Here is a 72,089-nt window from a genome sequence, read left to right on the forward strand (position 1 = left end):
GTGGCAGGGAGGTGCCATCCTCTACAGAGATTCTATCTTTCAAAGGAGCAGAGGACAGCTAGGGTGGAGCAGGGAGAGACAGAGTAAGGAGGAGGCATCCGCCTCCCTTTGCTGGCATCGAAGCTTCCTCCTCTGAAGTGGCAAACCCATCCCTAGTCTTTCTCCACTTCCCTGAGAGATGGCTCTTTAGGGCTCTTGGGGATTTGCTGGCTCACCTTTATCTTTAGTATCATCATTTTTGGGGGAGGGTGAAAAGATGGCTCAGTCAGTGAAGCGTTTGCCCCACAAGCATGAGGATTTGAGTTCAGATTCTGAGCACCCACATGAAAATCTGGGTGCACGGGGTATACAACTATAACCCTGGCTTGGAGAGGTGGAGACCAGTGGATAACTAAGGCCACAGGCCAGCCAGTCCAGCTGAAGTGATGAGCTCTCTGCTCAGTGAGAGAGTCTGTCTCAAAAAGATGGAAATAAGAACAAGAACAAAAAGCAGAGGACGACAGAGGAAGCCATGTGATGTCATCGACCTCCCACCTCTATACATGAACGCATATGCACACATGCATACACATACCTACACATACATGTACATTTATCAACATGTACACATCCACACATCGCACACACAGATTAAAAAAAAAAACCAAGACTATCATTTTAGAGCTAACATCTTTATAGTGTTAGTTCTGCTCTGTGAGACTGATGGCATTTTAGTAAGAACTGAGCTGAGACTAAGGGCTTTGTCCACAGATCTTCCACCCTTTAGGATCCAGGTCTCCATTTAGTATTTGGAATAGAGGTGCCGAGATAATTATAATACCTGAAACATGGAAGACTCTACAAGAAATGTCACCAATAATTATGCCATGGCATGTGCCTCTGGGCCTTCTGTGGCCCCGTGTAGTCTGTCATTCAGAGCCACTATTAATGGAAAAATAACTCATGACATTTCTCAAGGATGGCAGGACAGGGTTTATCCAGTGAGACTGTAAGGATGAACTCTGAAAGCAAGGATGAGTGGTGATTTCTAGCCCAGAAGGGGTGGTGGGGAATCTCTGGATGGAAAATTACTAAGAAGAAACATGGAGGGCAGGCAAATTCTCACTGGTGGCTGAGAGAGTGGGGACAAAGAACTCAACCCACTATCCGCAGTGGGGAAGTTTATGAAGATGACCCAGGAGGTCAGGAACTGGTCAGGAAGAGCCTGACTCAGCCTGGTTCAAGGCCTTTGTCCCTCCCCTGACTTCATTGTCTCCTCCACAGTACTTAAGTCAGAGTTTCTCCAGCGGAGGCTTTCACACTTCCTGTGGTCTCTGCCTAGAGGCTTCCCCAGCAGGCTTCAGGGTGGCCAGGGCCTTTTGCTCCTACAGCCCCTTCTCTAGCAGGCCTTCCCTTATCTGTGGTTGTATCACTCCATCTCAGCATTCCTGATGACTCCCTCCTGACCAACGCTTCCCCAGAGAGCTCATCACCGCCAGACACACTGTGTTTCCGTTTCCTCCTGTCTATACCCATGATACAGCATCTTGTCTGTTCTGCTTTCTGCCTTCGCGCAGACACCTGGAAAAGCATGCAGCACATAGGAAGGGCTCCCCTACTTGAATGAATTTAATGACTGGATGAGGCCTCTTATAAACTCCTTCAGATCTTTTTTTTTTTTTTTTTTTTTTTTTGCTTTCTGGAGTCCCAGTAACCAGTAGGATGACCTAACTCCCTTGGCACCTGGCTCAAACGCCTTTTCTTTTCTTTCTTTTTTTTTAAGATTTATTTATTTATTATATGTAAGTACACCATAGCTGTCTTCAGACACTCCAGAAGAGGGCATCCGATCTCATTATAGATGGTTGTGAGCTACTATATGGTTGCTGGGATTTGAACTCAGGACCTCTGGAAGAGCAGTCAGTGCTCTTAACCACTGAGCCATCTCTCCAGCCCTCAGATCTTGATTACTCAATTACATATGTCAGTAGTAAAGCATAACTCCCAATGATGAATGACCAATGACCTATTTTACCATGCTGGTGCACGCGTGTGTGTGTGTGTGTGTGTGTGTGTGTGTGTGTGTGTGTGTTTGTGTGTGTTACAGTTTCAACACAGGCATTAACTCAGATGGACCATAAAATATTTTTCTCTCATAAAAGTTTTATGGAGGTTCATGATCATAGAGGGTAGCTAAAAGGCAAAAGGATTCAGAAATATCCAGACCAAAGAAATTCACTTGGCTGGAAAAGAATGCATGTGCTTTCAAGATCACCATCCTTGCTCTCAAAATAGATGAGTCCATATGTATGAGAAACATGAAGAATGGGCCAGACTCATAGTGGGAGCTTAATCAGTATTAGCCGCTATTACTGTCTCCCCCTTCCAGACATTCCAGCAGTGTTCCTTCTTCCAAATGCACCCCGTGTTGCTCCCCAACCCTGACCCTGCACACTCACACTGCCCACCCCCCAACCTCCACACCTCCTTGTCTACGTCTCCTTGCCAATGCCTCCATCAGGGTTCAAGGCTCAGCTGAGATGGCACATCTTCAGGGAAAACTTCTGACTCCTCAGGCAAGTTAATCACTCGCTCCTCTGACAATAACCCCCAATATAAACACTGCATTGTAATTGCTCATTTGTTCTCCTGTCCTCCCCAGGAGACTGAAGGAGCTGTGCAGCAAAGACTTACCTTATTAAGGACTGTATTCCCAACCAGGACTACCAGGATGACACTCAGGACTGGTGTGGATAATAGAGAGATTATAGGCATCCCAGAAGCAAGGACAACATCTCGGCCCTGGTGGGTGTTTCTCAGACATCATCTCTTGCCAGGGGAAATCAACTCTCCACCCAGAGCTTCCTGATGGACAAGAGTGGAGCTCAAGTAGAGGTCGAGTCATTGACTTCTGAAGGTTATTCGTTTGAAGGCAGAATTCATCTTGCATCCTATTTTGGGTTGCTCGAAAGTAGGAACGGATTTTCACACTGGCCATTTGGACTCAGCCTAGTAGATAAGCAAATGTGTGGCACAAAGTAAGGCCCTTACATTGAAGCTCTAGGTAAGTCAGAATTTCTCTTTGCCTATATTGTTTTGTTTAACCGCTGCTCACGTGGTGTCTACAAACAGACTGCCAAAAGCTCGCGCATCACCCAATACAGACTGCAAAGTGTAGGAAGGATATAGCTGCATCAGGATGGATCCTGGCCTTTCACTATCATTCTAGCATCCCAATGTCTTGATGAGTCTTTAGCTCACAGTTGACACTCAATAAACATTTGTCTAATGAACCTGAGATTTATCACTGGGAGAGAGACAAGGTAAGGCCATTACAGCACTACAGTGGGAAGGCACTCCCTTAAGAAACCACCAGTCTGTGAGTCCCCACAAGGCAAGCTCAAGTAGCAACAGATTTTACTGAGGGCCTGATATGTTACTAAGCATACAAACCCACCTGGGTGCAAGATAACTCCCTCTGTGAATACACAGGCTTGCCTGGAGAAATGTTGAATATTTAAAGAACAACTGATTTTTTTTTTTTAAAAAACCACGCAAAAATCTTTAGAAAGCATGAACTATTAAAAAAGAAGTTTGCACGTGCACCCATGTGCATGAGGGTGCCCATGGAGCCCAGAAGAGGATCCAGGAGACGTGAAGTTGAAGACAGTTCTGAGGAGGCATCAGACATGGATGTTGGGAACTGAACTCTGGTCCTCTGCAAGAGCTGCAAACTTTTAACTGATAAGCCATCGTTCCAGACCCCATGGTTATTTTTAAGAGTTAAAAAAAAATGCACAAACATTGTAAAAAGTGTTCCTGAAGGCGTCTTCTGCATGGAAAATCTCCCCAGGTGGGCTCTAGCTATCAATGCAAAAGCTTGGCCATATGGCGAGGAAGCATTTGAATATTTTATCTAGTGCCAACAATAGCCCAGGATGTAATGTATTTTCCCCCTTATGACTGAGCTTAGAGAAGCAGATAAACCCCTTTAACAGCTAGGGACCAAAGTTCAGTGTAACTTGCCTAAGCTAACCCAGCCAATTTGCTCTGATTCTATGCTACCCTGATATCTCATTCATCAATGGGATTCAGAAAACACTAACACAGGCTTAAGAGAACCATATACTTGTGTAAAAAACTGGGCCTGACCTTTTCCTTGGTTGAAATCATCTAGGTATATCCAGGATGCTCTAGAACAGCACCCTCCTCCTTGGAGATAGTGTTAAGACTCCAAAGCCGAGTCTTCCAAACTCCCTAACCTACTGAGACTATTCTGACTTAACGACTTCTGGCTGCAGACAGAGAGTAGTCTGACTCCCGTGCAAAGCAACCGGAGCGCATGGTGGCGGTATTTCTTGGAAAACTACCACCACTGGTACACTGCAGGCATGTAGGTGGGAATAGCACAGAGTGTGAGAACATACTGGCACTGTCTATTTAAAACAGCAAGAACGGTAGAAATACGGGAAAGCAGTAATTCTAGCCTTGTTCAACTAAAAACACTAAAGCCCAGGTCCTTAGGGGGAATTCAGTTTGCTTCATCAGGAGGGGGAAGTCGCTTCTTTGGGCTCAGAGTCATTCCCAGTCCTCTTTCCATCTAATCGGGTATGTGACAGGAGCTGTGACCCAAAGACACCAAACACACACACACACACACACACACACACACACACAGTAGGGAGATAGGGAGCAAACCATATCCTGTTGGCAAGCCCATGAGTGAAACGTTAACCTAGAGGCTAAACTGACTCTAGGCTTCCTGGCTCCCAGGCATCAACACGTACTCAGGGCAAATAGTCACACTCCATGTTTACTTCCTCCTGTGTAAGATGGGGACAAGATAAACTAACGATTTTTAATTGACTGGAGGGAATAACTACGGTCGACCACAACAGTATTTGCCATATAACAAACACTGAGAGGCTGGAGAGATGGCTCAGTGGATGAGAGCCCTGGCCACTCTTTCAGAGGACCCAGGTTCTCCTCCCAGCACCCATATAGTGGCTCACTGTCCAAATGTCTGCTCCAGGAGAATCTAACATTCTTCTGGCCTCCCTTGGCATGGGTACAAATGTGGTACCCAGACATACATGCCGACTACACACTCATGCACATAAAATAAACATAGTTGCTTACTGCCTTTAAACTCAAGTCATAAACACAAGTAGTGCTTTAAGTTCCTTGCATCACTGTTTATAATGATAAAATATTTAAAAAGAAACCTAAAAATTCTGAAACGAGCAAAATGTTCACTTCTGGAAAAATGGTAGAGACACTGAAAATTCTGCCTACTAGAACGATGTTAAGCGTTTAGTGTGTGTGTGTGTGTGTGTGTGTAACATGTGCTACAATGTACACATGGAGGTCAGAGGAGAATTTTGGGGACCTGGGTTTCTACTTGCATTGTGTAGGTCTTAGCAATGGAACTCAGGCGGCCAGGCTTGGCAGCAAATGCCATGACCTGCTGAGCTATCTTACCAGCGGAGAGCTATATAATATTTTTAAACCTGTATGGAAAGAAAGTATGGAAAATGCAGTGCCATATAAATGTTTTTTTTTAAAAAAGGATTTGTTTTATTCTTGCAATGTTTAATTCTGTGTATGTGTATCTATGTCTCTGGCCCATGAATGAAGAAGGTGCCTGCCAAAGCCAAAGGCATTGGGTTCCCCTGGAGCTGGAGTGACAGGGCTTTGCAAGAGCCACATGTGCTCTTAAACACCGAGCCAGCTCTCCAGTCCCTACGATTTTTATGTATGGGATAGACAGCTGCATAAAACAAAAGCCAGGACTGGAGAGCTGGCTCAGTGGTTAAGAGCACTAGCTCTTCTTCCAGAAATCCTGAGTTCAATTCCCAGCAACCACATGGTGCCTCACAACCATCTGTAATAGGATCTGATGCCCTCTGCTGGAGTGTCTGAAGACAGGGATAGTGTACTCATATACATAAAATAAATAAATTGTAAAAAAGAACCCCAAAAGTCCTATCCTATAAATATGGGAGAAGAAGATGGACTAGTCGTATATGAGTATTCAAATGAGTAAACTCAGGCATTCAATTTTTTTGTATATTTTTTTCTAGAACCATACACTTGCATGATGTGGGGATAAAAATATATTATATAATATCAATAAGTATTTTAGAGTTACTGCTTTTCAGAATAATCTGCATTAAGGCTCCAGGGATGCAGAACCAAGTGCTGATTCAGTTCATTTTATTATTAAGTCAGAAAAGAAGGAAGGGCCACAGGGAAATAAGGAAGGCAGGAATCATTTTCCAAGCTCATAAACTGTTGTTGGGTTTTATGAAAGCATTGATAAACAAGTGTTGCTTTTCTTTATTTAGGATAGTGTCTAACGTTCACATCCCAGTTTCCCAATTTCCTTGTGGCTTATATGAGCTTTCTGAAACTCAAAGTTGGGTTCCAACCATTCCAGAGAAGCCTACCTCTGAGATCTAAATAACACCTTATCTCCTGGGAACTCTCTTTCACCCAACAAACTCTCCCCTTGAGCCCAGCGAGACACTAGAAGCTAAGAACAGAGGTAGAGAGAGACTCACTTCTTTTTTGACAGACTTCCTTCTCAGGGTGAGAAACCAGGAGATAGCAAACACCATCAATATGTGACAAGCTGTGGAGGGATGCCAAAGCTGGTGTCTTACACAGGAAGACATCTAACTATGCCAGGCACCTGTGTGTGTCCTGAGGCAGGTGGGACTGAGCATGCGGTCTGGGTAAGCAGGGTTTTGGTAAGTACAACTCACGCCTAGCTGCAGCAGACTCTAAAGCAACAAGTGGGCACAGGCATTGGGTTGTGAGGTTGCCAAAGTTACCAGCTGCGGGGTTGTCCTGGGCTTCATTAAAAGAGGCAAGGTCAGACAGCATCTTTGTGAGAAGAGTTCAGACAGAGGCACTGAACAGGAATCTATGCCCCTAGCAATGGGAGTTCTGAAGCACAGTAGTCATGTGCAGGTCTTATTTTAGGAAAAGGATGCTGGAGGCAGGGTGGAGGCTGAATTTGTTCAAAGATGCTTCAGCCTGGGTAGAGATACGAGGGTGGCAGCATTGCTCTGAAGGTTTGCTAGAGCCTTGTAGTTGGGGAGAGAGGTGAGGAACCCCATTGTGGAGGGATGAGGAAGGCACAGATTACAGCCTTGAAGACTGGTTGTAGGGAAGGGTGGTGAGAGAAACGGAGGGCGGGTGGACTGGTGGTTGTTCATTTGAAAGACCTAGTCTTTAAAGACAATGTTGATTAAGGGGGTATCACCAGGTGGGTGGACACTCTAGAAATTCATGATAGAATCCTGGAACTAGAGAACAGAAAACTCCTGGAAATAAGACTTCAAAGTTCTATGGAAAGGTTGTTTGGTCCTTACGAAGGCTCTTTGCCATATGAACATTGTTTTCTTTCTCGTGTCCATGCTTGGTGAATGTGCAGTTCAAGTCCTCTGATTTTGCTGACTCTAGTCTAATGCAGTGGTTCACTGAAAAAGTGAGGCTGTGGAGTCGGGTGGACCTAGATCCCTTCCTCCATTTAGAATGAAGCAGTCATCTCTCTTACTGCCCAAACTACAGAGAGGGGTCACAGGAGTAGTTCAGAGGTAAAGTGCGTGTCCAGCGTGTAGATACAAAGTTCCATCCCCAGCATCAGAAAAAAAGTCAAGAATGAGTTATACCTACTACTGAAGTCGTGGTTAGGGTTATAGTGTTAAGTATAATCTAGTCATTGGGCATATGGAAGCCTTTAATCTGAATCCCACAATGGAGTACTTACTTGAGATAAGCAAAAGTTCTGCTAGGTAAAGACATATCTAAACACACACACACACACACACACACACACATACACACACATATATATATGTATCCATCCTTCAGGCCTTGAGAAGAAAGGAAGAACATGGCACTAAAGATATTATAATATGGCTGGGCCTGCTGACGCATGCCTTTAATCCCAGCACTTGGAAGGCAGAGGCAGGTGAATTTCTGAGTTTGAGGCCAGCCTGGTCTACAGAGTGAGTTCCAGGACAGCCAGGGCTACACAGAGAAACCCTGTCTCAAAAAACCAAAAAAAAAAAAAAAAAAGATGTTATACTGGAAAAGTCTGGGTGGTGGTGGTGCACACCTTTAATCCCAGCACTCAGGAGGCAGAGGGATCTCTGTCAATGTGTGTGTATACATATACATACATACATATGTATGTATATGTATATGTATACACACATACATATATATGTATGTATGTATATGTATACACATATACATGTATACACATGTGTATACACACACATATATACATATCCTGAAGAGTGAACAGTGACAGGGGTCTTAAAGGAAAGGTGCAGCTTCCTTTTAAACCTGGAGAGGAGCTTCACTATGACTGAAAATGAGGAGAGATCTAGAGAGACGGAGCGAGGGAGCACTCGGGAGTGTACTGCCACAAGAGAGGGTTGGTAGAAGGCCAGAAGAGCCTCTTCAGAGAGCAATCTTCAGAGCTCCTCCTTGAACAAATCCCAGTGAAGTCTCTAGACCAATCTCCGAACAACGGAAAACAGGACTTTTTATAACCTTTAAGGGGAAGTTTCACATCAAGTGATTTAGTCCAATAGCATATGTGGCCAAGAGCGTGGAGGGTGCTGGGACCATAAACCAGGGGCTACACTTAGACCTCAGCACAGACAGTTTTTCTTTATCTGAGAGAGCTGCAGGCAGGCATGGAGTGATCTCTTCAAACTGTGGGGCTTGGCCTTTTAAAAGTGACTACTGTTGTTTGGTTATACACACACAATCAGATTCATCTATCTATCTATCTATCTATCTATCTATCTATCTATCTATCTATCTATCTATCTATCTATCTAATCTATCTATCTATCTGATAGAATCTCCCTACTTAGCTGGGACTGGCCTCAAACTTATTACTTAGACCATGTTAGTCTCAAACTCACTGAAACCCTCCTGGCCCAGTTTCCTAACTGAGCTGAGATTACATGTCACATCAATACTCCCTGTAACCAGAATGAAGCTTGAGTTAGCTCAAGTCAGGAGAGAGAGAGAGAGAGAGAGAGAGAGAGAGAGAGAGAGAGAGAGAGAGAGAGAGAGAGAGAGAGAGAGAGAGAAGGAAAGAAAGTTAAAAATGAAAGGGCCAGTTTTTTTCCCTCTGCATACTGATTTTTTGGAAGACTACTACACAAATTACAAATGTGTGATTCGCTCAAGCTCTCAAACACTCAGCATTACTCTCGGCCATATGCTCCAGACAATGGAGTCAACCCAAGTAACAACTTTATTCTAACCTACAGCACAAGTTCTCAAATACAGTTTAGTGGTTTTGACAGTGTTGCATATGAGCAGACTTTAAATGAATCCACAAAAAGTTAATATATTTAAAGTCAAATATACACAGTAAAATAACAGGCAGCTAACTGTTCAGAATCATGCATATACAGCGGTGTGGCTGGTGTTATCCTTGGGTACTCTTGACTACTGAAGACATTCCCAGCGATCAGTTCTTCAGTTGTTCCTTTACAATTTATCAAAAATCGGACCCTAGACACACATACAAAATAAACTTTCTTTTAAATGTACAGCTGTACAGAATTTCAATTAATAAACCATATCTTTAGTCTGACAGCTTGTTCCTAGACAGACAGGTTATAATAGCATCTGATCTAAAGGCAAGGTGACTTCATTTCTCTTAAACACCAAGAAAGATTAAACCAACAAAGCAACTAATACATCAATCTTAATATAAGACATTGAGAGGAAACTAAAAATAATATATAAATATCACTCTACAGAGTCAGCATAAAACCCATCAACAACTGACACAAGCTTCAACCTGTCAATCAATGTTTTATTTATGGCGGGAGAAAAACATAATATATTGAGAAATGCAGAGGAAAAGGCAGAAATGTGAGTTTATGTGTCTAGTCCCACAATTAAAATGAATATCAAACTGATACAATAAATTTAAGTGGCTTAACCACAATGACTTGAACCGTTGGGCACCAAAGTGGCAAATACAATTCGCCATGATTCAGAAAGCTCATGGCAGATGGGCAACCCAATAACACTATCATAATCCGGACAGGATCCTCCCCGACTGTGGAGGGAGACCCTGGAGAAAACTGGGGCAAAGGCATGCAGCGAAGTTACGTCTTCTGAAAAAGTGGATGGTATCAAAACATTACTGTCTTACCCCTGGTGGCCCACACCAGTCAGGGATGTCAGCCCAAAGCAGCACTGAGTTCAGGGTCAGAGATTGGCAGAAAAGGTTGGAAAAAACTGCAGTGTTTCTAAAAAATTGGCAAGTTCTCCACACTTAATAAAACTGTCAGAAGAGGTATAATGTTTGTTCGTGGAATGTTGACCGTTTGCTGCGCTGCAAAAACCTCGCATGAATGAGGAGCCGGGGGGGGGGGGTGTGCATCAATGGAATCGTTTCTTTAAAAATTTACAAAAGAACTAAAGCCTCCTTTTAAAAAAATAACCATGTTATGTCAAGATGAAACATGGTAAAAAGTAGTGTTCAGTGTCCATGATTCTCTTACACAGTGAACGGGAAAGGTGATAGAAACAACTTGGGATTTTCTTAAAAAGGAAGTTGCAGTACCATTGCACTGACTTTGACAACCTGACCTACTAATTTAGAAAAGAATCATCGTAGTTAAAATCTGTAAAAGAAAAATACAAAAATTTCTGGTTTGTAAACATCAGTTGGCCAAGTCTCTCCCGAGTCCTTCATGATAGTGGAATGGAATGAAGAATTGGTTCACTACCTCATCTGTTGCCTGTGAAGAGGAAAACTCCGAGGCACCGCTTTTATACTTTCACAGTAATTATATTAAAAAAAAATTAAAACGAAGTCAGTGCAAGTTTGCTCACTCTTCTGTGCGCGACATTCAGGTCTTCCCCCGCCCCTCCCCCCACTCAAGTGCCTCCGTCGTGATAATACTGATTTGAAAACCTAGCACAGAACTGGTCATAAATGCCGAATAAAGTCTGTGGGACTTCGGTACAGGTACTTCCAAATGGCATAGTAGTGTACGGCAGCTGCCGTGGCCACAAACAGGTGCCAGATGGCATGGGCGAACGGAATGATGCCATCGCTCTTGAAGAACACAACGCCCAAGCAGTAAATCAACCCCCCACAGGCGAGCTCCTGAAGTCCGTCCGTGTTATTCTGTTAACAGAGATGGGGGAGGGTCGGGGGAAGAAGATCTGATGTTACTCTGATGTGAGTTACTGCCCTTGCCCCCCCACCCCCACCCCCGAAAGCTCCTGGTTTTCTGAACAGTTAAAATCGCAGCGTGAACAGCATCCTTATCTGTAAACAGAAAGCAACTGTAAACGCCTCACCGGCTTGACCCTCTCGATCTACAGGCATGGATCCGATCATTGCACACATTATAGGCTCCACAAGACAGTGCTAATTCTGCTCATTTAACTGTGCCTAAGCTGATTGTAATCACAGTCAGCCGTGACGTGCCTGCCAAGGCTGCGTGACCTTCATGTCCCAGACTATCCTTTGGAAGCCTCCTTCTCCATGTGACAGGCCCAAGAAACTGGTTTATAATTTATATCTTAGCCAGGCTTGCTGCACGCCTTCACCTCCCTCTCACCACATGTACTGATTGGGTTTTTCTCCCCCTGATCTTTACAGCATGTACGAATTAAGGGAGTCTTTACCACTGACAAGGGACACGTCACACAGTCTTAGGGATATCCTAATTTGCCCCATGCTTCTGGGTGTTAAAACTAAGTCCTATATGTTTTAAGTCAAAAGCAAGATTTTTTTTTTAAGGCTGTCTTGAGAGATCCCAAGACCCAGACCCATGTACAGAGTAAACTATAAAGAGGTGGTGCTGCAGGGGAAGGGGTGGTGCCGGAGGGAGAAGCAGAGGCCAAACCAGAGGGTAGCCAGCCCTTAGAAGGGAACAAGAATGCAGACAGCTGGGTGCGAATGCCAGCAGCCTTGGAGCCAGTCCATGTGGCCCAATGGTCCCAGTGGCCAAGTCAGGCAAAAGCAAGAGGGAATTCCTGCTCAGTCACCTGTAGGAAGGAGCCCATGGGCCTCGCCAGAAGCAGTAAGAAGATGGTGCTGAAGGCTGCTGGGAGGACACAGGGTCCAGTGTGATGACCAACCCTATTTCCAACATTCCCATTAACTTCAGGGTTTTATAGGGTTAAAAGATTAGGAAGGAGGCAACTCAAAATAACCTATACCAAATTTTCTTTTCTTGGTAAGAAGAGACATGATCAACTAGACATTGATTACAATGTTAAAAAAAAAAATCTAAAACCAAAAACTTCAAGCCAATTAGTCATACAGTTGTATTGCTGCATACAGGTTACAGGGCTACCAACACCGATCATTCAACATTTCTTGGATGTGCACTAGGGATGCTTGTCCCCCTCCTTACTCTCTTGCTCTTTTTCTTTCTTCCTCTCTTCCCTCTCTGTCCCTTCTCTCCCCACTCCCCTCCCCCCTCTCTTCACATTCTCCCTCCCTTCTCCTTCTCCTCCTCCTTCCTCTCTCTCTCCCCCTCTCTCTCCCTCCCTTCCTCCCCCCTCCCACTTTTCTGTCTCTACTACCCCCTCAAGTCCCCTCCCCATGCCCTAAATAACCTCTATTCCATACTGTACCCCTGTGAGGATGGTGCCTCAGGGGGAAGGGATACCTCAGCATGGGCCCGCAGAGGCACCCTGTTCCCCCACATCATATGGAGCCTCTACCAAACATATCCCTGGCCTTTCTTTCTTTCTTTCTTTCTTTCTTTCTTTCTTTCTTTCTTTCTTTCTTTCTTTCTTTCTTTCTTTCTTTCTTTCTTTCTTTCTTCCTTCCTTCCTTCCTTCCTTCCTTCCTTCCTTCCTCCCTCCCTCCCTCCCTCTCTCCCTTCCTCCCTCTCTCCCCCTTCCTTCCTTCCTTTCTTTTTCTTTTTCTTTTACTTTTTCTTTTTTTTTTTAATAAAACACAACAGATGTAATAGATGTGGTCAAGCTTGTTCTGCTCCACCTTTCATTCTCATCTGTATACCTCACAAAATTAATCACACAAACCCCTACTCTAAAAATGTCCATTTCCCCAGTGTCAAGTGAAAGTTCAGACATCAGAACACTTTAGTTCAGGTCCCAATTCTGACACTAGGAAACTCCCTGGCCTTGAGAAAAGTACCTAACCTCTCCGTTTCTCATTAGTCAGTGCTATTGATAATGAATGGGACCCAAGTTAGGGTCCTGAAGATTCATGTGCATAAATGCACATGAGTACTTCACGGTGTCTACCGGGTGGTACCAGCAACATCTTCCCTGTCTCTGCAAGTCTGACGTGGAAAAGTGTTTTAAGGAACTGCCTCTTTACAGATTGTGTGTAAAAGCTGATTGGTATACTTGTTTGGATTCCTAGATTGTTTGGACAAAGGATTAGTGTCTATCAAAACCAAGCCAGAAACCAGATAACTCTGAGGACAGACGGAGGCAGTGCCCAACCACATGACACTGTCCCGCTGCATTTCTTAGCCTCCTGCCCTCCAAATAAGAAGGAGCCATTACCGAGTGACACTTGCACTTGGGGCTCCTGCTCCCCCTAAGAATCCATGGCAATCTTTGCCCTTTGAGTCAGGCATACCTGGCTGTTGCCAGGTAACTGTGGGGCGGAGCCTAGAAGAAATAAACAACATCCACCCAAATGTTTCTGTAAGTCCTTGGGCATCCCAGTCCCAATCAATTCTTGACCCTTCCAGCTACCAAGGTGACCACTGTTCTTAATGCTACCACCACATACAAGACCACCCACTCTAGAACTTCAGATATGAGGAGTTATACTGCTGATGTTCTGGGAGTCACATAAATCCAAGTACATATTTTCAATTTTATTTTCCTTTTGTTTGTTTGCTTGTTTGTAGGTTTTGTTTTTTGTTGTTGTTGCTTTTGTTTAATAGTTCCTCCACTTAACATAGTTTATTAATTCTTGCTATTTTGAGAACTGCAATGTATATGACCAATTTTAACTTTATGAGTCTTTTTGCGATATATGTCTCCATTTCTCTTGAAGGAAACCAGTAAGTCCCAGAATAAATGCACTTAATTTTACTAGAAACTAAAAATGTAAAAACTAAGCTTTTGGAGGCAGGCCCTGTCACTTTATACATTACATGCTGGTGGGACCCACCCGAGTGCAGGGCTCCAGTCACAACTCCTCTCTCAGTATGCTGTGCTGGGGCAGCTCACTGGGGCTCTCTTTTTTTTTTTTTCGAGACAGGGTTTCTCTGTGTAGCCTTGGCTGTCCTGGAACTCACTTTGTAGACCAGGCTGGCCTCGAACTCAGAAATCCGCCTGCCTCTGCCTCCCGAGTGCTGGGATTAAAGGCGTGCGCCACCACGCCCGGCTCACTGGGGCTCTTAAGAGTCTTGCTTCATAGCTAAGCTTGCACTTCAAATGGAGTGTCTGCATGACGTGAAATTGATATTCAAATGTTCTAAACCGTTCTCTTAAAAACATTTCCCTTCTTCCATTGAGTTGTGTTTATATATAAATGCCACTGCTTCCTAAATAAACTATTTATTAACATTACTTATTTATTAACATAAGTAATGTTAATAAATAGTCTATAGACTCATTTCTTCCTGGACATACCCATGGTCCAGTCCCAACAGACGCGGCACAGCCCTCTGTGGGCTCCAATCTTCTTCAGTCATCCTAGATCCTCACAGAATTAGTGGTCTGGAAGACTGGTCAGAATCTGGCTGTGTTCTCCATCCTTCTCCCAGTTGAAGAGTCCATCTGGGATGTTATACTGGCCTGGGTTCTGCATAACGGTATCTTGTGTTCCACCCTATCCTCCCTAGTTCTCCAGTCCTCTTGGTGTCTGATTCTTTATCTCCACACAAACATATCTTTTCCCCACACCCTTAAGTGCAGCGATGGCTATTTTTGGAATTCTACTGACATTAGCATTGAATACTCACAGTGTGCCTTAACTTCTCAGAGATCATCAGAGACAGGCCAGTGGCACACACAGGTATGAGGTCTCCTGAGGAAGGATGTTCCTACTTCTTTTAATATTGTAGCCAACTGTGCGGCTAAACTCATTCTTCTGTAGATCCTGGCTTCTATGCTGTGATGAAGGTTCATCTACAGATTAAAAAGTCCCTGTTCTTTTCCACTGGCTTGCTTTTGTTTCTCTTATCTCTTATAGCATCCCTAGCACATCAGTTACATGTTGCCTAGAAGGAGCGAGGACATACATTCTTGCGTTGTTACCAATCACTGCCTTTCACCAAAAAATATGGTATTTGCTGGTAGTGTTTCCTTAATTGTCTTTTATCAGATCTGTGAGGATTCTAAGTTTGTTAAGACTTTTAAAATGATGGTTGAATACTGGACCTTGTCAAAAGCGTTTCCTTCATCAGTTGAGAAGAACCACTCTTTTTCACTGGTTCTCACAATGTGGCAAATTTCAATGACTGGTTTCTAAGTGATGTACCAATGGCTCCAGGAACTGGCTTCAGGAAAAGCTAACCTGATTATGATTCTTTTGCATCCTCATGAAACTAGATTTTCTGATACTCTGTTGGAGCCTTCTGGAGCCGTTTCTGCTTCACGGGTACTGGACTGTAATGATCCTGCAATGTGCATCTGATTCTCAGGGTAATTTTGGCTTTAGAAGATGAACCAGAAAGTATTTCTTCCAATCCAGCTGTGTTTGTTTCATTGGTTAATTAATTTATTGTTCTCAGGTAACCTTGGCTTGCCTTGAACTCTTGATCTTTATTCCTCTACCTCCCAGGTACTGGAAATGCAAACATGGCCCATCTCACCAAGCTCCACTCTACTTGTGAAAGTCTGTATACAATTATTATTATTGTTATTCTGACCCTGAGTATAAAATTTGCTATAATGTACGACTGGAACCTTTTCAAAGAAATAGTTTTTGGTTTCATAGATTTTTTTCTACTTGTTGAGTTTGTGTTTTCTCTCTTTCTTTTTTTCTCTCTGTGTCTGTCTGTCTATTTTTTCAATACTACGGATTGAACCCACCGCCTCCTAGATGCCCAGAAAAGCCTACATCACTAAGCCATACCCACAGCCCTCTACTTTTTCCATCTGAAGATAGATGTTTACATCACTAATTTTAAAACTTTCTTCTTTTTAATCGTGTTACTCAGAGTTCTTCAAAGAATTAGAAACGTGGAGGCTGAGGAAGCCTAGAGTGAATGTCTATTCCCACAGACACAGGCATGTAGAGGCCTCCCATTCAGGAGATGGCAAAGCATCCCTCTGCTCCAAATACCAGCACCTGACCTACAGAAGTGCGAAAGCTAGCACCTGCAGCATCCTCCTTACAGACAGCTGTACTGAGACTGCTCCCCTGTGAGACCTCCCAAGGCTAGCTAACACCTACTCATGCCCGTACATGATAAACTCCCTCAGGTTTTAGGTTGCATCATTGGTGTCCCTCTGTCAGAATGAGCACACCTTACCTGGATCCCAGATTTTCTGTACATGCGTTTGTTCTTTGTTCATTCTCTTACCACCCTAGTCAGGGGTCCAGACTACCCTGTGCAAGACTAGGTGCAGAGTCAGTAAGATGGATGTGTATGTCTGCATGCAGAACAGGGTGTATCTCTCTCTCTCTCTCTCTCTCTCTCTCTCTCTCTCTCTCTCTCTCTCTCTCTGTGTGTGTGTGTGTGTGTGTGTGTGTGTGTACTAATAGGTTTTAAGGCACCGACTTGTGTAATTACAGAACAGCAAGCCTGAATTCTGCAGGGGGCTGGCAGCCAGTGATCCAGGTAACGCGCGGCTACTGTGGCTGACATCCAAAGGTATGGGAAGGGTCCTTGCTAGGAAGACCTCAGTCCTTTTATCTTAAGGCCCTCAGGTGACTGGTTGAGGCCCACACACATTACAGGGAATATACTCTCTGTCTACTGAATTGAATGCTAATGTTACTGAAGAAGTATCCTCACAAAAACCAGGCTGTTAATGGGCAAACATCTGGGTACCTCGGCCTAGTCAGGATGATTCATCAAAGCAGCCTGCACACTCACAGAGTCATCTAAAGCACCGTACCTCTTTCCCAACACGGCTTGGGCTGCAGCTCACAAATTGTCAGGTTGCATATTCCTTACTAGTCACTTCAAAGATGCAAGTGTTTATATAGAAGTATGCCATTGAATCGTTAAACGTTTGGAGCATCTCTATCATTTTGTGGAACAGTTCTAATTCTTTAGTACCAAAGGCTCCTTTATTGTCTACGTACATTGCCTATTTTCATCAGAAGATTTTGTATACTGACCTATTCGCAGGTGGGGCCTTGTGGGAGGAAGCAGGCTGGCAGGGGCATGCCTCTCAAGGGCTTAGCTTGTCCCTGGCTCCTTCTTAGCTACCTCTCTGTCTGCTGTGAGGTACTCCACCCTGCTTCTGCATGAGCTCTCTCTACAGCACGCCTTCCCACGTGAGAGCCCACAACCAACAGTCAAGTAACTACAGGCTAAAGCCTCCAACACTATGAGCCAGAACAAATCCTTCCTTCCTTTCTTTTTGTGTTTTGTTGTTATTTTTGTTTTGTTTTGTTTGCTTTTTGAACTTTTTTTGGTCACAGTGATAAAAAAACAACCAAGACAGAGAGGCAGAGTTCCTCTGCCCCTAAAGTAAGCCTGGTCACTCAAAAGTCAGAGATGTTTGATATCTGATGCGGTTTTAACCACTTGGAATGGTGGGCGCTCCACTATTCTCCTGAATTCAGTGCTTCTGGCATCACTGTTTAGCTCCTCACCATCGAATGGTTATTCCCAGTGAGGGCTTCCAGAATTCTGCCCTGCACACATCCAGCTTGATGCCTGGCCGAGCATACTCCTTTGTAGATTCCTGTAGGTCCCTCTCGGCAGCTCTCTCCTCCCTAGGTCCCTGCCCCATCAACTGTCCCACGTCTGATTTCTAGGAAGACAGCTGTTCTCTGTGCTCTCTTTTAATTGCTATTTGGAAAGTCTACAGGAAAACAATGCGGGCGGGGGAGAGGGGGCTTGGAAGAACCCAGAGCTCAGCTTTTGGTTTCTCTGCCTTCAAGCATCACGCTCCGCACTCTCTGTGCTTAATGCTTGGAAAGCCCGTAGCTTTAATTCATTATTGAGTGCTCTAGCTCTTCGTGGCAGAAGGGTGAAGCCTGAGACCCAGGACTCAGCTCCACAGCTCAGCGTTCACTCTTACATAACCCTTTTGATCTGGACTCTGTCTAGATCTCCCGATTATTATCAGCTCTCGAAAGGCGGGGGTGCCCTCCCAGGCATGCTGTACCCTCTGTTGGTAACACCTGCCTCACACTGACTGTTCCTGTTTTCTACTTGTCTTTCTGAGTCAGCATACCTATCACTTATTTTAGTACTTCAACCTCATGTTTCCATAGCAACCTGAGTTGTCCCTTCCCCATCCCCTGCCATCCGGGGCTATTATAAAACTTTATTACAGTCTCCTATTGAACAGAAACTGGCTATCTGAGTTCTGTGACAGCAGTGTGTGAATTACCCTGCTTCATTTCCATAAACATTAGTCACTGGCTATTATAGCACCTAGGAAAAGGCCAATTACAGATTCGGGCCAGTAAAAATACTGGATAAACCTGCTTTTATGACAGCCAGAGGGAATTGACTTGAAACTGCTCTAATAATTAGTAACCAATCCACATAGACTTTGCTATGATGGCTCTGGCTGTCCTGAACTGCCCTATGGATGCAATAGCCGTGGCCCAGTTTTCTCACTTCAGTCACATGCCTGCCTACCTCTTCTCATCTTTTTCTGCTGCCTTTGTCAAGTGAACCATATACATCTACGTATACACACACACAGACATCGATATATGTATTTATCTGTGCAGTCGTGCTAGGTAAATTACTAAAACTACCATCAAACTCATATATCAAGGAAATATAATTTTTGACATTTTCACAAGCAATGTTTTCTGAAACCTCAGAACCAGATTTTAGCTCCAAGGGGCACTCTTCTGAGGAGGGCGGGCCCTGGGGAGTGGGAGGGGAGGTAGGCACTGGGGACAGGGGGGTGGGTCCTGGGAGTTGGAGGTGGGCCCTGGGGAGTTGGGCACTGGGAGTGGGAGGCAGACACTGGGAAGTGTTAGGTGGGCCTTGGGGAGTGGGAGGGGAGTTGGGCCTTGGTGAGAGGGAAGATGGCCCTGGGGTGGGAGGCGGGTCCTGGGGATTGGGGTGGGGAGGGGTGAGCACTAGGGGGTGGAATTACATTCTCACATTGTGTGTAGAAACTCAGTAATGAAATCTCAGGTCCAACCCTGACTCTAGACAACTAAGAATAAAAAAATGAGTTTAAACTAAATAAGCTGCAGTTCTTTAATTAGTACAGTGGCTAACGGCCAGTGCTAAACACAAGACATGGGAGAAAGTAAGCCAGTGGCCAGCAGAGCTGGATGAGACTGTAATGTATAGCTGTTGACTCAAAGTGATAGATGTCTATGGTTTTCTACATGACCACTGGAAAGAGAACTTGAAACACATTGTACACAAGAATTCACTAAAGATAATGTAACACTCTTATATTGAAGTTCCCAAGCTATTCTCAAGCAAAGTTAAAAGGAAAGTAACCGTTGTTTTGTTTTAAAGCCACTTTCCTTTCTCAGGACGAGAGATACTACTACTTCAAAGCAAATTTTAAAAAATGAAGTAAAAGGAATTGGAAACTACTGAGCAGGAAGCTGGGGGCAAATGCTAGGCTTTTCCTTCTGACCTCAGACTTACAGCTTTCCCTCCTCAGCTGGGTAGGGACCATACAGTGGGCCACCACAACCTTCAAAGATCCCTCGAATTCTTAAGATTTTATGTCAGTCATTCATGCTCACTTTACCATAACAGAACTCCAGATAGCCTCTTCCAGAGAGTCAGGCTTAAATAGCCCCATTACTTAACCTGAAACAGCTACTTCTAATCTTTTAGACAAGTCTCTGAAAGAAGGGTGATGAGATGGGGGTTGGGTGGGGGGAACCATCATTCAAAACAAAAAAGTACAGAACAAACCCAATATATGCACAGCGTTGCCAAGCCTTGGGGGTAGCTAGCGTAGCTCGTATGCTTCTCTCTCAGGTCTATAGTAAATGGATATATCATAGCTCCAAAAGGGAAAACTGCACATTTCTCATTACATCAGAGTATCAGGGATTTAGGGAGGAAAGAACCAAAATTCTAAAGCCACGTCTCACCATTGATGTCACCACCAAGGCTGGAGAAAATCCCATCGTGAGATAGAAGAAAAGTTCAACCACTTTATACCTGTAGGGACACACAAACGGTTAGACACACCCCTGGGGACTGCTTTAGACCATGCACATGCCAGCTGCCCTGTTCTTTATTTTGAAAGCGAAATATAAGCTTTTAAACTACTCAAAGGGGATGCATTTCCCACGAGGAGACCACCTAGCCTCTCCCCAACACACTGAGTAACAATGTGGTAAAGTTTCTCTTAGGATGAAAGGGGCAGAAATTGACCCAGGCTGCCTAGAACAGGCTTGCTGTCAAAGCTAGCTGTAATCTAGCCCCAGTACAATACGTTTCCCTTGCCCATCTTCTTGGTTTGGCCCATCATCAGCTCCATCCAGAGTTAAAAGGACCTTGAAAGGGTGAGGGGAGGTGGAAACACAACTTTCTCCAGGAGTGCGCAGCAGCCAGAGCACAGGATGCATTTTCTGTTTGTCTCTTCATTTTGCACGCATATTTCCTGTCCCATGCCACTAGGCTGCAGACTATCTGAGAACTTTAGCCCTAGTGGAGGGAGAATGGTCTGCAGACCTTGGGGTTACCAGAAAGGCCTGTCTTTCCTTGCTATGCTATCTGGCGGCTATAATCCAGAAGCCTGCACCCAAGGAGCGTGTGTGCCTGCAGACTGATTTGCTGGATATTACATAATCTACTTAGCATTTGTGACATTCAGGGGTAACTGGAGTCAGGTGTCTAGGAGCAGCTTCAGGATCAATATGGCTATTGGTGTTCTCTTTGTTCAGATCTCGTTTAGGCAGCTATGTTGGTGAACTTCATGGGTGCGGCTTCTAACTTTCTTAGAAGACAATCTCCTAGCAAAGTTCATTTTCTTCCGGCTCTCATGTTGGTAATTTTCACGCCTACAGCTGACGGTGATGACCCTGAAGGTCTCCTTTGGATCCAGATGGTGCACTTCAATATGCCTCTGTTTATACTCCCACTGTGAGTAAGGGGAAAAGCTGTGTCCAACACTAGCTTCTTTCCTCAAACACTCCAGATTTCAATCTAGGTGAGTACTGTGCTGTGACACTTATCATCGGTTACCTGTCATCCCCATGGAAACTGGAAGAGACTAGTCAGTCTCCACTTAAGACATCTGTGAAACAGATAGGGGCTAGCTTGCCTCTGGATGATGATGATGATGATAATAATAATAATAATAACAGTCCCTACAGCTCTAAAATGTCCTTCAACCTCATTGTGACACCTTTATGCCTTCCCACCCCAGCCTGTGCAGCAACAGTGAATTCCAAATGGCATTAAAGATTTATTAAAAAGCAATACATTTTCTTTTTATGTATTTCTACTATTGTGAGACACCAGCACAAAGGAAACTGCACTGTACCGCAGGGATAATTTAGGCAGTTAATTGTTAAATTATCGAACGGAAGTGATCTTTCTCTTACTTTTCATGGTAGAGAAATACATAAATGGTTCCTCCAGCTGCCATGAGCCAGATAAACCAACGCATATGAGATGCCAGGGGTCCAAGTTCACGGAGATTTAACCTATAAATGCAAATGACAAAGGCATAAATGACAGGAATCGGGAGCCCATGTTCTCCTAAGTGGCAACAAACAGCAAACAACAGGGTGACAGAAAGATACGGCCTTCAACATAGCAAGGAGGCTTTTGGCAAGTTTGGGTGAAACTAATCATTCAAGGTAAAAACTGCTGGTCGGATTTTAGTATTCAGAGTCACACACGATTTAAAAATAGCACCAGCTAAAACCAGACATGTCAGTATGCTGTCCAACCTGACTTGCCCTAGCAGGGACACACTGAAGTAAAGGCTACTGGCGGTTTTATTTCTGACTACATATTTGGGATGCTGACAAAGCTTATTGAGAACCCGGATCACATATCCCAGACACCTAATATACATATCTCCTTTAGCAACCTCTCTGCCAAGACAGAACATGAGAACTCCTTCAGCATGTGCCATGGGACCTGTTCTGTCACAGTTCAACATACCACAATGTCATGTGCCCTGGTATATTAAAAACAAATTCGAAAAACAAATGTTCAGTTTGGCTAGAACTATAAAGCTAATATTCCTGAAAAGGAAAAATTAACTATGGACATATCTAAAACTATACGGGAACAGACTGCCTACTCTACATGTGATTCTTGAGTTCATACTTAATTGTTTTTTTTCCATGTTTACCCACTTTAAATTGCTTCACAAAAGCTTTGAAGCATGCTTGCTCGTGTATGAATCAGACCTATAATTTAGTGAGAGGTACTGGAGAGGCCTTGGACAGTTTTTTATTCAAACAGATAATTACATTTCTTTTGAGTGACTGAGTCGGCATGAGGCAGATTCTAGAGGCCTGCTGTTTCTATTGACACAGCAGTAGATGGGTCAATGGGAAGTTCTGAGGTTTTAAAACGGGGCCAGGTCTAGGGGAGAAACTATAGTTTCTTTAATTTTGGCTTTGGAAGCATGTGATCTATGTCAGAAGGGCAGTAAGATCAAGTAAACTGCACAGGAGCCTTGATATATTTAACTAGTTTGGCTAGTTAGCAGAAATGAGGAATGTGTGGACAGACAGTAGCTACTGGGCTACTGAGTGGGCAGAAACAAAGGGTATACATTTCTAAAGGATGCTTGCCTTTCCTCATATGCACTTACAGCATCTCCATTCACCAAATTCAATCGTCACATATCCTGAAAAGCAGCAGAGATATATGGAAAGAAGATGGAGGGGGAAGGGGAGGCTGCTAGCTACACCCAAGTTCACAGCACCCCCCCCAAATAATCTCAAGCAGACAGTCCTTCCAAATCATGAGTAATGTATCCAAGTAAACCAAACTGGGGGTGGGGGTGCAAGTGTGCCCTGTGGGAGGGGCAGAGTACACGCAGGGAAGGGGAAGGGAAGGAGTGAGGGTCTCTATCACAAAGATGCTTTCCCAGGGTCCAGGATGCTCTCTTACCATGGGGCGTAGGAAGCAGCAATGAAGAAGTAGATGACCATCCGATCGCACATGTGGAAACAATGCTCCACTGTTCTGTTGGGGAAAGGGAAGAGGGTAAGGGAAAGGGTCAAAACCTTCAGACAGGAAGCCTGGGTACCACTCTGCAAGGCTATAATCACTATGCCTGCTTCACTTCCCCTGGGCATCCGCAGCTTGCCCTTCAAAGCCGCGGCTCTTCTTTTTCATGACAGGAAGCCACAGGAGAAGCCTTACAGTTTTAGGTCATACACGTAACCAGATGTGAGATGGGGGAGCCCCACAGCAGTCAGGTGACAGGAGTCTTTGATGTTTCCCTTTTCTTTTGGAAGATGAAATGCTGTGAGGGGAGACGGCTGCTTGGCTCCTATCACAGTCCATGGCTCAGTTCTCACTCCCAGCTACCATGCCCTAAAAATCCTTTCTTTGATTTAAACTCATTTTTTTTGACCATTTCATATACATACATAACATATTCTGTCATAGACACAATCTTTTACCAGCTCCTGCTTGCCCCACCCACATCCTTGTACCACAGTGGTGCTCAGCCTTCCTAATGCTAAGACCCTTTAATACAGTTCTTCATGTTGTGGTGACCTCCCAACCATAAAATGATTTTCATTGCTACTTCTGCTACTGTTATGAATGGTAATGTAAATACCTGATATGCAGCCCATGGAAAAGGGTTGTGCAACCCCCTAAGGGGTCAAGACCCAGAGGCTGAGAGGCATGGTTCTAACAGGTCTCCATTCCATTTTGAAGACTTCTGTTTGCTGAATTCACATTCTTGTTTTTGTTGTTGTTTTGTTTTGGTTTTGGTTTTGGTTTTGGTTTTTTTCACACATCTTTAAGTAAGCTTTCACTTTAAACATGCCAGGGTAGACAGTAAGTGGTAAAAAGGGGAAATCGGTAGTTTAGGGCCAGCAATAGCATACATAAATATGGCAGTCTTTGCTGTGAAAGGGTAGCAAATGCATTTTGAAACTGGTCCAAAGTCAAAGCTGGACTTGCAAAATGCATGCTAAGGAGTCTGTGCTTTACTGAGGTCACTTATGAATGCAGTCAGGTGGAGAGATGGGTCGGCAGTTAAACGGTGCTTACTGCTCTTCCAAAGGACCTGCATTCGGTTCCCAGCACCTATGTCAGGCAGCTTACACCCATCTGTAACACCAGCTTCAGAGAATCTGATGCCCTCTTCCAGCCTACACACACACACACACACACACACACACACACACACACACACACGGCATCCATTCACACACATGCACACACACATACATAAATAATAGTTAAAACACGAATAAATAAATAAAGGTGTAAATACAGAGGACTGTCAGCCACGTAGCTGAAGGTCGGCTTGAACTCCTGATCCTCCTGCCTCCCTGTCTCACAGTGTTGGGATTACAGGCAGGTGCCATCCACCCGGCTCCATCCAATCTAGTTTTGGTTTCCCGGGTATGGAACGCTATCACTGTGTGGCGCTTGGGCCCTTGACATTGCCTCATGATACACATATGCTGCTGGCCAAGTGGACTGACAGGGTCATGAGAGCAAATAAGTAAAAATCAGATCTGTACAGAAGAATGGTACGGAAGCTACGGTTTAGTTATGATCATTTAGTCACGGGTCTAAAGAAGCAAACATTCGATCAAACCACCTGGGAATACAGGTAGCCACAGACTCACGGGTGCAAGACTCTACTTTCCAGGAGCCAGGAAGCAGGAGGGAGAAAGCAAGGGTTTAATTTCTTGTTTTGAACCCCTGAGATAATTTTGATTCCCAGCAAGGCTTGAGGGCTTTCTAACTCTGCTTTAGAGACATTGTGGCACAGGCCTGTGGTCTCAGCTTCTGAAGTTGAGATAATATTAATTACCTGGGAGATACAATAAGTTCAAGACTATTCTAAGCCAGACTTGTTCTCAAAATAAAGAGAAGAAAGAGGTCTAGGGATGCAGCCCAGTGACAGGACACTTAGCTGGCACACATGAACCCCTAGAGGCAATTCCCGATACCACTTTCTCATAAGATGAAAACTCCCCACAAGTCACCTCTCCGGTCACACTGTCTCATAAAAGGGGGACCAACCTGAGCACACAGAACAATAAATGTGGTGATATTGGTTATGTTTTCAAGACACTTGCCCAGTGCATAGTCAGAAATTGGGACTTCCCTTCTCTCTCCTAATTCTGGCTTGGTTAGGCATTAAAAAAATAATGGTGTGATTCAGGCTGGAACTAGGCTTCCCCACATATATGTAGCAGATGTGCAGCTTAGTCTTCATGTGGTTTCTGAACAACTGGAACGGGGGCTGTCCCAAAAGCTGTTGCCTATAGGTGCGATATGTTCTGCTAGCTGGGCTGCCTTGCTGTCCTCAATGGGAGAGGAAGCGCCTAGCCTCGAAGAGTGGGATGGGGGGATATCTGGAACAGGGGCCTACCCACTCAGAGAAGAAGGGGTGGGGAGATGGGGGAAAGACTGTGTGAAGGGTGACCAGAAGTGGGATGTAAAGTGGATAAGTAAAAAAGATTAAATTGAACTTAAAAAAAATGGTTTGATTGAAGGTTGAGCAAGATAAAACAAAACAAAACAAAACAAAACAAAACAATCAAAACTACTCATGACTTGTGATTCTAGCAATACTCTTTCATGGTTCAAGAGTATCTCGTTTCTATTATACCTTCATCTCCAGCCTCTTCCAGGGAGGCCCTGAATACTGAAGTAGGCATCTACAACTCTTTATTGATTCAGAAATCTAGACATCAGAGCCAAGTTTGCTAAGACAACCACAACTGTCAGGCCATGCCAAGAAGATAATGAAGTGTCCTCCTCCCAAACGAGCCTCTGGGTCCTGTGACTGAGTGTCCTGGGAAGCCAGCACAGGTGCTCTGGTGAATCTCCTGTGAGTATGTCTCTGACCACCCTGGTGGCTCAGTGCTGTGGTTTTATTTTAATCCTAGGGAACTGTCACCTTCAAGGAAAGGGTGGCAGAATGTAAGCTTCAGGCAGTACTGTAAAGGATACAGAGAAAAATGGGGACAAGAAGAGCCCTCTCCCAAAGCCTGTCCCCCTGCTTGTGACAGTTTTTTCTGGCTTGTTTTGTTGAGATAGTCTCACTCTGCAGTTCACTGGAACTCACTCTGTAATCTAAGGTGGCCTCAAACAAATGACAATCCTCTTGTCTCAGGCTCCCAGGTACTGGGATTCTAAGTCTTAGTGCCATGATGCTTAGGAATTTGGTTTTGACAATTTATGAAACCAAAGTTCTTTTCTTAGGTCTCTGATTAGAAGTACAGTCTCGTTCATAGTGCTGAAGCCGGCCCCATACTTCTGATTCTTCCACTTCTCTTTCCTCCATGCTAGGACTAGAGGCATGTGCCACCATGCCCAGCTCAAAGTTTATGCCCCACTACATCAGTGGTCCTTTGCTCCGAGACGACCGGGGTCTTGTGAGAATTGTTTTCTTCTCTGGGGTTTAATCTATTTGATTATTTAAGGTTTTATTTGGTAAAGCACCCATTTCCACAGAAATGATGCTCTGTCTTCCAGCTTAATTCTGACAAATATAAACACTTTTACATCCTTCTTACCAGGCCAAGGACCTTGATATCGTTTGGAAAGTACCTCATCTTCACTGGGATGGTTGTCATGGTAACCTCGTCCTACATTTTATACTTTTCAGATTATTTTCATACTTATCATCTTATTCACCATATTGCATCACAATAACCTCACGAGGCAGCATAATAATCCTTTCATAATGAAGAAAGTGGGGCTCTCTGTATGGGGTGGAACCGCTCAACGTTAAACACAGGAGGAAAAGGCGGCAAAGTTCAATGTCCTTCCTTGCTAGGTCACAGCTATGGCTCTCTTTCTCGTAGCGCCCCTGGTGTACAAGAGAGAACTGGAAAGCTCTCAGGATTTTAGTTGTAAGACCCAAAGCCAGCTTAGGTTACTGCTTTCTTAGACACACACAAGGCAGCTGGGTCTTCAAAGCTCTATCCAACCCAAAGAGTATGTCTTGAATTCAGGTGTAGCTCAAAGCCTTATGGGGTAGGGAAAGGTCCTATTCTTCATCCCACGGAAACGTCAACAGCCTGCGACCTGAAGACCAGTTTAGTCAACGAAGATGATCTACAGGGGAAGTTCCCCGCCCACTGGCCCCGCCCACTATACCTCAAGTGGCTCTTCTTCCATGATACTATGTGAAACACTGTGGAGACGATGAAGAGGGCGCAAAGGCCCATCCCGTAGATCCATGCTGTTATCTTCTCCCAGCAGTCATCAGACAGCCGATGGAGGAGGGCACTGCCCACAATGGCCGGAACAATGAGGAACTGGGAGGAAAAGGCAAAGAGAAATGAGCAAGCACCCTGGTGTCTGCGGGATCAAGAGTTTTGCTAAAAAACAAAAACAACAACAACAAAAAACAACCAAACAAAACACACACACACACACACACACCCTGATACAAAACAACAAAACAAAACAAACACAGAGGTTTGCCAATTGTGTAAAAAACACGTTTTAAGCAAACATTTGTCCTCCTTGGATCATCAAAATGAGAGGCAGAAGAAATTAGCTGCTGCCTGGGAGCAGGTGTTCCCTGTTCAGGGAACTGGGCCAGCCAATGGCTGCACAAACAAACAGGGAGACGACATTGCCCAACTATTGCAAAACAGTTGTTCTTTATCCTAATTTCATTAAACAAGAGTGTATTCCAGTCTCCCTCTGAAATCTGATATAGAGGAGGTATTTAAACTATGCAAACATCAAGCGTGTGCCAGCATTCCCAGAGAGGGCCTGATTTCCAAGCACTCCATACTGTCTGCAATCCACTATATAAGTGAAGGACACATGAGTGAATACGTTCCTATTATAGTATCTAAAACACCACACACACACCCAAATCAACTGTAGAATTAGTGTGTCCTGGGTTTCACTTTGAACTTATTTGATTTACCTATTTGGGAGAGCCTGCAAAACAAAGGGGGTTGGGGATGTCATCATTTTAAATAGTGCATGTCACTGAAGCCTAAAGCTTGAGAAAACTAGAATCTTAGAATTCTGATGGCTCCCTCCCTCCCTCCCTCCTCATTCTTTCCTTTCCAACCACTAAGCAGGTAAGGATCATGAGCTCTGGATCCCCCTCCTGTACCCACTAACTGACGGGATTACAGCACCATGCCCCCATGGCTGGCTTCTGTGATGTATTTTATACCACAGACCCAGATTTCAACATCACCTGTCAGTTTCCAGTGGCCTTGAACAAGACAAAGCAGTAACTGTAATACCTTTTTTTTTTTCATAAAGAAAAACTCACTTGTCCGAAAAAAAAATCCCCCTAGAGATTCCATCCCTTTCCCTGCTGTGGTGGGAGAGCGTCTGCTCTGTTTATCTCGCTTGCGGTTGTGTTGTGTGTTGAGACAGGCTGCCACAATCCTCACTAGCCCTCAGATTTAGGGCGTGCACCACCACACCTGATAATACTTTCTCTTTAAAGACTTGGTGTTGGGAGATATCCTCTCTGTCTTTAGAAATCTCCTGGGTTATAATACTCCCAAATATGCATTTATGTAATAAGATCACACTCTGCTCTAAAACATCGCCATAGAGGTATGTATCGGCTTTCACTTCATTTCAGTTTAAGGACTGTTCTGTAACTTGTGACATGCTGACAGGAGTTAAGGAGTGTTCAGGCTCATCCTACACGAATGCTATCTCTGAAGGCGGGCTGTGTACCCGCAGAGGAAACCCATCGAGCCTGCCCAGCCTCATCTATACCTTAAGCCTCGCCTAATCCTCATCTCTACAGGAGCAAACTCATCATCTCTCCTACTGGTTTTCAGAAGATCTCAGTCACTATTTCTCTCCAGATGTCTCACAAAAGGAAACTCTCAAGGAAAATGAAAAGTAAACAAAACAAAATGCAACAAAGGAAATGTATAACAACATAAGAAAATGCAAGGACCACTGTGTGGGTGAGAAGATTTAGCCTCCCTGTCTCAGAAAATCATTTGGTAAAACAAAACAAAACCACCACCACCAACAACAAGCCCTCCTTTCCAACACGCCATGACTTGCCCTAGCCAAATAAGCCCAATAGCTGTCTTGAAAAAGCAGTACCCTCATTCAAGGTCCTGCAGCACCCATAAGCAGGCATCTTTGTTTTACCCCTCACTAGGGTACTTACTTTCTACTATTCTGAAACCCAGCACCGACCTTCAGGCACTTAAGGTCACCAGGCTGAGTAGTTCCAACTTGTGCTGAAGTTACTAGAGAAGCCGTTCACCAAAAGCCGCATAGGAAAGATGGAAGGACGGCAAAGGAAAAGTTGTACTCACTGCGTGTGTGTAGCAATTGGCAGCATGTTCGTAGCACGTTGGTTTGTAGCGGCCATTAGCTGGGGCCCGATGGTTCATGAAACTGTGGAGACAGAAAAGCCACCATGTAAGCCACACGCTTACCTTCCGGGGTGGGGGTGGGGTGTCTCTCAGCCCTTCTGAAAGAAGAAAGTTGCTGTTATCAACAAGAAAACTGAAGCCAGTTTAAAGAGGTGTCAACTTGGCCAGCAGCACTGAATCTAAAGCAAGCTCGTCGTTTATTTGATGAAACAGCCTTTGAGTTTGCTCAATAGATAAACTTCTGCCAAGCAAGAGCAAACAGAAACCACATCAAATTCAGCAGCAACCCTCAGATTAAAGGGGCGCTACACAACCAAGTTGTAAAGCTTAGAGGGGAGGATTTCTGCTTCCCCCTCTCGAATGTTGTTGCTGTCATTAAACAAGAAGGTACACACGGCATTTGCAAGGTTGCTGCTTCCTCACGCAGAACTCGTAAAGCTTTATGTATGTAGAGCATACAGCCTGCATCCCACAGTAGAGGGCCTGTCGGACTAGTTTTCTAGTATTGTATTACCTGTTCTGGCACTAGGCAGCATATTCAATACCTGGTTCCCTCCAGGCCACCTAAACAAGGAGGCACGTGGTCAGCTCTGCTCTTTCCGAGTGAAAAAGAGTTTGCTTCAGATACCACACCCAGGATGCTGTGGCTCTAAAATCCACACATCCACACACCGGCATTGGATGCTCCTGGACCAGGCTTCCCTTTCAACTAACGTTCCCAGAGTCAGCAGGATGAAAACTGGGGAGGACCAGGCTACGCACAGTTCCGGTCCAGCAAGAGGATGAGAACTAACCCTGAACTCTGCTCACTTGGGGAATCATTCACACACACCGGGTGTGTATGTGTGTGTGTGGGGGGGAGGGGAAGCGTGCTGAAAAGCCTTGACAGCTTTAAGTTCCCAGAGCTTCTCCTGTCAACATGCTCAGTACCAAAAACCAACCAAACCAACAAAATAAAAAATGAAAACAACAACAACAAACCACCACTCCTTTTTAAATTCTAGATAGTCCGAAGGTAGTTTGTGTTTGTTTGCCAGTATCTATTCTGACCAATCACATTCTCCATTCCCATGATGGGGATATATGGGGAACTAATATTTTCCCCTACTGGGAGGAACCTGGTAACCTCAGATCAAACAAAGACATAACAGATAATTCCTGACAAGTCCATACACAGTGCAGGTTGGACATGGGGACAGTGAAGAAATGTCACCTGGCCAAGTATGTTAAGCTAGTGCCTAAATAAGCGAGCATGCTGAGTGTAGCTACCAGTCAGCTTGGAGAACAAGTAACCCACCCAGTAGCTTCGACATGTAACCAGCTATCCTCACATACAGCTATGCAAGTCCAAACGTTGTCTCTTTCCCCCTGGAGATCCCCTAAATTATATCACTTATTGCCTATGGGATGAGAGTGCTGCTGTACAGCTCTTATTAGTAAAGAGAAAAATAATTACACCCTGGGGAGGCACGCTTTTCCTCCTGCTCCAAGGAGCTGAGGATCCACCACATCCTCACCCTGACAGGGAGGCCACAACTGAGCTCCGTGGGTGCGTGGCTCATACCCTACTAGGAATTTCAAAGGGTGGAGAATGGAGCTTCCAAAATGGCTGAGGTGGGATGAAACGGCAAACACTCCATATAGGGTGAAGTGGGAGCTGTCTACCCACCACCAGGCTGCAGACTAAAATAGCAACTTCTATCCTAAGCAGCCCAGTCTAAAAATAGTCAGACCATTACACAGCCTGGGGGGTGGGGAGAGGGGGGGCAGATAGACTTTCACATTTTCTCCTGCAAGTGAAGAAGCTGAGTGGCCATGTCTGCTTGTCTCTGCCCTGCAGAAATAATTCAGCTTAGAAATAAAAACGGAAAGGAAGGAAGATGGCTTAGTGGGTAAAGTGCTTCCTATGAAAGCTCCAGGACAAGTTCACACTCCAGTATGCATGTTTCGAAAGAAGAGGAGGAGGGGGGAGAAGGAAGAGGAAGAGGAGGAGGAAGAGGAAGAGGAAGAAGAGGAGGAAGAGGAAGGAAGAGGAGGAGGAAGAGGAAGAAGAGGAGAAGAGGAGGAAGAGGAGGAGGAAGAGGAAGAAGAGGAGAGGAAGAGGAGGAAGAGGAGGAGGAATAGAAGGAGGAAGATGAGGAGGAGGAGGAAGGGAAAGAAGAGGAGGAGGAGGAAGAGGAGGAGGAATAGAAGGAGGAAGAGGAGGAGGAGGAGGAAGGGAAAGAAGAGGAGGAGGAAGAGGAAGAAGAGGAGGAGGAAGAGGAAGAAGAGGAGGAAGAGGAAGGAAGAGGAAGGAAGAGGAAGGGAAAGAAGAGGAGGAGGAGGAAGAGGAAGAGGAGGAAGAGGAAGGAAGAGGAAGGAAGAGGAGGAAGAGGAAGAAGAGGAGGAAGAGGAAGGGAAAGAAGAGGAGGAGGAAGGAAGGAAGAGAAGCTTCCTTCCAGTGCTTACAATTCCAGTGCTATACAGACGGACACAGGCAAATCCCCATTACTGATCACTTAACCTACATAACTAGGTAAATTCAAAATTCAGTGAGATGCTCATTCTAAAAAAGTATGGAGATGATTGTAAAGACACCTGTTACTAGCCTCTATGGGCATGCATATCACACACACATGCCCATGAACACATATGCACATATCTGTGCATACAGTTGGGGAGGATAGGAGAAGCTATAGAGATACCTCTTTGGCGACCTATGTACCCTGTCCCGATGAATGGGTAAGCTGGACACTATAAACACAGGTAAAAGCGGCTACCCCGGGAGCATCCTACTGTCTGGAGCTCATGGAGAAAGACAGCACAGTCGTCCTGCTGGGAACTAAGAACACAATTTTTCAATTTCTCTCAATCTGTCAGGCTGCAATCATGCCTCCTCCTCCTCTTGTTTCTGAAGAAATCATTCCTGAGAGCTAAAGGGAAAAGCAGATGCAAAATGGAAATCAACTCCCACACTCTGAGCCTAGGCTCTCCTACCCACCACCCAGAAGAATGAGAAAAGCTTAAGTATGTATGAGAGGAAGAAAGGTCCCCATTTACAGAAATCCTCTCTACCGAACAAGATGCAACCTAATGGTCACTCAGTGCCCTGGGCAGAGTGGCTAGCGTGCATAGATCTCCAATCTTTTGACACTGTGACATGATACTGTCATCTACAAATATTTTAGGCCTCACTCACAACTACCCTGGAACATATGAGGGCCATGGATTGGAGAGACACACCTACAGGGGCTCTGATCTACGTCTGAGTATGGCAACCACATTTAGCAAGACGGTTAGGGAGGCAGGGCTAATTCACTTTCTTTCTCTTGCAATGCTCTCTTTTGCCTCTGGCTTTTGGGTTACTCTAATGCATTCTTTTACCCCACCCCAGAACTTCAAAACTATGGAGGGAAAGAACAGTTAGGCACTGACCTTTATACGTTAGCACAATAATCCAGACCCAAGGACTGGGCTCTCAGAGAGCAAGCAGGCTGCAGCTCTTCCTGCAGAATTCATAGGCAGAAGACCAATGCACACAGGATAAGTCTCCTGGGTTCCCAACTCCCCAAGTCCAAATATTGACAACATTACTTTCAAAGTATATTCTAAATCAGCTCATTACTACATTCCATGGCGCCCAACTGAAATCAAGACCAGCAGGCCAGTATCTCCAACCTGTGAAGCCGGAGCCTCGTAACTGGCCTTGCTACCTGTCTCCACAGAGACTCTTCTTCATATGGTAGCCGTAACTGTCTCTTACAACAGATCATATGATAACTATGATAAGTACCTCTACTTAAACTATTTCCTAGCTTCCCAAAATGCTTAAGGTAACACTCTGATTCATCCCTAACCCACAAGCCTTCAGCCACTCCCCATGTTCAAGGTGCCACTTTCCTGCCCATCGGTGCTCCCCAACCTCCTCCGTACAGTTCCTGTGACCCAGGAACTTGGGTGGGTCTTACCCACCCGAGGGTACCCGAGGGTACAGGCTCTTTATTTCTTCCTAGAATATTCAACTTGCTTCTCTTCTCTCAAGCTAATGCATCAACTACTAAGAGATCTTCCAGACACCGCAGATTAAAGCACTTCTTTGTCCTTCCTACCCAAGTAGAGTCCTTACCATAACTAGCAAGAATTTGGCTCCTAAACTTAAAAAAAAAGAAAGAAAATCAATCTTTCCATATTGTAAAAATTACATGGGAACATGCACCTCTGCATGTAGGATGCTGGGAGTCCCTGCCCCTAGTTGACTTTGATAAAGTTTAGTAAATAAAGTTGCCAGTGGCCAGTGGTTGAGCACGGAGACTCAATGGTTGGTTAGGTTCCCGGGCAGGGAATACAGGGGAGAGGTAACACTGCTTTGCCAGGGAAGCAGAAGGATCAGGCCTGAGAGCTGCAGAAGAGAGGACAAGAGAGTGTACAGGCATGTGGGAGCTGGGGAAGAGTGGTCCCAAGCCCTCCTGCCATGCGGTCTAGAGTAGCAAAGATGGGATATAGATTTTTAATAAGTAACAATTCAGGAATATCAGAGGGGAGGTGTTAACAACGTGGAAGTGTGGGAGAAGCCCAGCAATTGAGCTGACTAAGGCATATTAAATATAAGGCTGTGTGTGTGTGTATGTGTGTCTTTCATTTGAGAATTCACAACATGGGACAGTAGCAGGGAACTCACCCTGCTGCCAAGGAGATTAAAGTGGATTAACCAACTACCCTGACCTTTCTACCCTGTCATATGAGTCTAAGAAGGTGGTCTTTACTATTTTATTTCCAGTGTTAACCACGATGCTCATCTTTTGCTGAAGTTTAATTCATAAGTATTAAATGAGCAGATGAAAATCTCTTTGTAGCCTCCCATGCATGGAGATTCATGACTTCCTGCAATGCCAGCTCCCAGGATCCATTTATCTTTACTGGAGATTACATACAGAAGAGCAACAGGCAGCCTCGGAGCCAAAAGAGCCCTAGGTCTTAGGAACAGAAAACTCAGAGGCTAAGACAACGGTTATCCTCAGGATGGCTTCAACGTTACTGAGTGCTGCAGCTTCCACGGATCCTTCTGCCCAGCACCCTGCAACCGTGCCAGCTCCCTCTGAAGACTGAGCATGGCATTTGTTCAGATAATCAGTCAAGGATGTCAGACACTCTTGGCGATTCCTACAGGGAAAAGGAAGGGAGAAGACCACCTCCTTCTATGGCTCAACACCAAGAACCGGTCCAAAGAGACAGCAGATACACGCCCCCCCCCCCCCCGCCTGCCCCCGGCAACCTCCAAAGACTTTCTAAATGCTTCAGATTTCGAAAAAGACGCTTTTCTGTGCACTCGATTTAAAAATCTAATCAGTAGGGTAGTCACAGCTTGGGCTGAGGAAGGAAACTCCTTTTCCAGCTAAGAGGCAGAAAGGGTTAACAGCTCAGCCAGCAGCTGCAGAGATATGAAACTGAATTCCAAGGTCTGCCTCTTCCTACCTGTAGCTCCCTGGGCAAGGACTTTGTTACTCTCTAAACTTATCTGCTCTTCAGTGACTTGTTAAGTTGAAAATATGCAAGTACCCAGCCAATAGCTGGCAAACAGGCAGTAACTGAATGGTAACAGTTATTATCACCTCTCAGAGAGGTTAGGAAAAGGAAAGTGTATGTGTGTGTGTGTGTGTGTGTGTGTGTGTGTGTGTGTGTGTGTGTGTGTAGGCAAGTGAATATTGTCTTCAGTCTGAGATAAAGCAAGGATGAAAACATGCTGCAGCCCAGGGGAATATTTTTCACATCCTAAGGTTTACTTTGGCGTTTGTTTGTTTGTTTGTTTTGTGGCTTTAACTGTTCCCTTACAGTCTTCCTCATATAAATGGCAGAAGTCTGAAAGATGATCCAAAGCCACAGTAACCACCCAGGTTCCACCTTGAGTGGATCTGTAAGGTATTTTTTCATTTAGGCAGAGCTATAAACCATTGTCTAATGAACTGTTCCTCAACTGAGTACCAGCATATATGTCAAGGAAAAGAACATATTAGTTCAGAGACAGTGTGTGCCTCCTGTATGATCTGCCCGCAGGTAACTGCTCTGGATGCACACCAAAATATTTCATGAATACAAAAAGATGTGGAAGGCAATTTTCAACCTTTTAATGTGTGAATCATAAAACTCGGGAGTTTTCTGATAGTACTTTGTATTTGCAGGCTGATTCTCAAGTTCAAATTGATGCTTATAAATAGTCTAGGCTATAATAGAGAAAGAGGTAATGAAGGGATTGCATCAATCAGAATCAAAGGAGACCCAGGGATCACCAAGAAAGACACAACTAACATTTGCAGAGCACAAAAATATACACCTACTCAACAATTACATTCTGTGATACCCTGAGAGATAACCCCTGTGTATTCTAATGTTTGAATGGGTAAGACTCCAAAGTAGGATGAAAGTGAATTCTGTCCATTAAAAAAGATTGCTCAATCAGCTGAGGTGGTTTTTATTTTTTCATTTTAGAGCTCTCTGAATGTTGGTACAATAAGCAAAAACAGACATTTTCCTTCTTTTTATAGAATTAAAAAGGATAGACTAGAAACCCAAACTCTTTGTCAAATAGGGAAGGGGTAATTTTGCAGAATATAGCGACTGGTCTCTGAAAGCAGGAAGCCCACAAAGACATGCAAAGGAAAGAATCAGACAAACAACCCACACGCACAGGACATGAGGTTCACACACGTTACAGTCTCTCTTAAATCCATTGTGGTTCTAAACGAGAAAGACCAAGGTTCCTTTCTGCCTTTGACATAGAAACGTAGTTCTCCTCCAACAATAGTGCCAGACTTCCAGCCACCAAGTCATAAGCAATATTCAGAAAGCAATCCAAATCTTCAAGCCGATCTCCCCCAATACTGAGAGCAAAGACCACCCTCATCCTGTGCATGTTGTGTTGGCTCTTTTACCCTTTGAGACTGGAAGAAATGAGATAAGCATTAATGAGTGAACGAGGGGAAAGAAGGGAAAGGAAAACTAAATGGTGTGTTTACATTTTAAAATAAAAAGAAAGACCACTTCAAACTCAATCGCCTGCTCGGAAGATTTCACGCATTTCTGCTTTTGAATTCTCTGGCACATCACTCTAGGCTAGCCTGTTGGTGGTGAAGAGCTGGGAATGGGTATGGCTGCCAGGCTCAGACAAAGGGATGGAGAATTACCAGAAACCCTGTGGGTGAACTTTCACCCACTTAGAAACATTAAAGCCCAGAGCTTTCTTTGGGAACAATAGGTCGGTAGCCTTCATCATTCCTTCCACTCAGGTAATCCACCCGGGAGAGAAGGGCCACACCATGCCCCTCAAGTCGGGCTACCCTACCACCTCTTTAAGTGTAGAGCAGACAACCCGCCTTCCGGTGGCGCCTCCTCCGTTCTTTCTCCCCATTTCCTAAAACCAGGTTTCTCAAAGACATGTCTCTCCACCTGAATGCTAACTTGCCCCTGCCAAAAAAAAAAAAAAAAACCCAAATAGCAAACCATTAGGTTCTTAGCCCGAGAACCCCCCGCCCCGGACACCATCAGGAAAAGCTGGACCCAGAGAAGCGTGCCTCAGTTTCCCTGTCTCTAGGGCCAACCACCGACAAAACACCCCCAAAAGCTCAGGCCAGACCCCCTACCCGCTGTAAGACAAACATCGCCACAGGGTGCTGCAGCAGCCCCAAGAGACCTCACGTTGGGGTTTGTATAAGGGTGGAGGCCCTGAGCGGAGTCGTGGGGAGGGGGCTCTGAGGCTGGAGTAGTCTGCTAGAAGCTAGCAGCAGCGGTGTCTGGATGGGGATCGCAAGGGCCAAGCTGGGTTTGCAAGCGGATGGAGGAGGCAAAGCAGATGCGGGGTCCCGGGGCACAGATCCCAAGCTGCCCGGAGGAAGGGGATCGCAAGACTGGGAGTCTTCCCGGGAGCCGGTCCTCGTCAGGGCTCGGGATCCCCCGGGACGCAGCACGCTCCCCGCAGAGCTCTCACCGCTGGAATCGATTCCTGAACCGCATTGATCCACCGCTCCACCGCGGGGGCCGGGAGCTCCGTCTCTTCTGCACCGGCGGCAGGGCGCGCCGGCCTCATGGGCTTGAGTTGCTCCCGAGGCCGCCGGCGTGCCAGGCGGGAGCCACGCAACTGGGCAGGGCCGGAGTGGGCCACGCCGGGGGTCGGTCAGCACAGGGCCCGGGCCAGAGCAGGCGCCTGGGGGCGGGAGGGAGGCCGCTTAAACGGCCCGGGCGCCTCCCGCCTCCCGCCTCCCTGGCTCCTCCGCCCCCGGGTGCCTGCGCCCCGCCCCGGAGCCCGGCTCCGCCCCTGCCCGCTGCTCTCGCTGCGTACGCCCGCAGCCACCTGCGCGTCACCGCGCCCAGTGGCCAATCAGTGTCCGGAGCGGCGCAGGGCTCCGCTGCCATTCATTTCCCTTGAAGCTCGGTAGGTGGGGCGGAACCTCAGAGCCGAGGGGTGTGGTTAGCCGAAAGGGGAGGAGCGCTGGGAGGGCGGTGCTCTGCATTAAAGCTTTGAGCGTGTGAGCTGCAACAGAGAGGAAGGAGCAACGGTGTGTAGGAGATGGCCCACGATCTTAGAAGCAGCTGTGCCGGAAGTGGCAGCGAGCAAGAATCTATCTCTGCCTTCTAATCTTGGCCCCATGTCGTTTATCCAGCCTTCATTCATTTCTGCGTCCTTCCTTTCATTTATTTCTTCACGTTTTACGCCTTGTAAAGACGGATTAGTAACACGGCTGTCCTATAAAGAAGAGATTGGAATTTCTCAAGGGGGATTTTTCTGGAGAGATCTTTTTACGTCCTCCATTTTATTTTCTATTTTTTAACCCAAGAAATTTCCAAGGAAAGAGTAGACTTGAATCGGCCCCTTTTGCTAAACCTCTGTAAAGCTAAAAGGACTTGCCAGAAGAGCAGATCCTAGGGAGAGAAGAGATAAGAGGTAGTGAATACACTCAGAAGAATACTGGAAAAAAGGAATTGACATGTGCAGGACCTGTCAGGCCCACTCCTGAAATCTAGGTGTGCTCCCATCCAGGAAACCTGCCCACACACATCCCCCACTCCTCAAACTTCACCTTCTTGAGGGACTTAGGGCCAGCTTCGAAGCAGTATTTACTCTTTTTGAAACGAATGAAAGATAGGGGGAAGCTGGGGGATGGTTTCACCCACCATTCTAGTGTCCTTCTCTTTAAGTGCCCTGGGGTGCTTTCCACAACAATTGCTTTGATCTTGGAAGGAATCCTTAGGATCAAAATCATGTTACTCATTTCATAGGTATGGAGGCCAAGGCTTTGAAAGGTGACACTATTTACAATAGGCAAGTTATTATATTAGTGTAGGTAGAAAGAAAATGTGGTGTGTGTGTCTCGAGACAGCATGGAAATTTAGTCAGCAATAAGGAAAAAATGAAGACTCCGGAGTGATCTTTCCATTCCAAAGCTGCTCACTTGGTTTTAAAGGACAATCGTCTCCAATAGAGGAGGACTGGATCGTTCTTCAGTGTGTGTGTGTGTGGGGGGGGAGGGGGCGGGTACGAGTAACTACATTTCTGGGAAAGAACTTCTAAACAGGCTCTCAGGAGGAACGATATCTTGTCCTCAGCAGAGAAATGGATGGAACTAGATATCATCATATGAAATGAAATAAATAAACCAGGCTCAAAAATACAAATGTTAAATGTTTTCTCTCATATGTTAAATGTAGAGAAGTGGGGGGGGGAGGGGGTTGTGATGGTTTGTATATCCTTGGACCAGGGAGTAGCACCATCTGAAGGTGTGGCCTTGTTGGAATAGGTGTGACCTGGTTGGAATGGGTGTGTCACTGTGGGTGTGGGTATAAGATCCTCACCCTAGTTGCCTGGAAGTCAGTCTTCCACTAGCAGCCTTTGGATGAAGACATAGAACTCTCAGCTCCTCCTGCGCCATGCCTGCCTGGATACTGCCATGCTCCCACCTTGATGATAATGGACTGAACCTCTGAACCTGTAAGCCAGCCCCAATTAAATGTTGTTTTTTTATAAGACTTGCCTTGGTCATAGTGTCTGTTCACAGCAGTAGAACCCTAACTAATACAGAAGTTGGTACCAGGAGTGGGGTATTGCTGTGATAGGCCTGACCATGCTTTTATTTGAAAGAATGTGGATTTTGGGATTTTGGATTTGGAAAGCAGTGGAATGCTTTAAATGGGGCTTAATGAGTCATCCTAGTAGGAATATGGAAGACTTTGTTGCTGGGAGTAATTTGAACTGTGTTGACCTGGCCCAAGAGATTTCAAAGGAGAAGAATTTCAGAATGTGGCATAAAGACTTGTTTTGTGATATTTTGGTGAAGAATGTGGCTACTTTTTGCCCTTGTCTGAAAAGTTTGCCTGAGGCTAAGGTGAAGAGACTCGAATTAAACGAATTGACAAAGGAAGTTTCAAAAAAGCCCAGCAGAGACTTTGTTCTCTGGTTAAGTCTTATGAAGAAAAGTTTGAACAAGCATAGCAAGCTTAGAAAGGAAAAATATAAAATATATGGTTTGAGTATTAAAGGAGTACCAGGAAGTGAAATGGAGCAAAATCTTGTGTTCTAGGAGATAAAGATTAAGGGAGTGGGACCTTGGGGCAAGATCTTACCCAGCTAAATTAGATCCAGGCATGGTGGTACACACCTTTAATCCCATGAGACAAGCATGCTGATCTCTACATTCAAGGTCAATCTACAGAGCAAGAACCAGGATAGCCAAGCTTAGGCAGTGAAGGATTTAGAAAACATAAAGCTAGTGATAATGTAATAATACAAGGGGATCATGTTCTAATTCCTGTAAGCAGCAGAACTCGGCAGCTTCCGCCATTGTGCCTCTGGCTCTAGAGTTAAGAATGGAAGGAACTACTGGGAAAATTGATGCTGGTTAGCTGGAGCTAAGGAATTAGCGGTGATTAAGAAGAGACCAGCATCGTTGAGGTGAAATCTTCTGGAAATTGTTTTCTGGGAGCACAAAGAAGCTGTGTTCCAGAGATAGATAAGGTTGTAGCTCATGCTGCGGCTGGACTTGGTAATGTGTAAGAGTCACTCAGGTGGTACTGCTTGTGAAGGAATGAAGGGATCATGGAGAGAAGCTGAGGCTTAGCACTGTGAGAGGCCAGGGAAGCCCATTGGAGAAGGTGAAGCCTCAGCTGTAGTTGATGGCCCAGGATTGAAGGGGTCATGCAAAGGATTTGAGGCTTGGCACCCTGAAGAGAGCCTATGAGAGGCTATTGGTGAAGCCTAGTTGGAGTGGAACACCCCAGTGTATTGGAGATGTCAGTACCATGGGATGATCACCAAGAACAGCAGCCGTAATGGAGTGGATCAACCTGAGCATAGAGTGCTACAGAGGACAGAGATGGAGAAGTGATGCCAGCCCTTAGGAGGAGTCCAAAAGATCAAGTGGAATCCCAGACACTGAAAGAAGAAGCTGTAACATTGAACTTGCCTTGGAGACTCAAAGATGTTAAAGATGCCAGAGCCATGGGACACATGCTGAGGAAAGCTGCTAACAGGGAGTGGAACCAGCCCAGGAGGAAGCAGTTTGTTGCAGTCAAAAAAGATGAAAAAGGAGTGGAGATCTGAAGACCACTTTGACATCAGCCATGGAGATGCAGAGTTTGGAGTTTGCCCAGCTGGTTTGCGGCCTTGCTTTGGGGATTACAGTTAATTAAGTTGAATGAATCTCAGAAGAGACCTTGAACTTTGGACTTTTAACATTGTTGCAACTGCTATAGACTATGAGGACTTTGAAAGTTGCACTAAATGCATTTTGCATTATGCTATGTTTAAGTATGGTCCCCATAGACTCATGTTTTTGAACAAGTCTATGGGGACCAGGGAGTGGAATGTGATGGTTTGTATATCCTTGGACCAGGGAGTAGCACCATCTGAAGGTGTGGCCTTGTTGGAATAGGTGTGACCTGGTTGGAATGGGTGTGTCACTGTGGGTGTGGGTATAAGATCCTCACCCTAGTTGCCTGGAAGTCAGTCTTCCACTAGCAGCCTTTGGATGAAGACATAGAACTCTCAGCTCCTCCTGCGCCATGCCTGCCTGGATACTGCCATGCTCCCACCTTGATGATAATGGACTGAACCTCTGAACCTGTAAGCCAGCCCCAATTAAATGTTGTTTTTTTATAAGACTTGCCTTGGTCATAGTGTCTGTTCACAGCAGTAAAACCCTAACTAATACAGAAGTCATCAATGTAAAAGAGCTTCAGGGAGATTTAAAATGGGAATGAATCTGTTCAAAGTACCCCAATAGGCATGCGTTCGATCTTTATGTCTGTTGCTATACTAAAATATCCTTACAAAAAGCAACTATGAGAGGAGAAAGGAGTTTATTTGGCTTACAGTTCCAGGTTATTGACAGCAGTATGGGGGAGGGAGTCTAGACAAGAATTTCAAACAGTTGGTCACATCACATCCACAGACAAGAGGAGGGCAAAACATGATTGCATACGTGTTCAATTGCTTATTTGCTTCTGCTGTGCTCAGGTTCTCTTCTCATACATTTCAGGGCCCCCTGCCTAGGGAATGGTGCTGCCCAGAGTGGACTGGGTCTTCCAACATCAATTAACGTCATTAAGGCAACCCTCCACCAGCCAACCCAAGGTTGAGAATCTCTTCCCAGATGATTGAAAAGGCTCGCTAGCCATCAAGGCATGTGTGAAAGTGTCCCAGTGAAACCCATTGTTTTGTACAATGAGCATGTGCTGAGTGAAAATGAAACTTGCCCGATGCAAAACAGAAGCCCCAGATACTGTCAGGTCAGTATGCCAACGGCCTCTCCCTAAGTTTTAAAACAGCACAATTCTTAAAACACACACCTGACTCCTTTTGTACTCACAGTAAAGCCTGACAATTAGCATAGCTTGGAAATCTACCAATTGACTATATGGCACTCCCTTTATAAAGGATCAGTGGTTTAAGGGGCAGTAACAAAGTTACTAACTAAAAGATAACTGAAAATTAGCCACATGAAATGACCACTTAAGGGTTAGGAACTGTAATCACAGCAAATGTCCCACTTCCTTGGGGGGACGCAGGGGAGGCTATTGTGTGAGAGGGCCTGAGAAGTCTCTGTACTTTCCTTTTGGTCTTGCTCTGAACCTCAAGCTGTTAAGTTGATTTGCTTTTTCTCTTTAAGAGAAAGAAATGAAATGTTGACGCAGTCTTCAACATGAACAGACTTTGAGAACTGTATATGAAACAAAAGAAATCAATTACATTCAGGTCACATATTATTTAGCTGTAGAGCCAGCCAGCCTAAGTTTAGTGAGAGATCCTGTTTCAAATGGTAAGGTGGCAAAGGGAGACACCCGACATTCACCTCTGGCCTTCATACAGATGTGTTCACATGAACACATGCACCTACCTACATGTACACATACCTACAGAATTATGTACATGCAACATATACATGGGAAATACGATGTCCTTTTGCATCCATTTATGAGGATAAATCCCAAGTGTATTTGCAAAATGGAAGTCCTGGCTTCAATTTAGGGCCCAGGATTGCAATGGTGGGAGCAGGCGAGAATGGGAAGGTTTTGTTTTGTGTTTGTTTATTTTGGTTATTGGTTGTGTGTTTTCTTTTGTTTGTTCTGCATTAACAGAACATAATGTTCTTCTTAGGCTTGGGGATATAGATCTTGCTATAAAACTGCAGACACATTTGCAGGGGAAAAAAAAAAAAACCCAACCTGTTCCTTACAGGAAGGGATTTGTCATAGTGTAGACACCAGATGCTGCAGCAGCTTTTGGGAGAACACCTGCTCTGCTGACTGAGGTACACAGGTTCCCCGGATAGGATGCTGATGAGACTAGAGCACACCTGGGCCCTGGTTCCCTGACAGTGATGGACCAGTCAGAACAGAACAGAGTCACTCAAACTTTGACTTGAGATGCCCTGGGAGGATTAAATGAACTGTTCCCTCAGATCTGTTACTGGGTTTTGCTGTATCTCCACAAATAGAACTTCTGGGAAGCTTTGACAAAGAAAGACCCTCCCTGAAGGTGCCGGGAACCATCCTGTGTACCAAGATCCCACGCTGAATAAGAAGTGGGGCATGAGAATCAAACTGAGCACCAATGCTCATTTCTCTGCTCAGCACGGTTGAGAGTGTGGCAGTCACCTCTCAGCCCTGCTGTCGTTCACTCCTCTTCATGATGGGCTGTATCCTTCAACCCATGAGCTAAGAAAAACCTTCCTCCCATAGCCTTTTAGTTGTTTGCTTGTAGCAATGAAAACCAGTAACGAATATGGGTACATAGTCTATGCTGCTCTTTCTGATGAGGGGGAGTAAGAGAAGAAGTAAAACAGTCCATAATCCAGAGGATGCTGCTTAAGGTGTTTTAGGACTTAGAGAAGGATTCAGCAGGTACAAGGGTTTGTAGACACGTAGGAAGAGGGGAGAAGGACTAGAGTAGAAAAAAAAAAAAACATTGTGAGAAGTTTTCCTAAGGGTATTTTCCAACAAATAAAATTTAGAGGCCTATTTAAAAAGTATCATCATTGTCTGTTTGTTAGTATTGGTTTTGAAAGTGTTCCTCTTAGAGACCAGATCACGTGGATCAGTTTGGTAAAGTGGTTACCCAGATTTACTCTTCTGACGACGACGGTTGCACGCTTTGTTTCAGTTTTTTTCTTTTTTCCTTAAAGCCACCCTGCCAAAGCCAGGCAAAGGGTCACGAGCCCGTGTGCCTGTGCTCTCAGTCACTCAGAGGCTGAAGCAGGAAGATCGTGTGTTTAAGCCAAGAAGTTGGACCTCAGCCTAGGCAACCTAGGAAGACCTCATCCTCACAAAATGATAATGACCCTGCAAGAGTGTTTTGTGTCTGTTTTATAAATGAAGAAGTGAAAGAAAGCATCGGGGGATTTTGTGAGTTGGTTAGATGTGCAAATATCAGTGAAAGGTTAAGAGTACAGGCTTTCTGGTCCCAACCCCCCTGTTCATTCCTCTAAATGTCATCACAGTGTATGTGCTATGCTTCCCTGCATGAAACAGCGTTCCACTCTCAACCAAAAGTACAGCTTATGACATGGTACTGGCTATAGTGTTTGCCTTCCCCAATTCAATGGCACCGGCTCCATGCAGGCTACTCCGACAGACTCATGATGTTCTTGCTGGTTATAGAAGCCTTGGAATAGCCGAGGCTCCCCTCTTAGAGGAAGGCATGGTACCGGCAGATTTTGGTAAGCAAAGGAATGCTGCTTAAACAAAGCAGAAGTTAATGGCAGTGTCTGTCACCATGTGGTTCTGAAGCCGCAAGAGCATAGCAAGACTTTCACACTGCTTTGTATAAAACCATTGCCTGTGCTTTTTTTTTCTTTTTTTAAATCCTAGCTGAAAGAACAAAACATTTTTTTTTTCTGAATAAAAATGAAGGTTTTAAAAATCTGAATGTCCCTGTGTTTTGATGATATAGCCATTTAAACTCAATGCTTCTTGCAGGGCCAAAGTCAACTACGAAGAAATGGACTTGAGAGAGACTTCATAGCTTTGTGTGTCTTGAATAGTCTTGCGGCTGCTGGAAAAGACAAAACATAGCTTCCCTTGAAGAGAAAAAAGTCGAGCTTGTTGGGGGAATTGCCCAAGAGTATTTCTCCATGCTCACACATCCCAGGAGCTGCTGCTCTGAAATCCTAGCCTCCTGAGAGGATTTGGACACCGCTCACATCACCCTTTGTACTTCCCGTTCAGCTGGACCTTCTTGGACAGGCCACAGAAGCTTCCCGACACACTTCTATGCAACTGATCCTCTGTGTCCATGGGCTGCAACCCACTGTAGAATGGAAAGACTTAGAGAGTAAAACCTTGAATTTATTATGCAGCAAGTACTGCACTGAATCCTCGTAGGTGAAGTGGTGTGGCCTTCAGGCATTGCATTGGGATTTAGATGTAACTTAGAGATAGCAAAGTATACAAAAGGATGTGCCCAGTTATGTGCAAACTGCATGTAAGTATGTGTGTGTATGTATGTATGCATGTACGTAGTACATATGTATGTATATATGTATGTACCTATCATATACAAAAATATTGGAGAAAGGCGCTGTTGCTAACCCCTTTCCTAATGGTTAGGACTTATTCCTAAGAGCTGGAAATGCCATTCTCCTTGTGACCCATCATAGACTTCTGTTGCATAAATAGTAAACATTACTGGTTCCCATTCAGTTTCTCTTAGCATGCTTCCCATGCACATACCAAGACTTGAACAGCTATCCCAAGTCTCCTCTTAGCTAATTAGAATTAGAGTCTCCTATGTATGTATGTATGTATGTATGTATAGATATCCTGGTATTTTGGTATCCTTGTAGGTCCTGGGACCAAATCCCATGAATACCTAGGAACAAACACGAACCTAAATGATACTTTTACTAGTATTTTATGAATATGAAAAAAGAAACGTTTCTCTTGCCACACATAGTCTCCATGAACACTTTCTGTACTCGGTCTAATAAGTTCACTAGTGCTAGGTAGAAAGTTTGGTAAGATAATTCACAGAGGAGATAAACATCTGACATTAAATAACAGCTCAGTGTGTGATGTTCTAGTGGAACATTGCTTGCGATGTTCTAAAGGCAGTGGGTCAGGGTGGGAATGCTTTGAACAGCAGGTGACAAGGAGATTTAGCAAATTAGTCAAGAGAGGAAGGAGAGCAAGTTAAGCCATAAGGGAAGAACAAGGAACACATAACGGTCGGGCGTGTTTGAAACAATTCCGCAAGATGCAAGCTAGAAACCTTTGTACAGGAGGATCCCAGATGGTAGAGATGTTGGGCATATAGATGCCATAGTAAAGAAAGGATGGATATGTGAAAATAATGTTTGGGGTTCATATAGAAAAACTTGTAACACCCAGGTGACGTGATCATATAGAAAGATGTGGGGGAAACATCTGGGAAGAGCACTGTCTTGGTGAATGATAGTAACTCTAGCCAGTGGAGTGTCACATGAGGATTGGAATGGTCTAAATCTATGCTGTCACCCTTGGCTATTGAGTACCTTATAGGTACTCTGAGGAATGTGATGTTTGCTGCTACTGAATTTTAATACGCTTAAATAGTTATACGTGGTTTCCACCGTGCACAGTGAACACAGGTCTATATCCATATCCTTGCATGAATAGAAACTCCAGTTTTTAGCTGAACACATGACTGCCCAGAATAAAGATTGCAGTTTTCAGCTTATCTGGCAGCAAATGTGGTCATATGGCTGAGTTCTAGACAGTTCTATGGGAGTTACAGCATAATTTCTGGGTCATGCCTTTAAAAAGTCAGGGCCTCTGCTTGCTTATCCTCCATAGGTTGGGACATGGACACTGTAGATGGATAGGGTGGCCCTGGCATGACAGAATAGCAAGATAGATGAACCTAAATTTGATTGCATGAGCAGAGCTACTGTATGAGTTCATAACGTTAATTACATTTCCATCTCGCTCAGGCTGCTTTTATTGGGAGCTTCTCTTGCATTTACCCTATCCTGGCAAATGCTGTTCAAGAAATTGACAAACCGATTCCAACAGTCCAGGCAAGGTGCAATAGAACTGAGAACTAGAACGATGTTCTGGGAGTAGAATAAAGGGGAATAATCACAGTAAGATAGAAGTGTGTGTGTGTATGTGTGTGTGTTTTTGTGAATGTGTGTACATGTGTGTACGTGTGCATGTGTATGTATGTATGTGTATAAGTATGTGTGTGTTGGTGTGTGTGTGTGTGTTGGTGTGTGTATGCATGTAAGTTTGTGTATGTATGTATGTGTGTTGGTGTGCAAGTACGTAAGGTTAGAGAGCCATTCCTCAGGATACCTCTACCTCATATTTGAAGATAGGATCGAAGCCTTTTCCAGGGACTCCATGATTAGGTGAGGCTGACTGGCTAGCAAACTCCTCAGTACCTCTGTCCCCACCTCCCCAGTGCTGAGAACAAGTGCATACCACTGCACTCAGTTTTTCTCATGGGGATTAAACTCAGGTCAGAGCTGCACATAAGAGCTGCTGTCTAGAGCTAGGTATATTGGCACATGCCTCTGGTGTCAGAATTTTGGAAGTAGAAACAAGAGGATCAGGAATTTAAGCCAATCTTGGCTGCATGAGGACTTTAAGGTCAACAGGGAGAGATAAGACTTCTTCTCAAAACCACAACAAAAGCCAAACAGTAAACGAACAACCCCATAGTGGCACTACTGTCTGGAGTAACCAACCCATTTCTACTCAGATTTGAAGCCCAATCCACGGAATCCATGCCTGATGCTATAAACTTGGTCAAAAAGCCATGATGGAGTAGGTCATGGGCTCTAGCAGGGTGATGAATAATCAGGGTTAGCTAAGCTGGCATAATACCAAAGGACCTTCTAAATATATGTGACTGCATTCACAGACAATGTTATAACAGCCTTTATCAGAGAAACCTCTCTCCCCAGCTAACAACAGGAAATAGGGTCATGGTTGTGCAAGGTGTTCAGAATGAATGATGAATGAGTGCTCAGGCCTCAGCTATGTATTTATACTATGTTTTCTAACGGAAAAGGGAGAAAGTAGGAAGGATGGCTACAAAATGCCATCTTCTGGGCAGACCCACCATTGTGATCACAAACTCATGGCAACTGTAGATACCAACACTGACTCTACAAAAGAATAGGCTCATTAGTAGTCAGGAATGGATGGAGAAAGGACTGGGAGGGCTACACACACACACACACACACACACACACACACACACACACACACACACACTTATTGCCCATCTGTTTGCTACTGATAGACTCTCACTGCTGATCCCACCAGATTCCAGTGGCTAATCTCAATCCCATGGCCCTGGTTAAACGGAATCGATCACAGATACAACCAAAGCTATGACACATAGGTTGAAGGGAGAGTTAATTGACACATTATCTACATTATGAAATGGTCAACAAACAAAATTTAACTTTAAAAAAACTACAACTTTAGACAAGTTTTGTCTAAACCTAAAGCTTGCACTAAGATTTAACCAAACCTAAGATGCATTCCAGCAGCCAAGTGTGGCATCGCTAGATCAATTTAGACCCCTTTTGAGTTGAAAGCTGTCAGAAAAGTTGACTGCTGTAGTCAAGAGCTGACCATGTAAGCCTCTGATTTCCCTTACTTGGAGCAGTATAAAAGGGGGCTCAAAGTGGGGAGTCCTTCCCCAGGTCCTTTGAGGATTATATGACCTCCTGTAACTCAGGGACATCTTTTTTAAGTGTCTGAAAAACCTTTCTTTGGCAAAGGAATCACTAGGAAGGATGTGGCCAGGGACTCAGTAGCATAGTGACTTCCCAAACCGCCAGTTTGCAGAGGGAGCTGACCTAAGTACATTTGCATGGGTCAGTCCTCTGTGACTTTTCACTTCCATGGCTCTGCAGGGACTCAGTGTGTTCCTGTGGTTTATTCCCTCTTTTGAAAACAGCAGTCACTGAAATCAGGACTCAGGCCTTTCCCTTCTCCACAGCAGCTACCAAGGAGGATATCTCCTCCTATATAACTAACATCCAGCTTTCATTATCCCTGACGGAGGCATGGGCCAGGTCATCCACTGGCTGCATAAGTCTTACTTTGAAGATGAAGAAATTGATCCAGCAAGAGATTAAATACCTTACCTAACAGCCCTCTCTCAGTTCATTAGCATCTGAGTCACAGAATTGCAAAATCACTGTGTTGCAAAACACCCTTAGGTTTGTTTGTTCAGCCTTGACGAGTCTGAGGACTGGGGAAATTTAAATGTTGTCTCCTAGAAGAATTAAATCTCGACCCCTTGGTAAAGTTGACACATTCAAATAAAGATAGAAGACACCCCAGGAAATTCAAATTTCAGTTAACAGTGTTTTTTGTTTATTATAAAAATCCTGCCCCCGCCCCCTCGTGCAATGTTACTTGCTAATTAATTAGTTCTCTGAAATGGAATTTTAACTCTGCATCCTGTACCTGATATTTCAATCCTACCTCAAGGCAATCCTTTCCCTGGCTGCTTTGCACTCCATAACTTAATGCTGGGTGCTTTAGCTATCTCACCACTTGTTTGTATGCCGTTTCTGGTCATGTGCCTGTGAGAGGAGGATTGAGCTCGGTGCGTTTTGTAATTTCGTCACGGTCTGAAACCATTTCAAAGTCAGAAACAACCTCTGGTAATATTTATAAGACAGGCATGGTTCATTTACAAATAAATCCACTACCCTTTTGTCTGTATACTTAACTGTATTAGGGAATTATAAAGTTGGCTCAATCCTCACACTATTGCCCTGTAGCCAATTCAATTTCTCTTCCAACCATCTTTTAATGTTGAGAGTATTGGGTGGGACACAGAAGGGAGGGGGCCAGGTAGGTCCAAATGGGCAGGAAAGTTAGATTTGGCGAAACAAAAACCCAGCAAGAATAAGGTCCAGTATAATAAACAACCAACCTGGGAAGAATGCTGTAGATAGTCAGTAAACAGAGCTGTGGAAAAACAGACCAGTCTCACTGATAAAGAGCTGGGCGTCCACAGAGCTGACAGTGAGAACAAAACGATGCAGGTATTTTCTGGCAATACTGGTGACTTGGGAAAAAGAGCCACAAGAGTGAAATGAAACCCAGATAGATAAAATTACCTTCTTTTCTACCCAGCTGGTAACACAGGCTCGACCACATAAGCCCTAAGTAATGTTATACCAAAAAACCCAAACAAAACAAGAACCCAACAACAACAACAAGAAAGAACCCCCAAAACAAAAAACAAAGACAAAACAGAAATAAAGAGAGAAAGAAAGAAAGAAAGAAAGAAAGAAAGAAAGAAAGAAAGAAAGAAAGAAAGAAAGAAAGAAAGAAAGAGAGAGGGGAGGGAGGAAGGAAGTGGGGGACAAAGGGGGAAGGTTCACATTCGGCATCTTAGCTTAGCTGTAGACTCAACTCTTTGCTGTAGACACCTCAAATGTTTTTAGCCATTCCCTCCCTGCCTCGGTCATTTTATAAGTGAACCTGTGGAAGGTTCCAGCACATTAAGGAACAGACATCCCTGTGAATAGGGTAGAAAGTCAATGAAGCCGAATCTGAATAAGGCATCTTTCCCGTGTGTGACAGTCTGCAGAGTCCGGCCTGAGGAGCAGACTGTGTAGTGTGCATTTTGCTGCTGTGATAAAGCACTGACCGAAGCTCTTGGGAAGGTAAAGGTTCTTTGGCTTACTCATTTAGATCACAGTCTATGACGAAGGAAAGCTAAGGCAGGGACTGAAGCAGGCAGGAACTTGTGGGTAGGAACTGAACCAGAGTCCACAGAGGAATCCTTGTTGCTTACTGGCTAGCTCAACTAGCCTTTTTAATTTTTTTTTTAAATACAACCCCAGGACCATCCACTTAGGGTGGCATCCCTCCTGCACCTCCCACCCCCACCCCAGTGATCTGGGCCACTCCAACATCAACCATTAATCAGGAAAGCACCCCCTAGCAACTTGCCTAGAGGCAATTTGACTCTAGAATTTGATGAAGGCTTTTTTTTCCCCACTGATGTTTCCTTGTAGGACCTTAGCTTGTGTCAAGTTGGCAAGGGACAAAAGAGCACATGGACCGTGTGATGTGGGTGATTTCTGAGTCCACAGGGGTTTTCACCAAGTATACATGTAGCTCTTCTCTTTGCAAAGAAGCCCCACCATGTAAGTGAAGCATAGGTCAACTAGGGTTCACAGATTCTAAGGCAGGAAACAGTATTGCCAAACCTCAGGGGTTTCCCCAGCTGATGAGACTTGAACTCTTTGTTGTTGTTGTTTTCCTGCTACTTGGTATTTCATATATGGTTTTCCCTGGTACTTCTGATGTTTTCTCACCAGACTGACTTGTTTGTAACCCTTAAGAGAGTGCCCTGATAGAATCTGCTGCAGGAGATTCCCCTTCCCTGTCCTTCCTAGAGATTCACATCCATATTCCTTAGCAGAGATACTATGGGATTCAGAGTAGAGTTGGTATGGATAGAGGGGCCAAGTGTGACGCCTGACTGAGCAATCTCTCTGTGTTCCAGGTTCCTCATCTGTGAAATGGGCTCAACTGTAGCTTTGCAGGACCAACAAGAACTTTCCCTCTTGCTACCGTGGCTTTGATAGTTGAGTTAGTTAGACTGAACTAGCAGTATGTAGATTAGCATCAGAAAAAGTGTGCAAATTATATGTACCATGATGTCCCTGGAATGCGAAGAGAATCTTAGAAGTATATTCACCTTTATCAGGGAATACAGAGAATGGGAGAAGTGGGGGGAAATCTAGGCAATTAAGAGGGGGAAATCAATCATTTTTTAGGGAGATCAATGGGCTTCAAGAATAGAAAATAGCCTGAGATCCTGGTTATCTGAGCTCTCAAATGATGTCAACCCAAGTTTCTTCCTTTCAGCCACTTATCTTCTGGAAGATCTGGCCTGCAGTCAAACGGGGAGAATCTAAACAAAGCCTTCCTCTTGAGCCTCAAGGGAGGGAAAGGGTGAGAGATAGGGGGTGCTGGAGAAGGGCAGTCAAATCTTGAAATTTATTAAAATACTCAACATGCTGATGCTGTTTTCGTATATTTTGTGTTCTTATGTCCTGGACTTCTAGTGGCTTAAACTACACAGGAAACTGAGAAGTGAAGACAATTCCTTGGAATGCTCAGTACCGTGGCTGATACGCAGTGCCTGCTCAATGGACACAGTTGTTAGCAGTGTTGCCCTTGTTGTCATAGCAACTCTGGGGTTTGTGGCTCCTGGCTGAGGATTCCCAGGTCTCCTTGGAAATTTGCTGTGGGAGGGTACTGTTGGCAGAGCTCATCTTGACTTGCTAGGCCAGGAGGAACTGGCTTCTGGGAAATGGGCTGTCCTGATCCCATTTAGGTTAAGCTGCAGGTGTGGTGGAACACACGTGAATCGTCCACCATCTTTATCACTGGAGGCTGAGAGGGGACGTTGTTCTAGCAGGGAGCAATGAGTGGCTAGCAACTGAACATTGATAAGTACTAAGTGTGTATTAGCATGTTTTCTCATGTCAAACATCTCATTTTGACAAGTACTCACAGTATCTAGCAAGCAGCCATTTGCTTAATCTTGCCACACTCAGGCTAGCCGGGAAACTTCCAAATCTCTATTCCAATGATGTGTTTCCCTGTACCCTCAAGATCCCCAAGCCAATCCAGGTTTATCAACTTTGCCCAGTGTGTGAGGGACTGTCACATAACTGTGTATTGGGAAGGTGGGATGAAGGGATCCAGTCAGAAGAGAAGAGATAACGATAAATAAGGAACTACTCCAATCTTCCAAGGCACTTCAGATCTAGGGGTGGAGGTCACAGGACAGCTCTAAACAAGATGGGTGTGTGAAAAGTGCAGTAACGTAGGATAAAGCCAGAAGGGGCCAGAAACAAGGGGAGGCAGCTTCTGTCGAGTGTTGTTAAAAGAAAGTCTCATGATAAAGTCATTCGGTTTGGGTATCGAAGGATTGGAAAGACATTGACCATCAAAGATGAGTAAAAATGTTTTACATATATATTGAGTAAATGCCATAAAGAATTGTGAAAGAATGGTGTCTAATAGGACTGTGGCAGGCAGCCTTCTTTGGTGCAAGTACATGCTGTTCACTTAATAAAGAAGAACATATATATATACATATACATATATATATACATAGATAATAGAGAACATGTGCATATAAACACATATTGACATATTATATATGTGTGTGTATTATATAATATATACAAGTACATATATATTTTTCTCCTAGCAATTCAAACTTAGAGCCTTGTATATGCTAGGTGAGTGCTGTCACAGTGAGCTACATCTCTAGCCACTTATGTAGGACTTTGCTAGCAAAGTAATAAGCTAGTGACTAATTTCATAAAGGTAGTCTATGTTTAAGAAGCAATAGAATGTGTTACTATGGTTGTCACCCTATGTCCCTGTTGTGTTGGCCACTGTGTTGTAAGAGTGTGCCTATGCAAGTACAACTTTCTCCCAGCCACTGGACACTAGGAAGTCTGGAGCAAGCATAGCTAAAAACCACTTTTTTTCCTGCCTCCTACTATTCTAAATACCTTACATGTATTATGGTCTCTTAGTAACCCTTGGGGGCATGATTGTTCTTATTTTCCCAAGGCTGGCACTTTGCTTAAGTCACCTATCTAAGGTCACAACTTGCAATGCAGTAAAACTAATAATGTCTAAACCCAACGCTGCGTCATCATGCTGTAGTAAGATGCACTGGCAACACCACTTCACAACAATTCGCCTCATTGTGATTCTGGGCCTCAGGAACATGGTTTATTGTAAATTTTGCAGGAGGTGGTGTTCTTAACCATGACTATGACATGGGCTGAGGGGACACCTAGTTCTGATATCCTATTGACTCATGGTCTATCTCTGGACATGAGAGATGGAAAAAAAAATCAGCCCTGATCTAGAGAGATGGGAGATAGCCAACTCCATCAAATTTCAGGGAGCAATCCCCTTAAGGACTTGAATCCCTGAATAATTTATACAGCGATCCATTCCCTTCTTCTAAGAGGCTTTTTACTTTCCAACAGAAGCTCAGATGGTTTCCTAGAATCCCAGCATTTTAGGATTGGAAAACCTTAGGCTATTGTCCAATACAACATGACTGTTCCATAGTCTACCACGCCACACTGGCTCCATTTGTGTTGTTGTGGCCACAATGCCTGCCAGAAACAACACAGAGGAAGAAAGATTCTTGTTTTAAAGACTCATGCTTTGAAAGGTTCTGCTCTGGGGCAGGGAAGCCAAGGCAGGGCAGAGCTCAGGTGATGGTACCTCGTGACAAGCACAGGTTTCTTCAGTCATCATGGACCAGGACTATGGGACAAACACAGGAAGTAAAGGAGGATAACCTCTTCCCAAAGGTTCCCCCATGGACCTGCTTCTTCCAGTGAGGCTCCATCTTCTAATATGCCCATGTTCCCCACCCCTGTATGGTGCCACCATTTGAAAAACACGAGTTCAACCCATGAACCTATGGGAGGTATTTCAGACTCAAAATCACAGCACAATACTGTCTGACTTCACTTCCGCGCTCTCTGCAGTAACATTCTTCTGAGGGATATAACAATTCTGCACCTGAGACGAGAGTTTGCTGGTTGCATACAGTTCGTGGAGTGTTTATCTATCACCCTTCCTTTTCCTTCCACTCCATGTGAATTCACATTGAAAGTAATTAAGAGTGACTGACAATCGAACACACTCGACCTTCACAAGTTCAAACAGGAGGAAAATGGCAGCTCTGAGAAGGGCAAGCGGAGATGAAGGCCCACCCCTAACCAAGAAGCTATTTGTAATCAATACCCACTGGTAAAGGGAAAAATCAGCTTTCTACAGTGGAGTATCTCTGGGTGTATTGACCACACTCCAAGGCAAGCCCCACCGGTATCCAGGATCAATACAAAATGGACTCCATATTTGTTTGTTGTTTGTGTGTATGCATGAGGTTTGTTTCATTTAGGTGTTTGTTATTTGTTTGTTTTGATTTTTTTCTTTTTGTTACTTTTGGTTTGTTTCAGAGGGGAAAGAAGGGAGGAGGAGGAGAGGGGAGGACATGGCGTTTGGAGGGGAGAATATGAGAGGAGTTGGGGAAGTGGAAAGAACATGATTAAAACATATGAAAATATTTTAAATAAAAAATGTTTAAAGGGGCCATAATAAAGATAAAGTAGTAGGGAAAAAGGGACCGATGTTATGTAAACAACCTTGATTGTATGTTAAGTCTATTTTTGCAATCATGTACTTGCAAAGGTTGGCCCTTTAATTATTATTACCCCAAATCACTAATAATACTCTTTGGCTGTTCTTGATGCATGTGGGAATTTTTTTTATGCAAAGTGCTGATTTCATCCGTGATAGAGATTCCCCACACTGGTAATTCCCTATATCTGATGTCAGCCCAGGACAGTGCACAGTTCTCACTGTCAGCAAATTCCTCTTTTTATTCAGTTCAAAATGTTTCTAACTACGGCTGGCCCTCCACAGCCCTGGGAAGCCCGCTTGTGCTCCACTCTGTGTCTTTGCCTAGTATTCATAGAACTGCTTTTAAAGTCACAGCTCTCTTGAAGTCTTTCACTTTACTTCTGTGACCCATGTTCAGCAACTGATGAACCCTTCCTCGATGAGAAAGTTCTCTGGCTGGTAGTCTTTATTCATAAAAGAGTTGGCATGCATACCCCTAATTCTAGACTGTACCTATAACAGCTAATCTTTATTGTCAACTTGACAAGATTTGAAATAATCTCTGGGGTATATCTCTGGTCATGCCTTTGAGGTGTTTTTCCCAGAGATGTTTAACTGAAGAAGGAAGACACACGTTGAATGTGGAGCAATAATACAGACGGATACTCCCAAGTGTCTGTAAAGGAGAAAGATGAAACCCATCCGAATGTTCATCTCTCTCTGCCTTGTCTCTGGATGCAATGTGCTCAGCCACCTGACACTCCTGCTATTGGGCCTTCTCAAGTATAGTGGACCTTCAAAAATATACCTTTAGAACTTTTAAGTTGCTTTTTGATGGGTCATTAGTCATAGGAAGGTAAAAAGAAACTAAGAGAGAAAATTGGTGCCAGGAATGAGGTAATTTCTGGATTCGATGGCTTGCAAGTCTTTGGAGCTGGTTTATAGGAGGAATGTGGATAAATTTGGATCTGTGGGCTGGATAAACATTAGAGTGCTATAACATAGCTCAATGGATCATTATGGGGGAAGTTTGCTAGGTCAGGGTGGGACAATAGGAAAAGCACCTTGAAGGCAAGACCACAGCCTTCATGGACCACTGAATCTGCTATAGCTGTAGTGGTAGGGGTGGCTCTAGGTATAGAGATAGTAACAGAGTTGGTAACATCATCCATGTATTACTTTTGTGCATGAATGATAAAATGAAGGTGGTCACAGAGGCTTGCAGCAATATTCCAGAAAGTCACCAAAGCAAAGTGATGTGGCTCAGGGCTGAATTTCCCACAAAGAAGTCCTAAGAACCATTGCATGAAGCTGTAAAGGTGAATCCCAAGTGGCAATGGAAACCCCAGGAGTTGGAGATGCCAAGACTGTGAGATGTTTACTCAAGAAAGCCATAATTGAGTTAGCCCAAGAAAAGGGTTATGTGTAGTGCAGGCAATTTGGTTGCCTTTGAAATCACCTGGAAGCCACACCCCTGGGCATACATGTGAGGATGTTTCCAGAGAGGACTGACTGAAAAGAAACAGCTCAATGTGACTGTAGATGGGAAATCCTATAGACTAGCTTCTCAGACTGAACAAAAGGTTTTTAGTGAGATTCTTGCCCAGAGAATTTTGTGTGAAGGGACTTTGTAAAATATATCTTATCTTATACTTTAGCTACCCACATAGCTTAGTTAAGTTTATAGATTTGGTTGTTTTTCTTTTGAGTAGTGATACTCAGCCAAGAAAGCATCTCTGGATTTTCTTTAGGGCACAGCGAAAGGAGGGGAGACCAACCATGTCTTTTGCCACATGGTCTTTTTCTATCCACCCACCAGGGTCATCTGTCAGAATGGGCCTGTTGTTTTTAAGTTTCTAATATCATTAATTCTGGATATATTCTCAGAGGAACAGATGGGTTGGCATAAGTCTGCCCTTTGAGTCATGTTCAGACACAAGCAGATGCCTTATGTCGTTCAAATGATGTTGCAGAATTCTTTGACTAATGCAATATTGCAGCGTCTTTACTGGAAAAACAGGATGACATAAATCAGGAAGACGAGCTCCAGTGCCTAGCAACCAAGACTTCGTCTGGTTATTCCCTTCCAAGATAAGAAATTCGCCTTTCTTCTACCCTCTAACTCAGCATGACTGCATCTTTTAAAGACTGTGTATCCTTATATTAATGAACCACTGGCCTCTCCTGTCAGCTTGCCCTGACTGAGAAGGAGGGAATGGAGCTGCTTGCCCTATGCAGCACACCTTTGCAAGACAGCTGGCAGAGCCTTCTGAGCTCTGAGCTTTCCTCTGTAGCCACAGAACAAAATGCCCACTAGCTCTCACTGATCTTGATCTGTGACCTTGTCTCAAAGGATGCTATACAGCATCGCTCCTCAGACTCAAAGGCACTAGAGATGTCTTGAGAACTTTGCTAAGTTGCAGTATCCGGGTGTGTGCTTTGAGCATGGGGTGCTCCAAAGCTAAAGGAGCTCAGAAGCTAAAGCTGTCCTCTGTGACTTCTGCAGACAGGGTGAGGGGGCCAGGCTGTAACAAGTCTTGTTTCCTCTATCCCCCTGCAACTGCTCTGAGGAGAGGGCTTAGGGGGTGGGGAGGGGAGGGGAGGGGAGAGGAGAGAATATAGGGGATTTTCAGAGGGGAAACTAGGGAATATAGAGATAACATTTGAAATGTAAATAAAGAAAATATCTAATTAAAAAATAGAAAAAAGAAAGAAATACTGCAAGCTCAAAAGAAAAAAAAAAAAAAAAAAAAAAAAAAAAGGAGAGGGCTTGCCCTCAAGAGGGGTGGACCAAGTAGAACTGTTTCTTCTCGTAGCATTCCCAGCAGCCAAGGAACCAAATCTCCTTCATCCCTGAAGTAGGATCTAGGAACACATTAGAGATGCCACTCCATAAGATGCCATTTCCCCTTCCTGGATTCTCTGTCTGGTACCAAGCAATATATTTTTTTATTTTACCCTTGCAATAGTCTCATAAAGTCATAATTACGAGCTCAGCCTTTGAAGACGGTCAGGCAGAGTGGAAGGTGCAGTAAGCCAGTGATCAGGTGGAGAATTCAGTGTAGGTTTGCTGACTCCAAAGGTCACCATTTTCCATTGCAGCAGTATTTCCCAACGCACATTCGTCAGAACAGATGTTGACTGTGTTACATAAGAGAAGGGGAAAAAATCGTGTGTAGTCTAGTAAGTTTTCAGAGATCTTGATGTAAACATAAACAAGATTCATTTGGCTGACTTCCTCTGTGCCTTTAGCACTCTAAGCCACAGTGAGACTTTGCAAGAGAGGAGAGAATATGTGGGCCCCCATCTCATTTCAAAGTGGAATTGTTGGGGCTGGGAATTTCTCAGTGCTTAGAGCACTGACTGCTCTTCCAGAAGACCTGAGCTCAATTCCCAGCATCCACGTGGTGCCCACAACCATCTGTAACTCCAGCTTCAGGGGATCTCATGCTCTCCTCTGGTCTCCATAGGTATCTGGCATGCAAGTGATGCAGACATACAGGCAAACTATTCATATACATAAATTAATAAAAATGAATAGTTTTGAAGTAGAACATTTAAGACTTGATATAAAACTCTAATCTGGTGTGTCCGTGTCGGTGTGCTTGTGCGTGTGCGTGTGCGTGTGCGTGTGTGTGTGTGTGTGTGTGTGTGTGTAAATGGATCAGCAAGTACAAGCTTGAGCTGGTCTTCCTGGGCTGGCTTCCACATGGTGGCTCAAAGCCGTCTGTAACTTCAAGATTAGGACGCCCAGTGCTTTTTTTCTGGTCTCCACAGTCAGTGTGTGTACATGGTGCATAGACATATATGCAGACAAAAAACTAGTATACACAAAAATAAATAAACAAGTAAACCTTTAAAAAAGATCCCCAACTCCTAACCTGTCCCCCTTTGGAAATCTTTCCAGTGGAAGATATGGGAATTTTCTCTTAAACTTTGGGGGCACTCGAGCAGTCTTCACCAGCTCCTCTGCCGTCTCTTTGCCAAGTGGGGAATTTTCACAGGGCTTTCTTACACAAAGAATGGAATGCGGAGTTTACACTCTGCTGCCTTTAGTCCTGATTTAGAAATCCTGGGGCAGGATGTCCTGAAGGGAGATGGGGGTGTGGTCTGCCTCAGAGTGAAGCTGATATTGTTCATCAAGAGCAAAGAATGTCTTCTACATCTCCATTCAAGCTGGCAAGGAGTGGGTCCCAATGTCCCAGAGCTGCTGTTCTGAGAGCAAGGACCTAGCACCTTCCCCCATCCACACCCCACCCTGGCCAACACATACAATCCTGGAGGGCTTGGGTATAGAACTATGTATTGGAATTTACACACGTCCTATAGCCTCAAAAGTAGCAACAATACTATGTCAGTTAAAAATAAGTAAATAAAAGAGGTTAGTGTTGAAAAGAACGTTCCAGTTAAAATGACAAAGTCTGGGATGCATAGGAAGAGTGTTCAGGGTGCCTGTAGCTGGGGAGGAGACAGCTATCTCACCTGATGAGAGGAAGAGGAAGAATGGGGCTCTGGGAAAAAGCCAGTGTCAATGGGTGTTGGCTGGCTGCCATGAAATAAGCGCTACCCCTAGGAACATAGGGAAGATCCTTGTCCTTCTGCATATTCTCACTTCCAAAGCTGCTAATCATAGCAGGCTGAGTTGTGAGTCTCTAAAATGCCTCCTCCTATCCAGTCTGCCCCAGAGACAAGGCAGTAAATATGAGGTTACTGAGGAAAACCCCAGCTACAACCAGATAGCTGCAGGGAGAATGAACTCTCCTTAAACAGTAAGGGGAAAAGGACCATGGTCAAAACTTCAAGCTGGTCCCATAAAAGAGACCACTAAAGGCTAGTAGACCCCACCAAGGTCAGAGACCAGCAACATTCACAAGGTCAGCAAAGAACAAGGCCAGTCAGAGTTAATGCTGAGCGCAGCAGATGAGCCAAGGTCAAATGGGGGAGGGAAACTCCAAGGCAGACGAACCACTCCCCTAATTGGGTGAGTAACACCTGAATTGCAGGTGATTATCTCCCAGGTTGGTATTGGTCCTGAAGAACATGCAAAGAGCATGCACACCCCAGTTGTCTTGGCCTGACAATTGATTGTGCTGAATTAACACATCTCAATAGATGCTACCTCAGTCTCTGTCCAGTTTCTGCCTTAAGTCTTAGAAAAAGCCACGACGACAACATAGTTCCGTGGGTTCTTCCCTCTCTTGGCTTTCTTCTACATGGGAGTGACTCCATCCTTTCTTGGGACCCTCTCATCAGTCCTCTCTGGAGCCCAGATTGCTTTCTAGAGTTCTGCTTTTTGTAAGAGAGCTTCAAATATTTCTCTATCAAGTCTTTTCTCTTTAACAAAACCCCTTCTTCAACTCGCCCTTCATCATTGGTGAAATTCATTCATTCTTGAGTATATGAGACAGAGAGACTCAGAGATGCCAGGACCCTGGTTCCCGAGTTCAACCTACCAGAGACTGAGAATTCCTGTTTACACTTAAGGGTCCCTGTTTTTTCTGTTCCATTATTTTAATGATCGCAGTCTTGTGTGTGTGTGCATGTATGTGTGTATGTGTGTGTGCATGTATGTAACAAGGCTTTGCTTGTATGTGCACACACACATACATGTATGTGTTTGTGTGTATGAGTGCCAGCATGGAAGTCAGAGCAAATCCTCAGCTGTTGGTCTTCTCCTTGTCCCTTATTTGAGACATGGTCTCCTGTTTGCCGCTATACATGGCAGGCTATTATTTGGGAAACCTCATGTTTCTTCTAGCTCTCATCTTGCCATAGAAGTGCTGAGATTGCCCGCACCTTGTAGTGTATCCAGCTGTAGGTGGATTCTGGGGTCTGAGCTCAGGTCTTTATGCTCTTTACACACTGAGCCATCTCCCAGCCCAAGAAAGTATATTTGGTGATTAAGATTTCGCTGTAAAATATATGTGAAACACAACAACAGTACAAAGATGCAAAGTTGCTCAAGCAAGCAAGCAAACAAGCAATCAAGCAGACGTGTTTCCTTTGTGAGAACATGCCAAGGAGATATTGCCAAAAACAGGCAAAGGGCGCCAACCAGATGAGAGTTTGGTCACTGGTCTGCAGCCCTCATTCCTCAGCTCAGGGAGGTCTGACACAGAGCAGTGGGTCTTAGAGCAAACCTCCACCTGAAATACAACATAATCCTAAACCCACAAGGGATTTGAGGGGCTCAACCCAGAGGTTTGCTTTCCACGATTTAGTCAGAGAATTAGAATCTGTGATCATTCTGAACACTGGAGTCATCAGCCGCGATGACTAATTTTGACTTCAAGGGGAAAACATGCTGCTCTGTCTAATTTTGGAGACAAACTAGATTATTTTTCTGGATTCTTGTGCCACCCTTACCAACCTTGCTAACCTGTGGAGACTTTAAGGTGCCGTGGTGCATTTCATAAGCCTAGGGGAATATGACACTCAGGATGTAAAGAAAGAGAGTCCAGTATGATTGTTAGCCATTTCTAGCTCAAGGAACGGACTGGCTTTTGACCCCGCCCCCTACCCTGCCCAGTCGTCATCTGCCTTACACATGTGAGAATCCACACATATTGTTTGAATCTTGAATCTCCTGCTTGGGGGTCACAAGAGAATCTTTGCATCCTGGCACTTGGATCTTAGAGAAACAGAACCCCAAGCTAAAAGTAGACCACAAACAATAAGAAACTTGACCCGGAGGCAGATTATTAAGCTATTTTTAAAGAAACCTTCCTTATAATTTTCATAATTGAACAAAGTTGGTCCCGAGACTGATGTGCAGGTTCCAGTGAGTCTAAGTTAGAAAAACCCTTTCCATTTGCATGGTCCACATTGCCTCTTCATTTCACAGAGAAGGGCCAAAGTTCTAGCATCATTGGTCCACCAGAGTCACCTGAGAGATTCAGTTTCAAAAAAGAAAACATGTGGATGATTGGATGATGCCTTAGGATCAATACCTGAAGTTATCATCTGCATCACACATGTGAGAATTCAAACACAAGGACCTACACACGCACACATGCGAACACACACACACACACACACAAATGTGAACACACACATAGACACATAGTGGGGGGAGAAACAGGAAGAGAAAGAGGGAGAAGGAGGGAGGGAGGGAGGGGGAGAGAGAGAAGAAGAAGAAGAAGAAGAAGAAGAAGAAGAAGAAGAAGAAGAAGAAGAAGAAGAAGAAGAAGAAGAAGAAGAAGAAGAAGGAGAGAGAGACGCACAGAAGTAAGCACATGCATCTTTGTCTTAGAGCTGTTCACAGCAACAGTGGAATAAACGTCACGCTGAAATTGCATGACAGCTTCCTCTTCCTGGTGTCACGAGACAGAGTGACTCGTCCCCTAAATTAGAACTTAACAATATTTTGGCAGGATTGAGGTCACTTTGTGACAAGACTTTCTCTGATGTGGAGTGTTAGCAATTGCAGTAGCCGTGAGTGTGAATATGTAAGAGCTAAAACAGAGAACACTCCAGTTCTGTGGGCTGGGAGCTTACTGCACTCCCAAATCAAGAATTCAGGTGGGATTCCTCATTTGATCCTTGCACTGCGTGTCCGAGTTTTAATATTCCCTGTGAGTGAAGTTTTCTATCCCAGGTCTGACAGACGCTAGCTTTGAAATTACCTCTCGTTGTCTCACTGGGAAATGTGAATGGCTGATTGACTATTTTGAATGACAATACAAAATGGCCAGAAACGAAGGCTTTAACAACTGTGTGACCAAGAGCAAACTTTACAGCTTCCTCATTAAGAAAGTGTGATGAATATTAATGTTTATCTCAGAGTTCTGTTGGAGATTTAATAAACTGCTAATATAGTTAGAACACTGCCTGGGGTATACAATGGCTTCCTTATGCATTAACATCATTAGTACCAGAGAAAGACCCAGTGTTTAATTTTCCCTAAGTATCCAAAAAAAAAAAAAAAAAAAACCAACAAACAAACGAACAAAAAAACAGTACCAATATCTTTGTACATGATGGTGGTGGCTGTTGAGGAGAGACTCCAAGTAAAATTTTACATCATTGACTGTCACTAGAGATGTCAAGTTATTCAGTACCTAATCTAGCAGAGCCTAAACTTGTTAGGTTTGCAATTCAAATTCAGTTCCAAACCCCTCAGATAGTGATATTGACCAAGTACTGTTCTAAAGACCTAGGAATGAAAGACCATGACAATGACCCTGAAGTTCTAGGCTACTGATGAGGATGGGGAGAACCAAGAGAAGGGAGAGAGTGTAATCGGGGGTGAATGTGATCAGCACATACACACTTATATGTAAACGAATATGCACACTTATAAACATGTAAAATACAATGCGGGTGTATATGTAAATGAAATCCATTATTATGTATACGCAATATATGCTAATACAAACATCTATAATGTTTCTCTTTGATTCTTTGTGAACTTCAGATCAGGCATTCCAATCCCATTCATCTCCCTGTCCCTCCATATCCGTCCGCCACCCTTGCAACCTCCCCTCTAAGGAAAGCAAAACAAATTTCGCCATGGAAACCTCTGTGTGTCCCACGGTATACCCCTTGGTCCCAACAGTTTTACTTGTTAACATTCATTGCAATGGGTCATTGGTCTGTTTCGAGGCCTCTGGCTTCTGCTACACCATCAATACTGGATGCTCGCTGGGACTCATCTCTGATATCTTCTTGTTGCCCGGAGTCATGGAGATTCTGCAACTGGGCCCTTTACATGCTCCGGCAGTGCATAGATGGTGTAGATGTTAGGGTGGGCCAACTCAAAGCTCTGGAACTGGGCCTGGGTGGTAGCTGAATTGGTCAACCTGCCAGCTCTCCTACATCCACCTCATCAGGGCCAGCTCTCTCACTCTAATACCCTCAGGGAAGGCTCACCTAAACCCGGTCACCAGGGTCAGCTCTATTGTGCTGTCCAGGTGAGATGTGGGCCTGCTCTTCCAGAGCTCTGCAGCCAGTGAAGGGTGGGGACAGGTCCCAGGTGACTCCTACACCCTCCAGCCAGTTCTCCTACTCTGCCCAGGAAGGGGTGGAGCGAGCTTGCCAAAGCTCATACCCTCTGTGCCAGATCACCCAAACCCATGCCATCTGGGACAACTCTATGATGCTACCAGGTGGGGGCTGGGGGCAGTGCAGGCAACTCTCCTGAGTGCTGCAGACAGCAGGGGCAAGGCCATCTCTGTTTAGCCCTGCAATGGCTTCAGGTGGCATCCCAGGCCAGGGCCATCTGCATGGCTTTTGGCACTAACATGACCCACAGGCATTGACACAGACCCCTGCCGCTGCAGGGTCGTGTTCCTAGACATGGCCCTCAGCCTTTCCAGAGCAGTAAGGGGCTGGACTTCACTTTGGCCTCAGGTTGCAGCACAGGCTACTCCTATCTGGCTGCTCTTTACTACCAGTCCCGCCTCTCTTCACAGTGCACAAACCATTCTGCTTCTCTTTCTCTCCCATCTCTCCACGTATTTCCTCATCAGAGTGGGGTCCACATGGGCATCCATAATGACATCTCCTTTTGAAAGGTAGGATGGTTAAATGTTTGTGAAATTCAAAGATTCCAAAGGAAGTAAATCCCTGGCCACAGTTAAAGACAGCTTCCTCTTCCACTTCTCCAGCATTTACTTGCTTGCTTCCAGCCATGCCCAGCCCAGCCAGGGAAAGGGGAAGCCAGAGGTATTATCTGGGCACTTCCAGCTGCCTAACACAAGCTTTTTTTAAAAAGCTCACATGAAAACAGAATGATACTGCTTACTGACATGGAAAGTTCCATAGTCTTGGCTAAAAAGAACCACTGCACTTGACATCCGCTAAAGCTGCCTTTGTAGGCGTTAGGAGCTGTATTCATTTTTTCATTTAGTGCTTAATGATTTTTAAAGGTCAGAGGTGAGGCCAGGGGGACAAAGTAGCAGACGAGGAGGCCACCAGCAGAAGAGAGTCCTGAGGATGTGGTCAGATAATGCTGGATGAGTCATGGGTTAGCTTTCCTCCCAGCCACGAAGTCCGATTCTGAAAAACAACCCCGGGTCAGGAAATTGTCTGGGGGCAGACACGGAGCTGCCTTTGACTCGCTGTAGTTTCTGCCTGGTACACAGGATGTTATTAATGATGAGTCTCGCTAATATTATCAACTATTTATTTAACTAATTGATGTATGCTTGTGGGAGTACATACATGTGAGCATTATCTGTCTACCTCAAATGCTCTCTCTTGAGGCTCAGTCTCAGTGAACCTGGAACCCCCCACCCCAGTTGCTCTAAGTTACGTGCCCAGTTGAACCCAGGGCTTCCTCCCTCTGCCTTTCCAGCGATAAGATTCCAGGTGTATTCATCTGTGCCTGGCCTTTGTTTTTTTTGTTTTTTTTTTTTTTTTAATAAATACAGGTGCTGCGCATGGAACCCATGGTTTTGCAGCAAATGTTTTACAGCCAATGTAAAACTAGGTTCAAACTGAGGCTCTCTCTTCTAATGGTCACATGCTTCTTGAAGTAAATATCACAGCTCCCATATCCATTCATTTGATTGTAGTAAAACATATGTAACAGCAAGCCTACATGTTTAGCCATTTTCAAATGAACTGTTGTGACATCATGTGACCACGATCACTGTCGATTTTCAGGGCTGGTTCAGAATCCTGAGGGATAGATACTCTACCCATGTTGTGAGTCCTCCCATTTCCCTGTCCCTCAGCTCTAGCTGCTTCCTCTCTGTGTTAATTTCTCTTCTCGGGCAGTCATATAAACCTGGCTGTCCAGTATCTGTGCTTGGTGTCTGGTTTACTTCACTGACTCTAATGTCAGCAGAGTCATCGGTATTGTGACATCATTTTATTAGTTTTCCCTGTTAAGTATTATCTGTGTATGTACATACCACATTTTGTCTATAAATTCGTCTGACAATGGATATCTGGGTTGTTTTCACCTCTTAGCTATCCAGGACTTAAGAGTGAGGGGACCTTTTTTAGCTCAAGGATCTAAGATGCCAGACATTTGTGGTCATCCAAGATTGACCTGGGTCAATGGTTCTTAGTTTGTTGTCTCGCCATAAAATATTAAAGATGTGACTTCTTGTTGGAATAAGCAAAATTGAAGCATATTTTGTTAAAAACAATTATTACAGCAAATCAGCCCAGGGAGATGTCTCAGCAGCTAAGAGCTAAGAGCTAAGAGGATGTTGCCTGGGTTTGGCTTCTTTGACCTACATTGTAGAAGGGTAACAATCAACTCCAACAAATAGTCCTCTGACCTCTTTGTGTGTGTGCGCGCACATGTGCACACACACACACACACACACACACCACATACTCTTGACAAAAGATTTGAAAAAGGATTATTACTAAAAAGGGAGAAGTTGAGGAAACATGAGAAATGAAGTAAAATCGAGACTCTTGAGAGTTGGGAGTGATTTCAAAGAGAGAAAAGCCATTATGTTTCCTTAGTCTGAAGGTTTTATAGAGCAATGGAAGACACTAGTCAAAGCCTGAGGTAATCTGTATGTGATTGGCCAGTTCTCTGGACTATCATGGGTTGAACCACGGGAGGCCCCACATAGTCTATGTGTGTCCCTCTAGCCCAACACAGATAAGATTACAAGCTGCCCCTTCAGCTAGAGAGATGAAGCCTCATTTTGGTCACCATTGATCCCAGTTTTGACCTTGACTGTGTGCTGACTCTGAGTCCTTTAGGGAGAATCACTACCCTCTGACCTTGCAGGGGTCTCAAGTGCTGTTAATTATCCTACCTTCTCTTCATTGTCACATTTATATGAACAGCTTTATACTTTACCACAGCAAGAAGTTAACTGTCTCTGATGCCAAGATTGCTCAATCTTTCTTGGTTATTTCTGGTTTAGCTTTGTCATTGGTAATAGATAGATGATAGATAGATAGACAGATAGATGGGTAGATAGATGGATAGATAGATAGATAGATGGATAGATAGATAGATAGATAGATAGATGGATGGATAGATAGATGGATGGGTGGATGGATAGATAGATGGATAGATAGATGGATGGATGGATGGATGGATGGATGGATAGATAGATAGATAGATAGATAGATAGATAGATAGATAGATAGAATGATGCCTTTTTCATACATGTTCATCCAGGGCATTGGGATACCAGCAAACCTGCGATTACTGGCCCAAAATGCTGTAATGAAGTGGAAACTTAAGGGTTCTTTGGAAAGTCAGTTGTGTTAGATGGTGTGTTACTGGAATATATACATGAAGTAACATTTCACTGAAGCAGATACAGGTGAAAGGCTAAGAGAGTCTCATGAAAACAATTTCACGGAAACAAGCACAGGTGAAAGGATGTTCTGCTAAAGCAAGCAAGTAAAAGGACATACGGTGAAAGATTCACTAACAGCATGCATGTATTGGTTTGCCTTGCATTGCATGGTTGAGCTCCATTTGTTGGGACTTTACAGAAAAAAATGCACCAAAAATGTTCCTGGTGATAAGCTATAGCTTCTTGCAGCTTCCTCAGACTTGGGCTGATTGACAGAGTGATGTCAGCTGAGAGAAGACTGGTGGAGGTCATGAGATGATTGGAGGGGACATAAATAGGACTCAACTAAAAGTGAAGATGGGTGAGCTTGGCTTGCTGGTAGAGCTAGCTATACAAAGCTTGTTGATCTCACGTCATCGCTGATCTTTGTTTTGCTGAGAGAGGTGCAGACTAGAACATCTCCTGGAGTCCCTTCTGGTCTCTCCTGCTGTCTTGTGCCAAGGCTGAGTCCTGGTTGTCTCTACTAGGTCGTGCCACCACTGCTGATTCATGTTTGCTACCCAGACTCTACTGAACTGGACTGCTGGTGTATCCATAAAGTGTTTGCAAGTAGATCAAGCTGCCACTACTGACCTGTAAACTGAACTACCGATTTCCAGTCAACACAGACGGGAGTTGCTCCAAAGAACCTTTCTAAACAGGTTCACTGCCCCCATATCCTTTCTTTTCCACTACTTCTGGTGGGTGATGGGTTAGAAGGGAGGTTACATGGTTCAAGAGCCATCATAAAAACTAGGATTTGGGGCAGAGGGAGGGTATAGAGGACTTTCAGAATAGCATTTGAAATAAAAATAAAGAAAATATCTAATAAAAAATAGGATTTAAAAAATTAGTTACACTGTGCCTCTTTTCTTGGTTATCTCCTATACAGTTTAGCTTGGTTAACTCATATACAGCTACAAGCCCTCTTATTCATCTTCTTTAGTGTCTCAGCAAGATTTGAACTTTTCGAGTTCAGCACCTTGCATACATTCAGTCTTTCTGTAATTACTGATCCTCATGAGTCTGTGAAATAGACATTATAATCCCCCCTTTAAAGGTATGGAGGCGAGAGTTAGCCCTCGGTAGATATCTGCTGAGACACTGGGGCTTTTTTTTTTTTGGTTTTTCGAGACAGGGTTTCTCTGTGTAGCCCTGGCTGTCCCGGCACTCACTTTGTAGACCAGGCTGGCCTCGAACTCAGAAATCCGCCTGCCTCTGCCTCCCGAGTGCTGGGATTAAAGGCGTGCGCCACCACGCCCGGCTGACACTGGGGCTTTTAATCTTCCTTTCAACTTCAGCCTCTTCTTTCACTGGAATGTGTATGAACACCTTGTAGTTTTCATGATGGGTCCAATCAGAGAGCTATCTTTTGCCTCCATACCTTTAAAGGGGAGATTATAATGTTTATTTCACAGAGTTATGGGGACACGGTAACTACAGAAAGGCTGAATATATGCAAAGTGCTCAACTATAAAAGTTCAAATATTGCTCTGAAGGCTTAAGGAAGGGAATGTGATTTTGAAGGCAAGATAATTCTTTTCCTCTTCCCTGTTTTTTTTCTGATTTCTTTGTTATGATCTCTGCAATGCATACCCTAGCCCCGACAATGATGTATGGAAGGGGATTTTTCTGTAGATCCGTAGGCGAGTTTGGGGATCTGAGTAGAAGAGAGAAACAGATATCCAGTTTCCATATGTTGCTGGGTCAAAGAATCTTTGTTAGCCATAGCCAAAAGATCTACTTTTTCCAAAACAGCAATAGAGCTTAGAGCAAAGATAGAGATCTTTGAAACTTGATTCTCCTGGTTGCAAAAGCCTCAAGTGTTCAGATCTGGGCCACTGGGTCTGGAAAATGAAGATTCTTATCTCCTTTCAATCCCTTTCTTCTTTCCAGAGCGGATGCTTCCTTCCAAATTCAGCAGGGCAGAGCAAAAGGCTGTATTTTTCCCCCCATAACTTAAAAGAAGTATCTCAAAGGCTCTTGAGGACAAAGAATCTATTTAATCTTTAACTCTTCCTGCAGAAGCCAAGTAGCACAGGGCGTCTAGAAACATCTTCTGAGCCCTTCTCTTTGGGAAGAGAATGCAGAGTCAGCTGGAGGAAACTGCCTAGCCAGGGTTGAAAAACAAAACAAAACAAAACCGAGGTTAGTGTGGAGTAGGGACTGAACACTTTGCCTCTAGCTGGGAGCCTTTTGTTGCTTTTAAAGCCAGCTGATGTCCAGCTGACTTTCCAAACTGAGTTGTAAGGAAAACAACTGAGATACTCTTATTAAAAGGATTTCCAGAAGTTTCCACTGAGAGCCCCACTCATTACAAAGTTCTAAAAGGGGTACAACCAAGAAAAGGGGAAGAGAACAAAATCAGACTAACTGGGGACCTTGGAGAGAAGAAGAAAGGAAATTGAAAATAGTCTGAGGGGTTACTTGGGGTAAGGCTTTAACTGGTACATGCAGCCTCTGTCACCTAAAAGGTACATCTGCATCCTAGTGCTTAGAAAATGTCAGTGTTACTCTGTGTAGAGGCAGATTGAGGGACGCGATGTTTTCAATAGCAAATGATATGATTCATCGAAGCATTGATGACGGGAGCTGACTGTAGGTGATCCAGATGGACTCTGATGCAATCCCAAGGGTTATAGCAGAGAGGCAGGAGAGGCTTAGGAGAGAACAGGACGGGGCTGGGGGAAGGGGCAGAAAGCTCAGAGAGGTTACAAGTGAATTGAGGTGGCCCCCAAATGAGAAACCCCTAAAGCTATCAAAACTCGGAAGACACTAGAGCCTTTGGAGAGAATGTGACTCTATCAGCTCTGCATGGATGTCTGCATGGATGTCAGGATTGACAGCTAGGTAAAATTAGAGCCTCGCTCGACTCCTTCCTCTTTTCTCTTGCAGAAAGGCCCCTAGAAACTGATGTTATTCATGCAGCTGTTGCCAGAAGCAGAAGTTACTTTCTAAGGAATCTGGCATTGAACATTTAGTGAGAAGTTTTGTAACAGTCCTATTCAATAAGATGGTTTTGCAGAGGTTCTCAACCCATGGTTGAGACCCCTTTGGAGACTGGATGACCCTTGCACAGGGATTGTCTAAGACCATCAGAAAATAAAGATATTTACATTTTGATTCATTACAGTAGCAAAATTACAGCTATGAAGTAGCAATGAAAATAATATTGTGGTTGGACTGGCATCGCCCAACATGAGGGACTTTATTAAAGGGTTGTAGCATTCAGAAGGTTGAAAGCCACTGGTTTAGGGGGTCGGGAGATAGCTCAGACATTAAGAGCTTGTATTGCCCTTTCAGAGGACCTGACTTTGGAACTTAGCACTCATGTTACATGGCTAACAAAACCCTGTAACTGCAGCTCCAGGAAATCTGATGCCTTCTGAATTCCTTCGTTATTGCACACATATGTGTGAACTCGACCTGCACATAGAAACTTCACACACACACACACACACACACACACACACACACACACACACACGGTTTATAGAGATCCTCAGAAGACAGGGAGAAGAGACTGGGAGGATAATGAAGCTTACCTTTCATGAACTGAAGTCTCTGAAACTGAATCCAAAGAAATGTTTCATTTTTTCAAACCTGACCTTTTTTTTCCCCAAGTAACGGTTACAGTGATGGACAACTGACTAACAAGAATTGAATCTCAAAGTATCACAATCTACTCTATGGTAACTGAGTTTCTATAATATATAATTACCAACTGCTGTCTCTCTGCTGTGAAAAGGTACCATAATTCACGTGATCTATCTATACATGTGACTATAAGGTAACTTCTAGTCATTCATTACTGGAACAAACCCTGCAATAGATTAATTAGAGAAATATCTCTGTGAATGTTCTTTGGAATGAGTTGCTAAATGAAGACATGATCAGTCAAAAGCTGTGACCTTTGGAAAGTGTTTTGATACTGAGTTCTAATCATTCTTTGGAAAGATACCACAGATACCCCTGTGGCTGTTGTGGTCATTGCCAAAAACCACATAGTAGGGACACTGAAATAAGACTCTCAGGGGATTTATACTACTTGGTGGTGTGTGTTGTTTAGGTCCCCACGTTGTGAGACGGTTTTTCATTCTTTTTTTTTTTTTCAACAGTATCATGATATGTCTTTAAGGATTTACGCATGCAGCTGTTCCCATCTAATTCAGTAATTCCTACTTTCATCTCTCTTTTGATTTTCAACAGTGTGGAGAATGATCTATGGTAGCTGGGCTCTCAGTCTGAAAAGAGGGAGCTCACTTGGTATGTGGCAAACAAAAGTAAAAGAGTTTGTGGCAAGTGGCAGACAGAGAGAAGCAGTAGGTGGATATCAAAACTGTCACCAAATCATTCCCTGAAGATAGCAGTAGTGACACCCAGAGTAGCCGCCTTGAGAGAGTAAACAACAGGTTAACATTCTTAGACTGGGGACTTGACAGATGCCAGCAGGAAGTGACAGGGGAAGCTCCATTGATGAGACCACCTGGGGTTCCTTGTGGAGAGGGCCTGGGGTGGAGCAGAGTCTTCCTCTGGGTGAGGCTTTC

At 44.4% G+C, this 72,089-nt stretch overlaps 1 protein-coding gene across 1 annotated transcript; it reads right to left on the bottom strand.

Annotated features, from left to right (window-relative positions):
• Positions 1 to 9,250: 9,250 nt before the first annotated feature.
• Mmd (monocyte to macrophage differentiation associated) lies at positions 9,251 to 37,856 on the bottom strand. The gene is made up of 7 exons (XM_021176787.3): positions 37,575 to 37,856; positions 29,558 to 29,639; positions 27,390 to 27,550; positions 23,196 to 23,270; positions 21,665 to 21,766; positions 20,204 to 20,273; positions 9,251 to 11,167 (listed from the first exon to the last, which is right to left on the bottom strand). The coding sequence occupies exons 1-7, from the start codon at positions 37,598 to 37,600 to the stop codon at positions 10,967 to 10,969; spliced, it is 717 nt and encodes a 238-aa protein (XP_021032446.1). The 5' UTR covers positions 37,601 to 37,856; the 3' UTR covers positions 9,251 to 10,966.
• Positions 37,857 to 72,089: the final 34,233 nt, after the last annotated feature.

This window comes from Mus caroli, unplaced genomic scaffold (assembly GCF_978045245.1).
Source record: "Mus caroli unplaced genomic scaffold, Mus_caroli_1 scaffold_13, whole genome shotgun sequence".
In the NCBI taxonomy this organism is placed as follows: Eukaryota; Metazoa; Chordata; class Mammalia; order Rodentia; family Muridae; genus Mus; species Mus caroli.

Excerpts from the sequence above, each read along its gene's own strand:
- Mmd (XM_021176787.3), bottom strand. The coding sequence starts at position 37,600 with ATGCGGTTCAGGAATCGATTCCAGCG. Across the intron at positions 29,640-37,574 it reads TTCAGGAATCGATTCCAGCG|TTTCATGAACCATCGGGCCC; the intron begins GTGAGAGCTCTG and ends CTGTCTCCACAG. Across the intron at positions 23,271-27,389 it reads TGGAAGAAGAGCCACTTGAG|AACAGTGGAGCATTGTTTCC; the intron begins GTATAGTGGGCG and ends TTTCCCCAACAG.